General features: G+C 37.8%; 3 protein-coding genes across 10 annotated transcripts; 1 reads left to right on the top strand and 2 right to left on the bottom strand.

The window, feature by feature from the left end:
- Positions 1-1,918: 1,918 nt before the first annotated feature.
- Positions 1,919-4,259, bottom strand: LOC108080597 (uncharacterized). 8 transcript variants are annotated; one of them, XM_017175409.3, is made up of 10 exons: positions 3,843-4,259; positions 3,700-3,782; positions 3,015-3,644; positions 2,859-2,951; positions 2,764-2,796; positions 2,669-2,713; positions 2,553-2,615; positions 2,213-2,498; positions 2,082-2,152; positions 1,919-2,023 (listed from the first exon to the last, which is right to left on the bottom strand). In XM_017175409.3, exons 1-10 carry the CDS (start codon positions 4,121-4,123, stop codon positions 2,019-2,021), a joined length of 1,590 nt encoding a protein of 529 aa, XP_017030898.1. In that variant the 5' UTR covers positions 4,124-4,259; the 3' UTR covers positions 1,919-2,018. The 8 variants fall into 8 exon arrangements, with proteins under 8 accessions (XP_017030898.1, XP_017030900.1, XP_070141731.1 ...); XM_017175411.3 differs by having other exon boundaries at positions 2,553-2,624; positions 2,681-2,713; XM_070285630.1 differs by having other exon boundaries at positions 2,681-2,713.
- Positions 4,260-7,044: 2,785 nt separating this feature from the next.
- Positions 7,045-7,765, bottom strand: grim. Its single transcript, XM_017175422.3, has one exon. It carries the CDS (start codon positions 7,609-7,611, stop codon positions 7,186-7,188), a length of 426 nt encoding a protein of 141 aa, XP_017030911.1. The 5' UTR covers positions 7,612-7,765; the 3' UTR covers positions 7,045-7,185.
- A 20,247-nt stretch (positions 7,766-28,012) lies between these two features.
- On the top strand, positions 28,013-30,872 carry LOC108080599 (uncharacterized). Its single transcript, XM_017175414.3, has 6 exons — positions 28,013-28,153; positions 28,212-28,614; positions 28,667-29,574; positions 29,635-29,740; positions 30,476-30,567; positions 30,648-30,872. Exons 2-4 carry the CDS (start codon positions 28,245-28,247, stop codon positions 29,731-29,733), a joined length of 1,377 nt encoding a protein of 458 aa, XP_017030903.1. The 5' UTR covers positions 28,013-28,153; positions 28,212-28,244; the 3' UTR covers positions 29,734-29,740; positions 30,476-30,567; positions 30,648-30,872.
- Positions 30,873-60,948: the final 30,076 nt, after the last annotated feature.

The raw sequence follows: 60,948 nt of genomic DNA, 5'->3' as shown, positions 1-60,948 counted from the left end.
CAATCCAAACAAAAGGACTCGAAGTCGCGTGCCTTTTAATCCGTGTCCTTTGCTCTCCTTTCTCTTTTTTTTTTCTCCCTGGGTGAAAGTCCTGCCCCTGGCGAATTTGTTACGCTTTGATTTCTCCTCTTGCGATGTGATCCGATCCCTTTTTGCTCCTTTTTATTGTCTTCTTGCCTGGACAGGAGGAGAGGTACCTACTTGAAGTCGTGCCCTCGATTAAATTATAGACATTTATCCCTGGGCAAGAAGTGAGCCCTTCTCATGGCTGGCGGGGATAATGATAATGTTCTTTGTGAGATTTGAGACTCTTTTCGATTGAGTTGTTGCAGTGGAAAAGGGTTAGTTGGAGGTAGAGGAAAGTCATGGCAATTTTATTAGGCAAAAGGAAAGATAACTAACTTGTGGAAGATTACATTATTTTATAAATTAAATATTAAATACTAGCCATATTTTCTTCATTGTTTTGTGTACTCAGGCAATATCCATTACCATTACTCTAACTGATAAATCGTAAGTAAGCCCACCATCTGTTTTGAATCTCCCAGGGAGAAGTTTAGATTTCCCTGGGACTCCCCACAGTCTGGACTCTGTTGGTGTCTAATGGTTGGTCAACTACCAAAGTAGGTGGCACTGATTTTATAGGAGCTGCTCGGTGGTCTCCGTTTTGCCAGTTCCCCGATATATCTACCCCCACCCAGCACTCCTTGGGTCTTGGGTCTGTCTCTATTTTCAATTTCGTTAATGACCCAAAAGTGGCGTAAAGCAATTTATACCGAGTCGGAGTCTCGCACACAAGACAAATAATAGCGCAGCAGGACATTGACAACAACACCCGAATGGCAGAGCAAGAGTACACAGAGAAAAATAAAGAAACTATAATTAAATAAAAGAAAATATAAAAGACTTACGATAAATTAAATAAGCAACATGGATTTTTTGTTTGATATTTGAAAGCCTTTCATTTCCTGGTATATTTTGTAAATTTGAAAGCTTTTTTAACACCTACTAGTACCTCCTACTTTACTTCCTAATTTCCCTCAGTGTACCCAAAATGTGAGGCTGATTGCTAGGTAGAATCGAAAAACAGAAACGAAACTGTCGACCGGTAATTGACTGCCGCTGATGGTCACTGGCCAAAACGCTGATAATGAAGCGCAACCGCTGCTCAGAAACGAAATTCGTTTCGTTTTTGGGCCAATTAATCATATTCGGAGACTGAAGGAGTTACCTCAGACCGTTTTCTTTCTACCAAAAAATTTAAGGTGTTGCCCCGTAAAAAATAAATCATTGGGAAATTCTTTCATTCGCGTGTTGTTTGTGGATCCTAGACAACCGCCTGTGGTTTTGTGGGTGTTGACACACGAGTTATATATGTATATTTTTTTAGATTTTATTCAACTGCTATGAATCATGAGATTAATGAATGTCAATCCGAGAGGCTTTAGTTCATTTGCCTCTTTAACATCAAACAATTAACCGGCCAAAGCTTTCTTTGTCGGCACTTTGATATTTGATTTGGCCTGGGCTCTCTTCCTGGCCAAGTGGACATAGATACTGCCAAGAACCTGGCTTCCTTTGTGGTCATATTGCGTTTCACTTTCGCTCCACATTCAACCATTTTTCGCATTCTCGGGGGCGTTGTTTGCCTGGCCGCTTTCAGTCTTTCCACATTTTCCGCCTTAGTTTTTGCTGGGAAAACTAGGTCACTGATGTGGCCGCCTGTTTGATTACTGCGAGGGTTCCTTCACGGGTTAGTGTACTTTACGGCTAAAATCAATAGACTAGCTCAGTGTAATTAGCTTTGACTTAAAGTGCATGTCAGGCGAAGTTCAGGCGGAACAGGGGCTATTGTGAGTCATTACCAACAAGAAGGGGAAGAATTTAAGGATTTATTTTACTCAAAATAGAAAGCAGATTAAACAGTGCCAATAAAATATTTATACTTTATTTAACTTTCTTGCTAAAAGCAAATTTAAATTTAATTAAAGCCACTTTCCAGGGTCAGGTCACTCGACTTACACTGTGAATTAAATATAATATTTTTAAATATATATTTTCAAGTAACTTTAACCACTTACTTGGATTTCCATGACCAGAAAGATGGCCAGGAGAGGGGGAAGACATGTCGTAGGAGTAAGGACTTGTATAACTGAAATATATGAATTTATGTAAATATATTTCAAGGCATAAAGACCTCACAAGTAACCACCTCATTTGACTAAGCGGATATGAGTTCATGTTGGCTTGACCACCGGCTCCCATCTCGGCCAGGCCAGGGTATCCAGCTGGCCTGTAGTCGGGACAGGAGTCGGGGCCCAAGCCAATGTCTATACCATTGGGAAAGTGATTAAATTGATTTCCCGAGTTAGAAAACGCTTTGTAGTCAGAGGAATACACGGTCTGCGTGTGCAAAGTGTCGCTGATGAAGCCAGTGTTGCTACCAAAGATATCCGGAGGCTGCATAGACATGGAAGTCGGCATAAATGATTGACCGCCTTGAGGTAAATTTAATTAAATTATAAATTCTAAATTAAATATAAAAAACTTACCGAGATTGGAGCTATTAAAAAATTGCTGGGGATCTACGGGAGAGTTAAAAGCCTGTTGCATATCTGGAAAAGCTTCTTTAAATCAAAACACATTAATAGAAAATCAAAATTTATACCTAAAGTATTACCTTGATTGGTATTGTCATAATATTGTGGAGTTGCTGGCAAAGGAAAACTATAAAGGATTATTTTAATTAAAACTAAGACCTACCTTGATTCGGGTTGGCAAACATTTGTTGAGCACCTGTAAATAAGTTAAGAAAGTTATTATTATTTTTGAAGCTTTGCTAATTTGATTTTAATTACCTGGATTGGTAGTGGGATAATGCTGTGGATTTCCTTGAGAAGGCTGGCTAAAAAATGGCTGACTATTGGCCTGCGCAAAGGTTTGTTGTATTCCTAAATTATAGTGAAAGATTGCTTAAAAAATATTAAAAATATTAGTAAAAGATCGTAAAATACCTTGCTGTGCGGTGGCATAACATTGCTGAAGGCTCTTCTGATACTTTTGCATAAACTCCTCCATATTGAATGCGCTTGAATTGAGATTATTTGCTCCTCCAGCTAGAGATGGACTGGATGTTGGTGGAGAGCCAGAGCGCGTATCCTCGCTCTTTTGACCACCGCGTCCCCTTTGATCCAGTTGCATATTTCCCATGGATCTCATCGCCATGCCGGGATAGCTGCCGGGCTCAGGGTAATTGTAATAGGGATACCCCGAGCTCGGATCTACCTCCATGGGCGGCGAGATGGAAGAGCTCATAAAGTGCTCCTGGCTGGGATATCCCTGATTGCACGAGTAGCAGACTGGCTTCTGGCCAGGTCGTCTTAGGGGACAGCAGAAGGAGTTCACAGAGCAGGCGGGATTTTGCGAGGTCTGCGAAGGCGATCTCCTGGGCTCATTCACAATTGTCTCATCTGAGCCAGACTGAGAGTTTGGCAGGGACTTCCCATAGCTATAATAGTGCCCGTCCTCGGACATTTCAGACATATCCATTGGGGGTGGGTAATCCATCTGAGCTCCTGAAGAGCAATCCTGTCCATTTTCGGCAGGGACTTGCCAGCTACATGAGGGTCCCTCGCAAGCGGCACCTATGTTAGCCGGTTTAAAATACTTTAAAATATTCTATAGCCTGGGCCTACTCACATTCACTACAGCTGTAATCGCTATAATCCATTTTCTTTCCTTTCTTATCCTTTACTTCACCCAACTCCACGAGATAGTGTGAGCTTAGTACATAAGTCAGGATAATAATGTTTAAAATTTATAGAAAAATACTTGAAACTCACTAACGAACGCTCATGTGTTTCAGGAAGCTGGTATAATCGTTGTTTGCCTCCGATTCTGTATCTTTCTCTTCCGATTTCGATACAAGGCTGCGCTGGTTGTCCTCCTCGGACTCAGGACTTCCACTAGATTTGGACAAGCTAATTTCTTGAGAGCTCTTCGTCACGTTCGGCTTGTGAACATCCTCAAAGCATTCCATTGACTTCAGTATTTTGCTGGTGTGCTCATCCTTCTCGTACTTCAAGGCATCGGTACTTTTCTTGCTACTATCTGAGTTGTTCATAATGATTGCCAGATTGAAATCTCCCTGGGGCTTCTTGGTTTTATGACGCCAATCAAGTGTTTAGCTCATACTTAAAAATTTCGTCTCCTCTCTATAATAATTATTAAATGTCACCTATTTCGGCCTGCTTTGGCAAGGCAATGGGAAAACTTGAGAAGATGTAAGGGGGTCGGAATTTCTACTTGGAAAATAAATATTTTTATTAAAATAAAATATATTTCTTAGGTTTTATACCCTTTCAGGGTATTTATAACATCAGTCAGAAGCTTATAAAGATGTAAAGAAGTCATTTCCGACCCTATAAATCATATATATTCTTGATCAGCATCAAGAGGGGAGTCTTTCTAGCCATTTCGGGGAAAAAAAAATTTTATAATTTTTTTCAAAATTTTATAAGGGGTTACATCGTCAAAATTGTGAAAAATTGAAAAAAATTTTGATTTTTTGAAATTAAAAATGAAGTATGTAGATTTGTTAACCTGGAAAAAACTAGCTTGGAAAAGTTTTCCAAATTGAAATAATTAAATTTTTGGATTTGTTATGAGATTTTAAAACTTTTATTTTTCGGAAATATTATGATATAAAATTGTAGATAAATATTTAAATATTAATAACCCCTTAGAGGAATTATAATTTCAGTCAGAAGCAATTTATTATGGTATTTATAATTGTTTTTTTATTAATTTAAAGTTATTTTTCCTTTTCATTTGGCCTAAATCTCTATTCCTAATGCTCCAGACTTCGGAGTATAAAAGTTAGTTTCTTCTTTTTTATTTTTTAAATATATATTTTTCTTATAAACCAACCTGCCACATTTCCACTTTCCATCTACCTCTATCCGCTTAACATATGTGCCACTAAATTAACAAAATTAACTACAAATATGTTATCATAAACTGTTCCCCCTTACAGGTTTAATTGCAGGCGCTAAAACTGAATTCCAGTAGGACCTAAAACTTGATCCAGGACACGCGACCAACACTATATGAGAGCATTTGCATACCCTATAATTTTCCCCTCGCTTATCTTTGCCAAAAAATCAAGCCACACGAAAAACACACGCGAAAAAAAAGGATAACAAAAAAGAAGGAGAGCTAAGGACCCTAATTTCCAGGTCGCTTATTGTCATGTCACGACAATTAAACAATTTTTTGTTCGCTGGTTCCAGTGCGCTTTTCAGCGATTTAAATTAAGATAGGCGGCAAATTAGCGGCCCGAAATGTTTGCATAATTATTACTTGACTGGCGAACTGCTATCGGGCGCCGCTGATCGCTGGCAGCCACAGATGTTACACTTTTTTCTCCTCGCTTCTGGGGTTAAATGGGCTCTCGGGTGCGTTAAAAAGGGTACACCCCCTGCACTTCTGACCCCGGTGACTTGGACATTTGCGGGCACAGGCTGAGATCTGCGGTTAGGCATAACCTTTGCCTTTTAACCCTTTTTGTCGCGGAGTGTGCCCGGCATGACACAACGGGAAAATTCCCAGCCCTGTTTAACCAAAAACAGTTTTTCCCTTTCAAGGTGACATATTGGTTTTCACGATAAAGATCAGCTAATGTCTGCTTCCTTCTTTTTTTCCTGGCTGTGAATGGTTTGTTTTCCGCCATTGCGCTTTTCAAAGGGTTAAGTGAGGATGGAGGAGTCAAGGGGTTAATAACTCTAAGCATAGAGGTTGACTTGAAAGGATTGCAGCAGAAATTCTGCTTTTTCTCTGTAATATTTATTATTATTTTACAAAACAAACTGAGAAAGAAATGTGTATTAATATATTTTTATTAAGCTTAAACTGTGCTTAAAATAATTTAAAAAAATGATTTGATAAATCTTTAATAAAGCCAATAGCACGAATAATAATAAAAACAATAGAAGAAGTCGTTCTAGTCACTACAGAAATATTTAAATTAAACGAAATTTCAACATAATCGTTTTTCTACCTTTTAAAAATCACAAAATATTTTTTCGTTTTCAGTAAGCTGAAATAGAATACTTATAGCCTTTGTTTTTCCAAAATCTTTCCACTTAAAAATCTCTAAAAAATAATATGTAAAGTAAAAATGCATATAATATATTTCTATATTTTTTATAAAATTGTATTTATTTTTTTTCGCTTGCTTATAAAATGTTTCATTGCTTACAAATGCTAACTCTTTACATTTGATTAATTTAAATATATTTTTTTTGTTTAATTTGCAATGCCAAAAAGGTAAATAATACATTTTGAATTTTGCTAAAATCAATAATAATTGTAAAATACATTTCGATCTTTTTTGTTTTTCGTTAATTGTATCAAAATTGCTTAAATGTTTTGTTTTGGTTTTTTTTGTGGCTCTCTCAGTTTGTTTATTTTTTTTTTCGGTTCGGCGGTTCTTTGTATTTTGCTTTTTTTTTGTAGCTAGATTATTGACATTGTATTTTTTGTATTTTCTGTTACGCTTTCTTTTTTGTAAACATATAAAATTTGATGTCTGCTTAGAATCTATTTTGTACAATTGAGTTGTTGTCTTTTGTTCTTCTTGTGGTTTTGTTGGTTCTGTATGGTAGTTCGGAGTTGCTTAGTTAAAACTCTATATATATTTAAGTAGTTGAAATGCAAAAATTTGACAATTAGTTGTTAGCTTAATACGTTGCTGGTGGTTTTACCCATATGTATAGACACTGATTAGGTTTATGATAATTTTACACAACTTTATGTTCTGCCCTCGAAATAATTTTGAACCAACCGGGAAACCTTTGCTTGTTTGCTTGCCAAAAAAAAAAAAGAAAATCATTTTCCTTGAACTGAAAATGGCATCAAAATATTTAACCAACAGTCAATATCACTTTCAGCAAATCGATGACAAATTTTGAATTTTCCTCTGCCTCTCTCTCTCTCTATCTCAAAAATAGTTTAAAAATATTTTTCTTATTTTGTGGTGGAAATATCCTTTTTTCTTCATTACAAAAACTCTTCCCTCCTCGTGTGTCCATACCCAAAAAAGAAATCACAATGCGCTTTGATTGAGCCTGCCTTCCCTAGAGAGTATCCTCTCTTGCCACCCAGGTGAAAAATTGGGAACCAAATTTAGTTATCCTTGGAGGCACTGGCATCGGTGACATCATCATCGGAGTCCTGACTGCCGCCGCTGATTTCGAAGGATATCTGTATGACCGTCGGCCGTCGCTGGCTGGAATTGTAGCTGTAGATCCTTAGAGCGTAGCAGAAGATCTGGGCCAGGAGATCCCAGCATCCGAACTCCGACATGGTCATCGAGCCCTGCTGCCTGCCGAGGGGCACCGATATGTTGGCTCGGAATTGAGGACGATGTGGCGCCTGTCGTGGCTCCTGCTGCTGTTGCTCCTGTGCAGGTTGCTGTTGCGCCTGTTGTCCTGGTTGCTGTGTGGGTGTGGCAGATGATGTCCTTTGGCTGGTGGCTGCTTGTTGGGCATTCTGCTGATAGCTTCGGGCCAATAGTTGGGCCTGATCGGGTATGAAGTATGCAATGGCCATGGTGGTATTTTATTTCACACAAAATACTAATGATGATGACTTTGTTTGAGTTTAAACAAAATATATTTTGTTTATTTTTAATATATATGTTCATAAAATGTTTTTCCAGCTTGCACTTTTTGTAAGTCTTTTCTTTTCGTTTCAAGCACTTGTAAAATTTCTCTGACTCATTTGGCGGGAAAAACGTACGAGGAAAACTTGTCGCATTTGACGAACTTTTCTAGCTGTGCGCTTTTTCGCTTCCGCTTATTATTCAATGTTCTCTGTTCGAGGTTTCGGCGTGGACTGACTGCCGATATCCTTGCCGCAGTCACATTTATAAATTCACTCTCTCTCGCTGTGTGTCTGGTTTCCTGCAGGAAGCGATTCTGCTCTCTCTTGCCACCCTACCCATTGCCACCACCCCCAGAGGTGGTGTGTGTGTGCTTTGTTTATGCCAACAACCAACCAATTGAACCACCAACCACAGGGCCTCACACCACCGAGTGCCGAGTGCCACCACCCTTGCCACCAGTTGCCACCCCAAGGAGTGCGGCTGCCTTTGTTACCTTTACTGCGGGGACTCACAAAAGGGGGAGGGAAATGTGAGAGAGAAAAAGCAGACTAGAGAGTCGGAAAATGTGCGAGAAATTGGGGAAAACACACTTTACGTAGCTGCCTTACGTCAAAGGCTACGTAAGCTCTCAGAGAGTTGTTCTTTTGAGGGGTGTTTTCGAATTTATTTCGAATTTCAGGCATAAGTCTGGACTTGCTTGTAAATGCTATGACTCTTATAAGGGGAAATTGTGTGTTTCGAAATTCGAAAGTAATTTTGGGTATACTTTGTTGGGAGTTTTTTGGAGGAATGAATCAACAATTATTTGTTAGGAACTTGAGCTTGGTTTGCATGGAAACAACTTTACAAGGAATTATTTCGTAAAGTAAAACAATTAATTTATAATATTTGCACTCCTTATGAACTCTGTATTATTTTTTAACATTTTCTTATTGTCCTACTAAAACCTCTCTCTTAAAGTCTATAAAAAATCTGAAGAGCATTCACTACTCGAAATAAATGTATGTATGAATCTCCTTTTATTAAGACTCTCCTTCAACTTATACTTTTCCTTCAACCACTAACCTGCTTTCCTAAGAAATCTCCTTCAACTCAAAAACCCATACACACTTAATCCTTAAACTTGAAACCCTGCAATATGGTCCTTGAACATTTCCCCCCCTTTGGCAACCTTAAACTTGACCACCCCCAAGGACCCCCAAATGGCTTGACCTTCAAGCCAAATCAGTTCCTGCTTCTGCAAACATTTTCTGCTGACGACAATTTTAACCTTGGAAAGTGTGTTTGATTGTGCGTTACCAAGCTCCCCTTTTTTCTAAGGAAACTAGAGCTCATCCATTATGATAAGCTGTTCCTGGATAGTTGCAAGCCAAACGAAACAGTGGCGGGAAAAATTAGGGAACTAAAAAAGGGGATATCTAAAAAGGGTTTTTAACCTACATATGTTGGAAAACTGAATACTTTATATTAATGAACAGGAAATTTAAGTAACTATTTTACTATAAAAATAATTCATATTTACCATTATTATTAGTAAACTTAGAACTAGATTTAATTTAAGTTCATTAAAATATATATTGGGAGTTCTTTAATTTTAAACTCTTTATATTCAATTATCCAGCTTATGTACTTCTTAAATAAATTAATATATTTATAACTAGTTATACATTTTATTTAATAAAGATTTATTCAAACCCCTTTCTTTCTACTCCCTTGACTCCCATTCTCAATAAATGCCATTAAAGGAGAAACATTTTAACATTTTAGAAAAAGATTCCCGGGGTGCAGGAAGCAAAATGCCAATTGAGCTTATTTCCTCCCCCTCCGGATGTTACACTTTTGCTGTGGGGAGCAGCTCCTAACAAAGTTTCAAGGCCATCGCCAAGGCCAAGGGTCTGCCATTTGTCGTCTCCTACCGGCAACAGCTTTTTCCTCGCTCAATTCCAAGGTCATGCCGGCCGGCTTTTCCACCCACAACCAGTTTTTCGACTCTCCCGTTTTGTGCGTGCGACCTTGACTTGAACTGGAACTCGTTTAGGGAGCGCGAGCGGCTCCTCTAAAGAAATTGTGGGTGGCCGCTGGGCGTGCTCCTCTTGACACAGTCGACAGCACGTGCTCTCTTTTTGTGTCCCTTTTGTGAGTATATTTAAATGTCAAGCTCAAGGCCGCAGGATATCGATTTGCCCAACTGGGAGGGACTGTGCGAGTGATGCTTTAAAGTTAGCATAAAAGGGGAAGTTGTTTGATACGGAAAATGGCAGCTAATGAGGTGGAAGGTCCTTAATATTTTAATTTGAGAAAGTTCCTGAAAAGTTGAGACTTTAAGCGATAATAGAAAGCTCAATTACCACTAATTAAGTGAGATTAATATTCCAGCTTATTATTAAAGCATTTTTTTATCCAGAGAATGTTTAGATCTCCCCCTAGGGAATATCACAACAGATGTTAATAAATTAATACCACATTCACCTTGCCCATCGGCCGTGAATCCCTCTCACTCTCACCCTAATTTCCGCAACAGATTTTCATTTTGCAATATGCAATCACAGTAATCACTGCCAAGAAATATCATCTCTCGGAGGAAACTCTCCCCTAGGTTCTAGCACAATATGTTAGCATCACTTAAACCCCAACGAGTCCTTTTCCAGGACACCAGAACCCAAAGAACTGTATGTGTGTGTGTGACTACTTAAGCCTCATCATACGCGTTTTAATGCCCATCATCGGCCAATATCCAGCGGCCCGTCATTATGTCCTCCTGTAAGGACCTGTGGACTCTGCTCTCCTTGCCACTCCACACAGTCCACAGTCCCGGTCTGTGCAATTATTTCATGCATTGTTCAAGGATTGCTCGCAGAAATTTTCTTTTTGCACAATGTGAAAGGGCCAAAGTGTTGTCAGGGGATTTCCAGCCCATGGACAATGGGCTCCATGGAGAGAAGCGAACGGAAATGGCAACAATGCCCGAGCTGCGAGTTCAGTTCTGTAAACAATTGACCATGCACTTGGAAAAATTTGAGTTTAAACCTAAAAAAAATTAATTGTAGTTTTTATTTTATATTTTTTAAACAAGAAAAACTTTTTACTTTACCTTTTAATATCATTCTAAAAGGAATTATTTTAAGAAATAATTAATTATAATTCTTTAGCATTGCTCTTTTATTTTTATTAAAATTTATTCCCCCTTCTTTACTACCTATATTTTATGAAAATATATTTCCCACATTTTCCTTTCCTTCCCCTAATACATATATTTTTCTCCGAGTGTTTGCTACCGTTTTGTTGGCTCTGCAGGATTACGCACCGGTTTACAAGATGTGGCCGGGCCACTTAATGATTTCCACTTATGCATTGCAGACATCATCAACATCATCACCGCCATCATCGGCACCGACATCATCCTCGGAATCGGTAAAGGACCAGGCAGAATGCATTCAAGTGTCCGTTGGTGTCTCTCCGTCCTGTTGCTAATCTATATGTAAATTTTTGCAACCTAACCGAGGCAGTTTGCCGCCCAAATCGGAGCTGTAAATACCCTAGAAAATCTGTGGAAAACTCCACACCCACACTTACACATGACGTCATGCCAAGTGTTTGACAAATGGCTTAAAAGGGCTAAGACAAAAACCCAGAGTCCCAGGCTGGGGTGGGAAATGCTGACAACATACTAAAAACTTGACAAAGTGTGTTGGCAAGTGTCAGGCCCAGGACCCACGTCCTTTGCATATGGGTGTGGGTGTAAGTGTGCGTAAAAGATAAATAATCATGTGATATCATCGCCGAGGCGTCGGAGTGAACTTTTTAGCCCAGTCACCGAAGGACGATGCCAAAAATTAATTTCATACATTTTAAAATTTCAATTTATTCAGCTTTGCACGAACGCGCAGCGTCTTCAAGCAGACAATGGCTCAACCCCCCTTCTTCCGCGATGAAAAAGGAAAAGTCCGCCCCATCCTTTGGGCCATGTGTGTGTCCGCTTTTGTTTTTCTTCAGCTCGTCCTTTTTTCACACTTGTCACTTGCATTTTTGACATTTCAGTTAGCACAGGGAAGGAGGAAAGAATGATGATGACTGCGCGAAGAAAAGGACAATGGCAGGAGTGTGGGTGGGTGTGGGGTTTGGGGGATATTGCCCGGGGGCGGTATGTGTCTGGTCCTTAATTAATTATGTGTACTTGTATGCACAATTGCAATGACAGTTGGCTGTTATGTGCAGAACTGAAACGATATTAAAAACTTAAAGGAAGTGGCTGAAAAATGTGAAAAGATTTAATGTAATTAATTTGAGGTATAAGAATGGGAGGGTAATTTTAATTAATATAATAAATAAACTTTAAAATAATATATATATATATTTTTAAATAAAGAAATATACTTTTTTTTCTAAGGAATACAAAGAAATACCTTAAAATTGTATTTATTATTTTACTAACTTACTTGTTTACCCCAACCCTCCTCTCTCACACTCCTTTTCTATATCCTCAAGGTCCTCTCTAAAATCTTTCCAATTTGTTACCGTACACACAAACTTTTTATAGCTTTTTGATTAGTTTCCGACCCGAAAAAATCCACTGGGAATCGCCGTGTCCTTCCCGAGAGAAGTCAATTTAAATTAAAAGAACCACGCCAAGCTGCATATTGAAATGTCCTGAGACCCAGGACTTCCTCCGAAACCCCTTTCTCCCACCTGGTGAGATGGACGACACCCGACAAAAGTTAAATTGCAGGTATTTAAGCATTTTATACAAAATTCATCATCATCATCTGGCGGCACTGGCGGAGTTAATGAAGGAACCGAACCGCTGCTGGTCCCCCGTCTTAACCCCTGACTGGTTGAGCACTTTCGTGTGCATTATTTAGCACCGTGAAAAAGTTCATAACTGCTCTGCGCTCGTGAATTGTAATTTTTCTTTAGCGCTTTCATTACTTCATCACTCGTCGAGGAGGAAAAGTTTTTCTCATCGGTCTGCAAGCCATTTATTATGCCATGAAATTCGAGGCGAGGCGAGGCGAGGCGAGGCGAGGCGTCGTCTTCCCTCCCAGCAGCTACTTCACTTTTATTATTTTCAAGTTAATGTTCATTTATGCTGGTTACACCTCGACTTTTCGAGCTTTTGTTTAATTAGACGGTGTGGATTTTATTTAGACGGAAAGCAGAGCCTGGCGGAGTTGTTAAATCGGAGAGGAACCGCGGAAGGGGACTCTACCAGCTTTTAGCATTAGGAACTTATCCAGGTTGTTTGTGTTTAATTGCGGAAAATGGCAGAGGAAATTCGTTTAAGCAGCGAATGGGGTAGCTTGAGGTTTTCAGTTGAGTCTAAGGAGGGGGTAACTGAGAGAGCTTTAATCATGAATAACTATGCAATTTCAATTAGGCTTAGAGTGCTCTTTATATAGAGAGAATCCAGCTAAAACCTAGCTTAAACTAAGATCTTATATATTCCCTTCTCCAATAGCCTTTTCCACACCTTCCCCTATCCACTGAAATTTTCCGAAAATGCAAACAGACAAAGCAATAACAGTGGCGAAACAACGTGACAACCGAAAAAGTACAGTGACATAAACATAAAATTTTATGTTAATGGCCGATGATGAAAAGTCCAACAAAATGGCAACGGCTGTGGCAAATAAATAATTACCATAAACAGCAGGCTCGGCAGACTCCATCCTTCCGCTATTCGAATGCCACAGGATTCACAGGTTTATGCAGTTAATGTCATTTGGCATTTATCAAATGAATCTGCCTGATGCCTGGTGTAGGAGATTTTTGTTTGCCGGACTGCACAGGACGCGTTGTAATTACGTTTTCAGTGCTCCTGGATGCCACTCCGATGTTAATTCAAATTTACGTTAATGGAAAATCATTACGCACAAATGTGTAAAGTGCACTTTTCCCCCGGTTCTCTATCCCCAAGCCCCCTTTTGTCAGCGACTGTGAGTCCTTTGGTGGGTCCTTTTTAATGCGTTTTTCCTTGATTTCGGCCAAATGAGACTCAGACTTCGATTTTAATGAGCTGCAAGTGCAATCAGAGGAGAATGACAACGTGTCCTCAGACTGATAAGCTGGCAAAAGGCCGAAAAGTTCATTTGTGAGTACACAGAAGGAAAATGGGGGTAGATAAGAAATTAATTTTAATTCTGGAAAAGATTTTCTTGAGGCTCTTGAATTAAAATCTTAACTGAACGATTTTTCTAGAGGGTCTTAGATACAATTATAACCATAAAAAGTCCTGTATAATTTCTAACATTTATTTATTTATTGTTTTATTTATTATTTATTTAATTTTTCCTTAAATATATATTTGAAAGTCTCTCCAACTTTTACCAGTTTCTTAAATCAAACAGAAAACTCAATTAATTTCTCTTTGCCTTCCCCGAAGTGAATTTAAAGCTACTCCTTATAGGATCTCCAGGCTGCAAGTTAAAAAAGTTAATCCACTCGATGCGCAAAAGGATATCTTCTTAAGCCAGGAATCCTGGGGGGTTCATAAACTGAACTCTGCTCAGCTCAACTAACTCGACAGCAGCTCACGTATCCCATTTTCCGGGAAATGAAAAACGGAAAACCACCGAAATAGTTGACTTGTAAAATTTTACAACACCCCGGCGTTTCCGTCAAGTCTTAAAGGTTTTAGTGGCTAAGCCATCCCGGAGGATTTTGGCCAAATGCACCTTTCGCTGCTTGTGGCTTATGCCATTTAATATGCATTTTGTGTTATATTTAATATGCACACAGAGCGAGCGAGACAGCGGAGAAAGCCAACTCAAATTGCTGCTAGCTGCAGCTCTCGTCTTCTCGTCTTGGCCTTAATGTGCTTTTGGGAATACGAGGTACGAGCCCGGTTAGCAGACCGAAAGACATTGGGCAGATGTGTCGATGCCGTTTCCCTTTTTGGCATTTCACTTTGGGGCATTGTTACATGCGAATTTCCTGGGCTCATTAGGAGCAGGACTCGGTGCACCAGGTTGGCCCCATCAAATTGCTTGCAAATTGCCTGGAAATTGGTCCCTAGCCCTACAGTCTGCCCCGAGAAGCGAGAGGCGACTTTAACGAAGCAATCGAAACGGGATAGTCCCATTCCCGTGGCCCGTAATAACCCTTCTTTAAGATGGCAAAACGCCCTTAATCAGCACAGCGGGCAGTTGGCATCGGAATCAAGATGGAACACAACTACCCCAAGCATAAATCTATTGTCCTAGGTCATTCAACCTCGGTGCCGAGTAACCTCAACCTCGTTCCCATCCTCAACGGCAGCCTCAACCTTCAGCATCTCAGAATCCAGCAGTTGCAATCTCGAAAACGCATGCGAAATGCCATTCCGCTTTTCTTTATATTTTTTTAAAAGAGCTTTGGGTATATATATTTGAATCAGGGATATGTTACAACGAAGGAAAATTTTATAAAAAATATATAAAGTATTTTTAAAAGTCTATTAATTTGCTAGAAATAATTTACAATTACAAGAAGACTTTTTAGAATTTTTCGACATATAAATATATGTTTTAAATACATTTGTAATATATAGGTATTATATAATTGTTTTAAATATATAAACGTCTAAGTATTTTTATGAGCTACTGAGATATTTTTAGATATTTGTAAAATATATAAAAAATATTAATTTTCTGACTCACTAAATTTTAAAATATTCCAAAAACTTAGCTTAATCAAAGAGCATTCCAGTGTCTTGATAGAAAATAAATTTCCCTTCTGTTTTTATTTTATATCCGCGATGCGATGCAGCATAAAATGAGCAGAGGGACGAGGGAAGATGGGAAATGGAAACTTTTCCGCTGCAGCATAAAACCAAATAAACGCGGGATGAGAAACGCAACCGAGATGTGGATGTGCAAGCATAAAATATATTTTTATGTCACGTTTTTAATGACATTTGTTGCATTTTGCACTTGGCGGGGAAAATAGCAATGGGGCCTTCAAATCCCCACCCAACCTCGTCAAGCTTTTCCCCCCCATTGTGCGTAGGCGTCTGACCGTATGTGCGAAGAAAAAACACGTGGAAATCGTGAAAGTGCCAAGCCGAGGCGAAGGCAAGAAAGAAAAAGTTGCACTGCAACTGAAACAAATGGAAAGCGCCTCCGGAAAATCGAAGAGGAGAGTCGGGCGGAGCAACAGGCTGTCAGTTTGACAGGCACTCGTTGATTGCAAAAGCGCCACTGACAGCTGTCATTCGCACGGACTTTTGCACGCTTTTAGCCAAAACAAAGGCCAGCGCCACATAAAAGTGCAGAAAAAGTATTAAGCGAAAAAAAAGAGAGAGAAAACCATTGACAGCAAGGTGCAATGGCATGGCGGAATAAAGTTGCTAATAGGCTTCTCCGTCCATTAACTAGGCAGAGGGGCCTTTTTGTGCCAAGAGCTAAAAGGGGTTGTCACAAACATGGGGAAACTTCAAGAGCATTTAGCAAAGCTACCAGGAAAAGGGATATAAATACGAACAGAGCTTGACTAATCCAAGGTACTTGCTTATTTTTGTAGGCTTAAAGGGTGTTCTAAATTCAGTCAGGAACTTCCATTCATTTTAAACTCTTCTTTCCGAAGTTACTTTTCTTTATTTTTAAACTAGAAACATCTTCTCTAATTACTTTGCCTTTTCATCCCTCTTCTACAATTATCAGCTACCAATACTATTAAAATTTAAGGACTCTCCCCAGTCTCGTGACAACTTGTCAATACTGTATAGACTTTCGAGCCTAATTAGCAGCAATTGAAAAATCAAATTGCCAGCGGTGGCCAGAAAGTGACTCAATTCCGTCTTGGACAACGCCTACGAGAATGAGTTTACGCTTCAGTGGGTTTCTTAGAGCCTGGACAGGACCCGCAGGACTCTTGCTAGTGTCCATCCTTCAGTGGCCACTTGAGCAGTGCTTTCTGCTCTATTGGCTGCCATTTGAGACACGCTTCGATGGATTCAAACGGCGACCGCAGACTTTGGGGACTGGCCGGGACTGTGATTACCAGGAAGGACATTTATCGGGGTACGTACCCCGGGACTCCACAATGATGTAATTAGGTTTGAAAATTTGCTGATTGCTGATTTGTTGTATTTGCGGTGCCACAGACGGACCAAACTGCAATTATATGCGCCAATTGTCAGTTTGGTTACTCCTCGTTAACTTATTTGATTATGGGCTAATTTGGTAGACTCCAGAGACATCGAGGAAGTGAAACTGGAATAGGTAAAGTAGCTTGATTTAGTCCTTGCCTGTTTAAGATTTAAATTAAGTTTAAATACTCGCTAGATTGACTAGACTAAATTTATTAATATAATATAATCTCCTCAATAACAACTACAGCATGTTCTTCTCTGATTTAGGAGGGTCAAATAAATATCTTTGGAAAAACTAAACCTAAATAAGCAAAAGTAATTTAACTTTTCCCATTTTCGTTGTAAATTCAACTTGGCCACACAACTCGCTTATCGACTGGGGACAAGGATCAGCCAGCAGGAACACAGGAGTCGGGAGCCAGGAGCCAGAACGAAGGCGATTTGATGAAGTGCACACCAAGTGTGCACATGTGGCATATTGACGGACTGCAGGACGGATGGAAGTGTCCAGGGATCCAGCGAAAACTATGCAAATAAGGAAGGATATGTCTGGAGCCGTCTCAGTCTGCTTGGCTCAGGTTTGCCTTCATTTATCTTGGCTTATTAAATTGAATATATGGCTGAATATACTCGAAACATTCAAACACACACACCCATTCGAGTATCCTTTGGCTTAGCTGCATTGTTGTGGCGTCCCTTTCGGGTCCTTTTAAATGCAAATTAGCTTTTTGACTTTTTGATGCGACCCAGACTCGATTTAGATTTATGCGGCTTGATAAATTGTGGCTACACTTAATGTGCGCATACGGTGTGACATGTCCTTTTCATGTCACTCGCCAAAAAGTTTACCAACTCCCCACCAAACCCTACCCCACGATCCTTTCTCGTTTCCATTCGAGTTGACATGTCGAGTCGAGTGGTTTCGTTGGCTTTTCAGTTTTCAGTTTTCTGCTTTTTGGTAGTCCCCGGCGGAGGTTTTGCCTTTAACTTGCTGACATTTTTGCACGCTTGACAAAAACAGCGAACGGAGTTGGCAATTTTTTGGACTGCCACGACCAGGGCCAAAGTCGGAGTCACGGGTTCTCTCCTTTCTGGCCACGATGCTGTTTGTGGTCCAGCTTTGTAATTAGTTTTGCCCAGCACGGTGAGTTGGGTTCATAACGTTTGATGAGGGTGGCATCGTTACGGTGTGGTTGGGGAGTTTTTCTTATAAATCGGTTTCAATAGGGAAATGTAATGAGAGTTTTCGATGATTGCTAGGGTTTAATGAAGAGGCTTAAGGGTACTTTTTTGGTGAAGTATTGGTTTAATTAAAGGTGATTTTTGGTACTTTTAGATAGTGTTAAATTAAATCAAAGAAAATGTTGATCTATTACTAAATATATGCAGATAAAACTATACAATTTTCATAATTTAATCTAAGGAAAAATCCTTAAAGAAAATAAGTAATATGAGGAATGAAGTTTAAGCTAATTTTAGGTAAAGAAATCTTCTTTCTAACTATATTTGGTCCCTTTACTTCCTCTCCTTTCCTTTCCTTTCTACTCAATTAAAATATTTTAAATCAATTTCACAAGTTTAGCAGTCACAGAACTATTTTTTGAACACGTTCCCACCAGTTTCCCCCTTTTCCAAAAAACCAGAAAGAAATCAATTACGATGTCTTTCTCATTTAAATTATAACACTTTCCCATGAAATTCCACCAACGCTCCTCCTCGATCAAGTTCACTCGTAATCGCAGTTGAAAAGCGAAAGGGCATTTCGACATTTTAAACCTTCCCCCAGACGGAAACTGAAGCTGAGATTTCACCAAATATTTTCGTTCAGCGAGGAGATTGATGAATGGGAGTTGGTGGTGGTGCTGCTGGTGGTTCTCCTGGTGGCGGGGGAGTGTTTTTTTTAAATTCTTTTTTCATTTTTTGTCAGGCGTAACCAAAGGCAGAGACCCATTGAGTAATACGTCACTTGAGTTGTCAAAAGAGCGACGCCCGGCGAGTAGAAAAACGTGTCCGTGTCCCGGAGTTTCCTCTTCGCACAAGTTCCTGTCGATCAGGCGGGCGAGTAGCAAGTTGTTACATTTCAACATGTTTCGTCACGCCTGGGCATTATTTTGATACTTGTAGATTGAAATTATTTTTAAAAAAATATTTTAAGTAGCGACTTGACATAGTTGGAAAATGTGTAATGGGGGAAACTATTAGAGAGGGATGTAAACGATTTTCAATGGCTGTCAGAACTGGTAGATGTCAAAAATGGTTTTGCAAAAGTTGTATAAAAGATATTTCATGGGAATATTATGATCCTTAAAATATTTGTATGCCTTAAAGTACCAGGAAATGCTGGAAAAGCTGCTTTAGATATATTTCCTGTTATACACTCCTTCAATTAATAAGAAAATTGGGTAGTAAAAGCATGAAATTGACCCAAACATTGCCATAATCTCATTAAGGATAATAAACGATACATCAGATATTTCTCAATAAAAGGCCAAGTCAAAGTCCAATACCTTCTAATAAAAACCGGAAAGTAACTTGTCAAATTGATTTAAAAATTCATAAATCAACAAAAACTTGCTCAAGAGAGGAAAATTAAATTACGAGACGAGACGAAGTGGGGGAACAGCAGTCAGGGGAACCACAGAAACCAAAAACCGAAAAATGTACAAAATGTTAAGCATAGCATAAAATTGTATCGGACAGTCTGGAGTGGGTAGACGAGACTTGGAAGTCGGAGTCGGAGTCAGAAGTCTGCCCACTTAGGAAACGAGTGTAGTCCAAATATAGCCGCCTGTTTACTTTCATAATAATTGACTCGAAGTCATCTCTCCCCTCGCTTTCTGGGTTGGCATGTGCGTGTTGTCTGCTGATGCAATTATAAATTGTTGGATAACAAATTACATGGTTGCGTTTTTCGGGATCGGACAAGTTTAACGCCCTCACGCACATATGTTCTGCAATCCGAGGGATGCCAGCGGCTTCGAGGGGAGAAGATACAGATACAGATAGATATAGTTGGGGGAGTGCATCTGAGTCGGACATTGATACAGGTACTGGGTGCTGTTCCTTTGTGTTGACAACTCAATGCCCTAATGCCCCGACATATGTTCAGGTGGGACGAATGCGCAACTGTACCCGAAATCATCCCAAAAATGCGGGTAGGACCAAGGGACTGTCCTGACAATTGTCATTTGGCATTAGTTCTAATAATAAACACACATTTTCTATGCTTTTTAATTGCCCTCGATTTCCTTTTGCATGTTTGTTGGGCATCAATTTCGGAGGATTATTATTGTTTTGTTATCCTGCAGCTGGGGAACACAAAGAGAAAATATTATTATGTTATTATTATTACAATTCAAGTTGATGTTTGGGTAAACACTTTTAAAAAACTTGAAAGATTACTGAGCACATTTATTATTTAAATAATTATTAATACATTATTTGAATAACTTTCTTCCAGTGCACACTGTTCGAGGGTTTATTGAACTCACCTCCTCAAATCCCAAGCTCACACTTTCATTACGCAAATGTTACAGGACAGCCGTGGAGGAGGTGGTCTAACCCATCTCCACGGATCCTTTGTTTGGCTGCCCAAATGCGAAAAGGGTTCATAACCGGCACTTAGCTTCATTGGCCCTCTGTGTTGGCTCTTTTGGCTTTATCGCAGCCGTCCCAGACCCTGGCACTTTGGCCACTCGAAATTCAATTCAATTCGCCGGGTACTTACTGTACGCAGGTTGTGCAAACATTAAAATTAATGAATAACAATAAAACCAGCTCCCGGTAGTCTGAAGTGTTGACGGTTGACGTGATCTCTGCGGAAAATGCCAGGAAATGGGTTTGACATTACAGGGGATTCTTGTATTAATATAAAATAATTCTATTATTTTAATAATTTTGAATAATTAAGAATGATACTATCGGTAAATGCCATAAAATATTTATTTATAATTTATCTAAGTTTACAAAAGAACTTAAATTAAATTCTACAGATGGAGTTAAAACTCTATAAATATTTTCAATAATTATTTTAGATTTCCATTTATCTCTAGAATTTTTTAAGCAAAATCATAGCTTTATAATCCCCAACAAACCCACGTGAATACCTTCACAAATCATAATTCAATTCATTATTTTGCATAAATACCGCCCCAAAAACTATTCCAGAGACAGCAATTAAAATGCCAGAACAAACGTAGAGTTATTTCTCCAATTTTAATGATCCCATATAATGCTTTGAAATGTGTTCTATGCCGCTCATTAGTTTCGAGGCAATCTCCGAATTTAATTTCCATTTGAAATTCCCGCTCTGCGAGCCATTAAAATTGAGCCATGATGCCAATTTGGTATGATTAAATACGTTATTCCCCTGGGAGAAACAGAGAGGTTGGGGAAATGCATACGTATATGCAAATTAATTACGAAATTTATGATTTCATTTTGCCAAAAGCGACGAGCCCGTCATCATCGCGGCTAGTTCTTTGGCGTCGAGCCTGTGAGCTCCATAAAACTTGGCCGCCTGTCAACTGCAATCATTTAGAGAGTGGGCCACGTAGGGCACATGTGAAAAGCCGTAAAATGCTTTGGAAAGCCGAGCAATTGGAAATTGAAGTCAACATTTATGGCTCTATTCCAGAGCGGAGGAGACTAGACCCAGTGGCAGTGTCATCGACGCGACATCTTCCCGTCTGCCACTGTCACGCACATAATTCTCCGCAGTGCAAAAACATTAATTGCGCAATTGTTTAAGGGCGGAGATAGGGAAAAGTTACAAGGATACAGGTAGAAAAATTTATAGAACAAATTCTGAATGAAGAAAACTTAATTTTGAGTTAAGAAAACAGTAAGTTTTGCCTTTTTAAGATTTCTTTAAGTAGATTCTAAACGATTTAATGAATTTTTTATACTACTTATTTTTTGGGGATATTTTCCTATAACCCTATATTAAATATAGTAGCCAAAGACTACCTCTAGAGAATGTTTTTAATGTTTAATATCTATTTTAAACTATTTTTATGAAATTATAACTTTCTCAAGTCACTCCTCTCAATTATTCTTTAAATTATTTCAAGTGCTATAAAAAATCGAAAACCTTTTCTAAATAAAAGTATTTATCTTAAATTAACAAAACCAATTACACTTTAAACTTCTCCCTATTTTTCCCAGTGCCCAGCAAGACATGTTGAAAAGTTTTAGTGTCCCAACAAATGACGTACGATTTGTTCTGCACGAATAAGTCAAATTATTTGTAGACAGCACTTTGTTTTATGGCCTGACAACAAGCCACCTCAACTACTCCCCCCACCACCTACATACACATATCCTCTGCATCCTCCCACTGCCACCCTTCTCCCCCTCTAAGTCGCAGTTCCTTGGCCAGCTGACGCATCGCACTTTGCCTTGAGCCTGGAGTTTTTTACACACAAACTACATAGATGCCACCTCTCGTTCCTCCTTCCCATTTGCTCCTCAATCATTGCTTTTCCACCTGATGCCAGTATGCGGGCTAATTTATGGCCTTGTCATATGTTTGTTTGGCTTTTTTACTGTTTGTTGGTTTTCCTACCCTGGAAGTCATCATTATCATCATCCTCAGCTCTCCAAACGCACGCCATATAATTTTCCATTTACTGCTAAGTGTTTCTTCTGGGCCTGCCTGCCCCTGTTTATATTTCATAATTTTCTAAATGACATATTTCTATTGACGCTTGAGTAGTTTTGTTTGCTTTGTTAATGTAGATTGCTTGGCTGGGATGTGGAAACAATGGTTAAGGAAGGAGGTGACTGCAAGACATTGCGTAACAAATTAAAAGGAAATTATTTGCGGATTTTAAGGGTGTTTAAAATTCTTTATAAAAAACAAAACACTTTTCTAAAATTTTGTATAAATTTCTATATTTTATATTCTTCAAGGAAGTGTAAACTTTTAAGACTGGAAAACTGTCGCCTAAATATAATTCTTATTTTAAATGTAACTAATTTAATGAAACTAATTTTTTCACACCTAAAACTTTCAATAATCCATTTCTAATTTAATTTGTAACACATTTACTTCACTTTATTTTTAATATATTTTAAAATTGAGTTCTAAACTTCTTCCCAATAATGCGAACGTTTTTGCTGATTTATTTGTTTTTAAACTTTGACTTCTCAGTAAGTTATTCAGCTTACTTGAAGTTTATAAAATTGTTATTCAAATAAAGATTAGTTTAAAAACGTTTTATAAACCATCTCAAATATTTTCTTTATATTTTATTATAATAAATAAATTATAAAACGTGTAAAATTAAACCTAAAGATAAGATACCGTAACCAATTTACTACCAAAACCAGACCAATGTAAACCAAAGGTTTGCATAAATTTTTAACAAATGATAATAAATTCAAGACATATTCAAAATTATAAATAATTTATAGAAATGCAGGCATAATAACTCGTAAAACTTTTACAAGCATACAAAATGTGACGCGCAGGGCCATTAAAATCATTTTTAACAACTTTTGCTGGCATGTAAATTACGGCAGACACCGTTTCATTCCTTCCACAGGATAAAGCGCGCTTCACGCTTCGTTTGATTTATAGGCGCAGGGTTAACTTTCTGAATGGAAGCCGGATCGGAGACTGGGATCAGGACTGCATATGTGTATTACACTTGTTATCGGGCGTATCAGATCGCATCCCATCAGAGGACACGGCGCCGCACTTTATGTGTTTATTTTAATTTTCAATGTTTCGTCGGACATTTTATGGCTCTCAATTTTTGCGCTGCTTTTACGAGGGCATTAAAATTAAGACAACGGGCCACCAACCAACCAGGCAAAGAACCAGAGACAGGAACACCAACTCAATTAGACAAAGGGCCCAAAAAAAAAGAGGCGTCTGTAAAATTCACTTGGCTTCACACACGCAGCACACTCCCACTCAGAAATTTCTGGGAGCGTGTTAATTTCTTTTTAATTCCTCCTGCACTCCAGTGAAAGTTACCCCCCCTAGTCACTCATAAATTAACGTTTAGTTACGCTACATAAAAATCTGTCTGGCAGCAGATCCAAGTTTCTGGGGGTTACAAGAAGTTGGAGTTGTAATCTAGTTCTTGCTATTCGATTTCAACTTGAATGGAATTATATTTTAACGCAGAAACCCCTTTTATATTTGGGTTTCTAAATAGTTTCCACTTATCGCTGGATAACTAAACCCTCTATAAATACCCAACGCTCTCATTTATTTTCTATTTTCCATCATTAGTCCCCTTGGCAGCACTGTCTGTCATTGGCATCATTAGTTTTATTTAATTATGCCCTTCGTATTGATTGCTTTGTTAGAACGTATTAACTCCCTCCGACATATCGAAGGAAACTTCCTCCACTCGCGGGGAAAGTTCAATTAAATATAGCCCCCTTCACCCCTTCAGAAAATATAAATCCAGCTGTGATTTCGGCATCGGTTTGCGTTAACCGCAAAACCAAAAAAAAAAGAGGAGAGAAAACGAAATATATTTGATAATGAATAATGATGTGGATTTGACACTCGAATCGAAATCGTCACGGTTTGGAGAGAGAAAAAGTGAGGGGTCAAAGGGCAGGAGTTGCTTCTTGGGCAGAGATCGGATTCCGAATACAACAATTTGATTTTAATTTAATTAGATTTCTTCTAGGCTTTTGAAATGGGAATCGTATGATAATTTAATGGAGCATGAAAATCGGCATTTCTTTAAACCAAAAGAATACTTGATACGATTTCACAGCGTTGCAAAGTGGCCGCTAATGACGGAGCATCCTAATGGAAGCATGAGCAAGGCATCCTTTGATACATCTCCCAGTGTGTGGTCAAATGGCTGGCTAATAGCCGTGACAAAGGTCATTAGAGGGTTCATAGATCGTTCTGTACCTCTTCAGGAGCTTCAAGCAGGTTTCTATATATTTTTCAAATATTTTCTTTAACCAACAGGAAACAAGATCTGATTATCCCCCCAAAAAACACATTGAATTATTTAATGACATTCTCAGTGCTATCTCAACTCCAGCATAATTTATAAACTTGTCTGCTTCGTGTCGACATTCATCAACTCATCCTGCCTTTGAACAACTTCATTAAAATTAGCTCATAAAATTTGCAGCAACTCGTGCTCTCAGTCGCTCGAAATCTTGTTTAGTTTTCATTTATGGCTCAATGGCAGGAGCCAAAAATCTTCACTAGAGGATGTGTGGCCACAGGATCCGCATCCTGGCTGACAGACGCACTTCAGCATAATTTGCTGTGACAGGCTTCAGCATTTCCTGGAGCTGCCTGCGCTTCCTTAATTCCACTTTACCGAATGACATTTAATATGCAAAGTTTTGCCAGCCACAACACCGAAACTGCAACTGGAGGCGCGGCATGGAGGCGCGGATATCTTTTGATGACTTTTGTTGATTTTATGCCAACACATTTTGCAGAGTCAACTCACACGAAGACGACTGGGATGGATCTTTGCATGTGCACTGGGAAAATGTAGATAATTTTTATATCAAGAAAATGTGTCTTAAAACAATAAGAACATGAAAAGGTCTTAGGTTAGCACTTTTATATTAATTTTAAATAATTTTTTATTAACTTTAAGAGTCTCAAAATAATCAAAGAAGTCCTTAGCCAGTCTTTTCAGTGTATCAAGACCACTCCAAGCTGCTGCATTTTGCCGCAGCCAAAACAATGGACCCGAAACACAAGTGGCGGGCATTTTGGGGCCAAGGCAAAGTGTGTCTGCGGAATACCCTTTATTACAAAATAGCTGGGCATAGCTTTGCATACTTTACGGCCCCCAAGCATCGTAAAGTTTAATGGCGCCGTTCTTCGAGCCAGCAAGGTTTTCCAAGTTGGTTGGCTCTTTTGAAATATGAATAGACCCCAGGAGCCCGCTCTTTAGCCCTCTAATGCTGGCCTTGTTAAGGAGATTAGTTCCAGGCCCATTTCCCCCGCACTGTCATCAATAAAATTGGTTTATTCAAGTGGCTGCTGGCCACTTTTCAATCGCTATAATTGACAATCGAGAGGATCTCGCCATGTCTTCCCAGTAAGCCAGGCACGTACACAAATTAAGCTCGTAAAATTTAATATTTTCAGCGAAAGTTTCAGTGGTTCTTTTTTCTGTTTAGTAATTTATGGCGTGGCTTAGGTGCCTGCATAATTGGTAAGGATAAATTCTTGTAAAGGATACATAAAATTTTACTACAGTTGTTGGGAAAGTTTGGGTTTGTATTTATTTCAAAACATGTTGCTGGAGCTTAACTGGATTTTTGTTAGCTGAGTTTTATGAAAAAGTAATTTTAAATTCAAGAATATCAACCTTAATATTTAAGTTTGTCATATTTAAAATATTTTTAAAAATACTATAATATATTTAAGCCCCACTTAACCTTCTTCTACCATATTCTCCTCGATTGAACCCTATTAGGTTATAATTTTACTTTCGGTTTCTTTGAATTCCCAAAACAAAACTCTTCCCAAAACTCCCCCCTTCGATTTTTCCCACAACAAAACGAATCGTTTTGTGTTGAGTTCACCCTTTCGCTGGGTGGGTAAGTGCCAATCAAATCGAAAAATATTTGGAATTTTGACAAAGGGAAAAAGTTTCCCAAGGCGAATTGCGTGCGTGGTGATGGAGGTAAGGCTACCAGCATAAAAATGCTGACGACTTATGCCCGGGGGACTGGGAAGAGAGAGAGGTCTTGTCTCAAGGTGGGCAAGTCGGGAACAATCCATCAAACAAAAACGCTGCGCTTTTGATAAGAACGCATCAATAAAGCAATAAAATGTCTACAAATCAAACGATAAGAACGCCAGTTTCGCCAAAGATTCGCCACCCGGGAAAGGGTTCGGTGGAAAAGTCACGTACAGCACGCACAAGACTATTAATATTAATGGTTGGTCTTAACACATTGGGCGTAGCGTTCTCTGGGATCTATTGCCTGGCTGTCAGTTTGTCACGAAAGCTGTCTTTTCGGTCTACTTGAGACACTGGGGGAAAATATGGCAAATAAATATAATAATTAAATATTTCAGGGTAAAGAATGGGATACAAATAAATATGACTAAATACAAGAAATTAAGAACCTCTCTCTTTCTTTACTAGATTTTTCTGTTCTACAGTTTCCCTCTTCGCCAATTTTCCTCAGTGTCCTCAGGAGGGGTTTTCCTCAAATTGACATGTGACACCGAGCGAGACCAGAACTGAACCGAGACACAGACGCAGGGACCCCTGTCAAAGAGTTTGCCCCTGGCATGACGAAAAATAACAATTCGGGTTGGATCGTTTTGGCTGTGATTCGGTTTTTGGGAATCATTAACATTTTGATAACTGTCGGGCCACACTGTGATCCATTAGTTAGCGATAACGCGGCAAGCTGTGAGGCCTTTAATTGATCTCGTGATCAATTCGCTCTTGTGGTTTTATGTTAATGAAGCGTAATCTCCGTGCTGTCTCCGATTTCGTTTCGGTTCCAGTTGGGATTCTATTTAGACCTTTTTGTTTTTCATTTTTCATGCTTGCTTTTCAATTTGCTCTCCATTATGTTTGGCTGGTCTCGTTGTTTGTGGTTTTTTGTCTGTGGATGGTAATTTTATAATAATAAACGGATAATTGTTTATTGATTTCTTTTCACTGGTGAGTGATTTTACCAGAAGTAAGCCAAGGAGGACATAAATATTAAATGTTTTATAAAACATTAGCATCAATAAAACTAGTAATAGTATTTATAATATTTAAAAAAAAATATAGCTTAAAAAATAATTCAAATTATAAACTATTAGCCACCACCTCTATTTCTGAAATTGCCATTTGTTCCGTTTATTAATTCGCTATGACTTATTCTTACTGGAATATATGGAAATTTTAATATTAGAAGATTAGAAACGGTTTAAATCAAAAAGAGAACAATAAAAAAAACGTACTTAACTTTAATGTCAAATCGGAATATATAGACTATTGGCAATCTCTGACTTTCTTAATATCTTTTGTGCTCTAAAAAACGTAAAATATTCGCATTTCTTTAAACCGACCTTTATATACATTTTTTTTTAAATTTTTTTTATATTTTGCTTTATAAAATACATTTTTAAAAATTGTTTAAAAACCAAGACTAACTTTCAAAATCATACATTTCAATTAAGAATCTTTCTTGTATTAGTTTTACTTACTTTTACAATTTTAATTCATTTAAAATATTAATCATTTAGGACTACAAGTAACCCTCATAACTCTTGAGTCGCCCTAGTGCCCAGCGTCAAGACGCTGCTGATCCAGCAAATGTCACTGTAGTGGGCTGCACCCTAACTCCATTGGCCAGAGATCGTCTGATGAATGTGCATTTCACGAGATCAGCATTTTCTTTATTGCGCTGCCGGCAGTGTAATTCCGTCATAATTTATACTCATTCAGTAGCTTGTGAGTAGTTTATGTGGTTCCTTTAAATAATCAACAACGCTATTTGCTTCGACTCAAGTGATTTCCAGTGACTACAAAAAACAAATCTAAAATGGAGCCGAATAAATTTAAAAAAATTGACTTCTCCTCTGAACTCCCACAATATTTGCCTGATTTTTTTCGCCAAAATGGGGAATTTGTGGAGGAAATTGTTATGACTCCTATGTTTGCGCTTGGTTTTCGTCTTGTTGGCCAGCATTGCAGTAACCTACAATCCATAACTATAAGTGACGCAGATCTGATAACGGAAAATTTGACGCCGTTCAAGACCATGATTGTGGCATTAAAAAACCTAAAAGAAGTGCAAATTGACATTAAACACAATGACGCCTCTGCGATCTTAAAAGTTTTGAAAGAACTTCAAAATCTTAAAACTCTGGGGCTTAATATAGAAGACTGTACGGAGCTGCCTGTGGATCTAGGTGAGTTTTTTAATAAACGAACTTAATTAGTTTTTAATATAAATTTTTTTAGCTCACTTAAAAGAATGTGTTTACTTGGAAACATTGACAATAAAAGGCACAATGGTTGTCTTAAAAATTAATGATATTTCATCGGACCTAAAAATTCTACGCAGTTTGCTTATTTCTGGTGGCAAAATAATTTCCAATGGCCAAGAAATCGCATATGAACTGCCAGCATTGGAAAAGCTTGAACTCTTCCATATTCGTATTGAAACCAGTTTTCCAGATTGCCAAAAGCTACGAATTCTGCACACTCGATTTGCTAGATTCAATAGTGATTTCTGCGAATGGCTTTCTGTGAAAATAAAAACCCTGGAAAGCGTGGGTTCCAATAATTCTATCTTGGGGCAGGATGTTCTGTCAGAAATATTTTCAAGTCTACCTTCTGGCTGGGTTTTACCCAATTTGAAGAATCTAATGTTATACGAGGACTTTGAGACAGTAACATTTCCTCTGCCATATTGTCCAATGCTAACCTCCTTGAACTTGGCACAAGTTGATGAGTTTCCCAAGGAGTGTATGGATTGGATAACAAAGCACTCGAGTACTCTAGAGAGTGTGGAACTGCCAGGCTTGTTTTTTGGTAAAAACAGCTCAGATTTGCCATTCTTTCCCAAGCTACGGGCATTCCGCTTGAACTCTTCTTACGAACTATCACCAGATAGTTTCTTTAACTGGATTTCAAAGCACTCGGAGACCTTGGTGGTTTTGAATATTTATGGAAACCTGGATCGGAATCGCCTTCTTAAACTTCTCTCGGACTGCAGGAACATTCGATCTTTTAGAATTGCTCGTACTTCCCCGGCATTTACTGAGAACTTTCTCAGGTCTCTGTTTAACATTTTAAAGGAAAACGGTGTCACTCCGGATAATCCTTTCAAATTCAAATGTAATTCTATTAATTTGAGCACGCAACAGGTATAACTTAAACTTTTTTTTAAATAAGTATATATTTAACTTCAATTTTTCAACTTACAGATTGATAATTTACATAATTTACCCAATTTCGAACTGTGCACAGTTCAGATTGAAGATAATATTGGAAGCATTTGGGAACCTTATAATGAAATCTCTTAATGAAAGAGTAAGTACAAGATTATCCAGAATTTATAAATATTCTTAGAGTTTCCCATTAAAGTATCAAATGACGCACCACATACAAAATTTCCCCCCTGAAAGTCCCCAGTCAATCCCCTAGGACAACAAACAACTTTTCGCCGTCTAATTTGACCAAAAGTCCATTGCGACACATTTCCGCTTTGACCAAATCTGTTGCCGGTGATTGACTTTGATTTTCCAAGGAGGAGGACCAGACAAGTCCTTGGACAAGTGAAAATGAATTTTCCTTTGACGATTTCATCAAACTTTCCCCAACGACGCAAAACAAAAAAAAGAAAAATACGAGGCCGACTGAGGAAGGAAAATGTCTTATAAAAACTAACGATTGCCAATTGGTTTTTACTGTTATTGGCGCGCCCCATTTGCCTGCCTGGACAGCACTTCCGTTCTGGCCAGAAGTTATGGGCGTGGCCCACTCTCCTTCACAATGTGAAATATGTTAGGCCGATCATTGTGGAGTTTTCCACATTCATTGTCTTTCTGGAATTAATTTCCTTTTAGAGGCGACGTGGATTTTCAGGAAAATCATAAAATTTTATTTGTACAACTTCCTGGGGATTCATTCGGCTTTTGTATTTTGATTTTTTTGCATAGATTGTATTAGGGGAATAATTTGGGTATATAAGTTTTAATGTTACAATGTTGTGGGTTTTGGATATATTTTAACAATTTTATAATTTATATTCGTATTTATTTTTAGGCTTTAGGGAGACTTGAAGACATTGTATCGGAGACACCTTAAAGAATCTTTATATTTCTTTTTATATCATCTTTTTTTACGCAATTAAAATTGTAAGTATTTAAAAATATATTAAATATAATATATATAGTCATATTTATTCTATAATTTATTTTCTAATTCTTCTTTTAAGGTTAAAGGAAAATCTGAGAGAAGGAATCGGAGAGTGCATACGGAATCATCTTTCCTTATTTTTTTATCAATACCTGTTAACCTTTAAGTTTATCTTTAAATTGTTTGATTTATGTTATGGAAATCTGTTTGAATTATCTATTAATTAAACTTTAATTTACCCACAAGAAAAATGTTCAAAATACTTAATTTCCTTTCATATAAATTAATTTTTTAAAGAATTTTTTCAGATGATGACAAATATATAAAGGTCAAAAGGAGGTTTTTTTTAAATTTATATTTTATATTTTATATATTATACTTAATAATCACATATATTAATACATTATTTTTATTATTTCATCTTTTATTATATTAGTATTTTTATCTCATAATTTTTATAGGAAACTTCTCAATCGAGCCTCTATTTCATGTTAATTTTTCTCTTGATGTCTCTTAGAGTGTGCGTTAACTTTCCGCGCTTCCTGTTGCCGTAATTTCTTCGTTCTCCTCGCTGCATTAATTTTTAGTGTCCAGTTTGTCCATGGATTGGGGCTGGGCAAATATTTTGGCCAGCTGCGTGTGCTGCCAAATTTGTTTGCCGAGGTAAATGCAACCAAAACGCCGTGCGTTGCCGGTGCGTTAAGGCAAATTTGTAGAGCGCAAATTGTTTGGCCACTGCAAAGATTTAACTCTATGCCATTGGGGGAGGAAGGGTCCCAGGGTCCTTTCCTCAGAAGGGGGGTGACAACCAACACACATGTACTCCCACACATTGTTTCAACTGCCACCGAATGACAATTTCTAATTTATTGCAATTATGTGGCGTACGTCACACTCAACTGACCAGGCCACAAATACAACTGACCAGCGGCTGACACGTGACCAATGTCCTTTCGGGTATCCCTGATTGGAAAACACTAAAACAGATACCAAGAGCGGTTGCCGAGGGCCCGATTTGCTCCTTGACCATTCCACGGAGATTTATTTTACGCCGATAACACGCTTAAGTAAATGCTGTTCCTGGCAGTTCGCTTTCCATTTGAATTTCTCGTGATGTTTGCACTTGGAAAAATGCCTAAATTTTAATTATAAATAAGGGAAATTATTATAAAGGTTGTAATTAATTGATTTTTCTTTCATAAAAGATTTGAAACTGATTTTTAAAAGTAACTTAGGGTAATTATTATCCTTATCATTTATTTTCCTTTTTATAATCAAAGGCAAATTCAAATTTAACATTTAAAATAAATTTTAAATTAAACACAAAATCCTCAGCAAAGTTAATATATTTCTAAAAAATGTATATAATATATTTCTAACACTTTTAAAAGTATTTAAAAGCATTTACTACTTAAATTTCTCAGTGGCTTCGCCTTTGTACAATTTAAATGGCGATTAAATCTGCTGGCATTGATGGATGTGTCCAAGAGCTCGGCCTGCGTACCGTGTCCTGTGGTCAGTCTGTTCAGGATGCGGCACCATGTTAACACTTTTGTACAATTGCCAATTTTTCGCAGGCAATGCCTGATGAGCCGACCCCTCTGTGTGTGTGGGAGTGAAGTGGTGGCTTTTGCGGTGTTGTTGTGAGTGGGAGGGATGGAGGGAGGTTGGGAGGAGTGGCCCTGGCATGCGGCTACACTTCAATATTCATTTGGACGCATAATTGATATTGACGAACAATGTTGCCACTACAACAATGTGGCAGGAAGGCCAGGGAGTGGGGGGAGGGTATTGGAAAGTTAAACACTGCCAGAAAATGTATTTTGATTGTGTTTGGGGTGGGTTTTAGTGATTCGTTTGATATTGGAATTGGTTGTAATTAAAATGAATTAGGGATGTTTTAAACAATAACTATTTTAGATTAGATTTAGGCCTGTACATTTGTCAACTTTAACTTTAAAAAGAAATATAAACAATACAACTTTAAATGTAACAATAATTACCAATAAATCAACAAGACATTAAGAAACCGTATTAAAATTTTGCAAATATTTTCCCTTATAATATTTTTACCTTCCTTAAATTATTTTCCCCCAGTGCAGATTACTTTGTTACGACTCTGCCTGCGCCTACTTGTTTCAGTTAATTTTATAAAAATTACCATGTCGGACCCCTTGTGTTCTACGTGGCATGCAACATGTTTGCCATTTTCATTTACCTCCTCGACAAACTCACGGATATGTACATATATCCTGTATCTGATATCTCAGGCCTTCATTTTGGGGGGGCTGCAGAACCGGAGTTCCTTCTGCTCGTTTTGCATCTGTCAGTGTCATGTCACGTTCGAGGAAAATGCATCCGATGCCCATTGTTGTGGCGTCGACATGGAAGCTGCTGCTGCTGCTGCTGCAGGAGTGTAAATTTAATTTAGTTAATTGAAACAATTTGTTGCATGCGACAAGCGGCAACATCACATCAGCAGGAGGTAGCACAAAAAACATATATACATTCAACTCCAAGAGCTGATTTCCCTGCTTTTCCATTGATTTCGTTTGAGGATTTTTCTTTTACAATTCTCTTTTTTTGGTGGCGAGTAAAATAAAAGCAAGGGGAAGGTAAATTCCATATGAAATACAATATATACTCGCCCCGGAACATGTCAATTTGGGTGGCAGTCGTGTCGGTTTGCGTCTGGCAGCCCTCGCAGCGGGAATCTCTTTTCAATTTGATTGAAATTGCACTCAATACACTTTGTATATTGATATATTAATTTGCTCTTCTTGTTTTTTTTTCCTGTGTTTTTAAAAAAATACTTTGGTTAATTTGCGTACAAATTGAGACAAAGGCTGCGTAGCCAGTCAATGGATTTAATTAACAGGAGTTTGGGACCCTGTTTCCAGGGTAAACTCTTTAAAATATATTTAATATTTAAGGGAAATGAATTTCTATTTAATCTATAGAGGGTATTTTAAAAATCTCTTAAAATACCTCAGCTTAATATATAATTTTATATAATTTTGTAAATTTGCCAAGAGCAATGATCAATTTGGGAATGCAATTGGTCAAAAAACTCAGCTAAGCGTTAAAATGCAAATCAAAATAAATGTCATTTGCTCAAGCCTCTCCGCTCTTCCTCCCTGGACAAACAGTTGATGAATTTACGTAAAATATATCTCGTATTTACCTTGCACTTGATGCCTAAGCAAACTATGAGATACACATTCAGGACTCGCTGGAACGGCTTTCGTGCGTGGCTAAATAAACATGGAAATTGTGGAAAATAGACTCGAGTTGCACATTTTGTTGTTGTGGCCCAGAAGAGGAGGAGGTCCTGTCACTCCGAATGACAGCCCAAGTCAAGTGTTGTGTTGTTGTGTTCTCGGCCATTGTTCGGCCAGAGAATGTCGTTATGGAAAATGCATAAAAGCAGAGACAATGTTTGCTTGAGCCTTTCAGCCGTTGTCCTAGGTGCTAAAATTTCATGGCACGCCCCTCCCTCCCCGGTGTCCCTGTGCCGTTTAATTTAAATGCAAACTTTCCTGGGAGCGGTGACTGCAAAATTGTCTTTGCAAGGACCAGGAGCCCAAACCCATGAAATTGGGCCTCACACCATCCAGTGGCCATCGACTTGGTTGCAATTTCGAGACGCATTACGCATGCATGGGTGCCTAAATAATGTTGATTTAACATTATCACGCGCAGTGCACCGCACAAACGAGTACGGGTGTACAGAGAGAAATCGAGGATGGAATGTATTTTAAAAAATATTAATTTTTACTAGCTTTTATTTAAACTTTTCTTAGATATTTGCAAAGATTTTGTATTGCAATCAATCAATTATTATTTATATTTTCATCTTTATTGATAAAGTTTAGTTTCTCTTAAGGGGGGATATACATGTAAACCAAAATTTTTGTTGGGAAAAATTTTTTTTTTGTTTAAAAAATAGTTTATTACTTAAAGAATATACTGTGTAAGTTTCATCATCGAATTCCAACTTTAAGTGCCTCAAATCAAGTATGAACGCAAGGTATACAAGTGTAAACGTGGGCGCATCAAAAACTTTAAACGTCTTTTTCTCAGCTTTAAATTCTTGCATTTCTACCTATGCTATGGACACGATTCACAAAAAACTTCGTAACATATCGGAGTGATTAAAATTTTATTATGATCAGCATGAAATTATCTTCTATTTGAACCTAAATGGTTGTTATAAAACTGGGTATTACTATTTTTTAAGAGCGTGGGAAGTGAAAACTGATCACCTGAAAATGGCATTTTTTCCTTCAAATCAAAATTTAATTTTTTTGTCTTGATTTCTTTTTGGTTCTTTAGGTTCAAATTGAATATACAGGTGTAATGAATACAAAAAAATTTAGTTTACGGATTTTGGACAGGAATTACGAGCTCTATCGTGTCCATAGCACGGCAACTCAAAGCTCGAGGCGCTACGGCATATGTTCCATAAATCCGCCATTTTGTAAAATATTGTTTATAACTAATTTTTTTTATCATCTCTGATTTTACTTTTAACTATATCCAAAGTTTCACGACGATTGCTTGACTATTTCTTATAAAAAAAAATTCACGAAAAATGGCCAAATTTTGACCGCTTACATGTATATCCCCCCTTAAGAAAACCATCAACTTCTTTCATTTTTTATTAAATTATATATTTAAATGTAATTTTTATAAATTAGTTTTTGGTTTTCTTTCAGTGTATGTACGTGCGTTCCATAATGGCGTCACTTAGGCGTAGGGTCTACATTGTTGTAAGCTCCCATCAAAAGCAGGAGAAATCCCTCTTTGGGTTGAGGGTCCAGGGGAGTGGGAAAACAATCGATGGTTCTGATGATGAGAGGCTCTGATGGGGCAGCTAATTGGAAGTAAGGTTGGAAAATCCAATGGGTTAAGAAGCTTGCAAATAAGAAGTAATATTGGAGAGGCTTGCTCTGGTCTTATTATAATTATAGCAAACTTAAACTCAACTTTAATGTTAATATATATTTCAAGCTTTGAAAATGTATCAATCAATCTTTTCTTCATAATTTCCTTCTATTCTTCCCACGGATTTCCCTTGGCTAAAACCTAATCAGGGGCCACGCCCCATCTTTTCACCAACATCCACACACCTCAGCAATTTTGGAGTGCTTCAGCATTAACAATAGATCAACAAATCCGGAGTTATTCGCCAGAGTGACAACAACAAATCGGAAGACACGCCGACAAACGCGTGGACACGTGACCAGCAAAGAGAGAATAAGGGGAACAACCATTCAGGCACTAAGAAAAAATACTACAATACCAAAGATATAATTTCAAAATATTACATTAATAATAAATCATGAAATTCAACTTTTAAGGGCTATTACTTTTTGTAAAAATAACCTAAAAGTAAATAATATTTATTCCTTAATTTACTCATATTTTTTTCCAGTATTCCTAGCCAAAGAAATGTCACTTCCGCTGGCTTAACACATTTAATCCCAGTGGCCAGTAGCCGTACTTTCACCATCATCATCCTCCCCCGCTTTTCATGCCTTCTCCGGGCTACTTTCTAATTTATGTTCTGTCAATTCTTTTGTCATTTTTGGCGACACACAGAGAGCGCAGGATAAAGGAGGCGGCGGCGGTGGCAGTGGTGGCCTGTGGTCCTCGAAGGCGCCGGCTGGTCGGCCGCACTTAATGAGTCTTAAGAAAAATTATTCGCAATTAATAATTATGCTCATATTGTTTCTCGGCCTATCGGTCCTTGGTTACTCCACTCAATTAGAGGGTGGCCAGTGCCGGATTTTCCCCAGGAGGGGGTGGCAACTTGTTATTGCAGTTTATTTGATGTTTGTCATTTAATCATTCTGAAGGAGACTTATTTGTTGTCATTGAGAAGGAGGCAGAGGAAAAAGTATGGGAGAGTCATTAGAATGATGGGAAATATATATGTTAAGCCTCTTGAAGTCTTTTGAAGATTTTTTTAACTAAAAGAAATTTAAAACTAAATATTCTAAGCATATAGTAATATTTATAGTGGTTTTTAAATATGTATAAAAATCATAAAATCAAGTAAACTTTATTACCTAATTATTTCTCACAAAGTTCAGTTACAAAAAAGCCGCTGCAAACATTTTAACAAATTGCATCCGCTCGTAAAAACCATTTTTACAACCGAATGTCATGGAAATAATTTCTATTTTTCAAAATTAAAACGTATAAAGCCCAGTTTTATAGTTAGTTCCGAGTCACCTGGTGCACCTTATGGCTTTTAAATCGACTAATTAAGTTCCTTTAAGCCTCCCTTTCTCTCTCCTTTTTCTCGCGATAAAAAATCGTAAAAATCGCGCCAAGGAACCCACTATTAAAAACCCGTAAACATTTTTTTTTTACAACTCACATTCAGTTTTGTTCCCAAAACATAATGAAGAAGTACCCAAAAATTGAAATGTGGAAAATGCAAATTGAGTTGAAAGTTTTACGCCTATTTGCCCGCCTAAACACTTAATTATGGGCCCAAAGGGAGGCACCCTCCTGCCTTTTTCCGACACCTGACTGACCATAAAATGTACATAGCTGGAAGGCGTTAAAAGGCTGTGGAAATTAGCATACTAACTGGCCAAGACGAGGGTGCCGAGGAAATTAAAAAAACTGAAAATGTATGTTATCAAAGATCGTGGAATAAATTTTCCTCTTCTCGGACTCCTCGGGAGGCGTTGAGCTGCAAAACTATGTTCGACCACACCAGAAATATAAATAAAACGGAGACATTAATGTCTTTGACTTTGACTAATTGCCCAAACTCGGGGTTGCATTTCCCCTTTTTGGGAGAAAAAAAAAACAGCACCAAAACAAAAGAGGAAGCGCGCTGACCACGATGATAAGATCTAGAAGCCAGGGGAGAACAGGTAACAAAAGCCGTTCCTTTGATAAATTGTGTGCTAATGGAATGTCATGTCAGCGTTCGTTTTGGCCGACTTTTAACCGAGGAAAATATACAACCAACCAACCAGGCAGTGAGGTCGATAACAAAGCCGCAAATTGGCGGCGTCAGGTGTCCGAAAAAAAGGTGAGTTATCGCTGCCCACATGGGCAGTAAAAAAGGATTCATTTGTGTCACGATGATGTATTTGTTCGGGCCCAAACTAATGCACACTTCCGCCCTTGGCAATCCTTGCTTTCTAACTGATTCTTATCGGCCGTTGGCCAGGAAATATTAGCAGGAAATATAGCAAAGTTCAGTATACTATTCGGTGACCATTATTAATTGCCCAACATTAGCGCCCATTGTTTGAGGAACTTTTATGTTGTTTTAGAGCCGAAAAGGATGTGTTAATGGGGCCTAATTTTGATCGGTTGCCAACTGATAAGTTGATGGGGTTCCAACGGGAATACATCCTTCATAAAAGTTCTGTGAACTAGAAGTATATCTAATATTGTGGGAAAAATATTTAATACATAAAATTTACTATCTAAACTACTTTTATAATTTTCTTAAAATTTTTATCATAGTTTTTAAAACTCTAAAATATTATAAACACTATATAATCAATATAACAATACCCCATTATCCTCTACCCATCCTTACCTAAACTTAACCACTCCCTTTAGACCTCTTACTCCTGCTCATAATCATAATCGCACTATTTATTGCCATGATACAACATTATTTTCCACTCGCCCGACAAGCAATACCCGTAAGATACCCAAATTGATGATTAGCATCCCTCATTTCAACATCTGTTACATTTAAATACACCTATAGAGAGAGGTCTCTAGGTTTGACCTAACACCCCGAAAAAAACATTGATAAATATTAACCAAAAATGAAAAGGAAAAAAAATACCTAGTCAACGGGGGGTTAAACACAGAAACTACCCCCTCAGACGATGTTTTTAGATGGAATTAACTTAAAAAAGGAAAAAAAAAACTGGCAAGTCATAGAGCAAAATGCTGCACGTGCAATTTGTGCCCGCAGTAAGCGCATTAGACCCTCTCAGAGGTCTTGGGGGTGGCTTATTGTTTGCATATGTGTAACAATTAAGCATTTGCCTTGGCCAGACATTTTTTACGAGCCTCCTTCCTTATATTATATGTATGTATGGGTATCATTAACACTGCCGCCAAGCAAACCGAACCCAACAAGTGCAAAATCTGCGAGTGTTATCGGCTTAATTATTATTACGAGTCCCAGGACGCTGACGACGACGGGTGTTCTCGATGGTCTCTCTGTCTGCACTTGACTCGGTCGCCGTTTCCTTTTTTTTTTCCTGGTCTCCCATAAACTTGGATTTGAATATGTTTGAGTTTTAAATACTCTCGTGGCTGATATTTTTCGGGTGCGCATTTTAATCCGCTTAGCCGCACATGTTAATAAATTTATTAGCTCTCTTTTGGTCTCTTGACTCGGGCTGTGGACTATCGTTTAACCTGTCAGCTGGTTGGAAAATATATAGAGAGATCAATTTATATTGGGCTTTAAATATGCATACTTTTTTATAAGGTGAATGTAGGGGTTTCTAGTGAGAAAAAATGTAAAGAAATGCAATAACTATGAAGGGTAAATGTCTAGAAGGACTGAGTTGCAAGGCTAAGTTAATATGAATTTATAAAAGACTTTTAAAAAATATATATTACTTTGTATATTCTGATGAAAATAATTAGAGGCAAAATATACTATTTAGAATATAAATATATAAAAATTATTTTAAAGTAGATTAGATTATAATTTTACAAATTTCAATAATAAAGTTAATTATATTTCCCTTTTTGTTTGAATTTCAACTTTAACACCTTCAACTTCAAAGTGTAATTCATTTCAACTTAATTTTCTTGTACTTACCTATTTATTCTGTTAAATCCCCTGTTGTAGTTTAACAATAAATGCGGTATGACAGTGCCCAAACAGTGCCCAGAGAGCAATTGAAAAAGTTTTCCAAACCGTCGCCTAATTGCACCCAAAGGACTTGGCCAAACTCTGCACACGAGAAATGCAGTAATAAAACACGCTAATTACATAGTTGGCAGGGAAGTCCTTTTTTTTTGTTTCAAATAAAAACTAATCTAAAACTGACCCCGCCACTTGACTTCCCGCACAACCGCAGCTGTAAATTAAACGCTGACAGTTGGGTGAAAGTTGCTCACCTCATACAGGTGTTGTCCTGGGTATCCTGGCAGCTGCTTTCATTAGGTATTATTGACAGGCCCAACTAACGGCACTATTAGTCGAGGCGTTGACGTTCGTTACCCGGCTCAAAAGTCCCCCGGGGGGCACAGCAACTAATCAAAGAGGTCATTAGATTTGACGCCGTTATGGTTCGGTTTTGGGTTCCTTAAGTGCCCCTTGACTTTGGGTGGCAGGTGTCCTGTGAGGTGCGTTTTTCAATAGACTCATTTGGGTTATGGCTAATTAAATTGCTTACCCTTATCGAAGGGGGAATGTTTGTTAACCTTTAATATTAATTATAGATTGGTAAATGAATTACTATTGGGTTGAAAAGGAAAGGAAATATAAAGAAATAAAAACCATGACAAAGGTTTGCTTTTAATTATTATTATAAATAATATTTTGTACTAATTTTTAAAGAGTTTACTTGTCTTTTTAGTTTTGGAATTTAATATATAAACAATTTTTTATGCCAGCCAAAGACAACCGTTGCGAATTGACCAGAAATATTTGAAGGAGGTTTGGGGAAAAGCTTGCCGGAGACAGGCGGGCGGTCAAAACTCAGTTGCAGGACCCAGCAGCCGGCCGCTGGGCGTTGCCAAAGCTGAGCTACAAATATGCAAATACACAATTTTTAATTAGCAGCGATGCGCAAATTTACCCGAAAAAAAGCGAACCGGAAACAGACACACCAACTGGGCGAGTGGAAAAGCGATGTCAGCAACAAAAGAATACCGCGAGTGGCGTGAAGAATGGGGAAAATAAGAAAATATATATACATGTGGATATAACTCATATATTAACAACAAATTCATTAAAATGCGCAACCGAAAAAAATATACAGCAGCAGTTGGGAAACATGAAACAACAGAGGCTGCTGCGAAAATGATTATTAAAAATCTAAAATAAATAAGAGATGAGAACTTTTTGCCGCTGGCGAATGACACAGAACAACGGCGGGACACGGTTGGTTTGGAGCAGCTGTTTGCATATTGTAAGCGACTCCCAACCGAAAAGGGATCAAGATTTATTGCGTATACGTCGCGTTGTGCAGCTCAAAAGGTAGCCAGGCAGCAGCAGCAGCAGAGAAAAAATGCAAAAAGGAACGAAATTCATACAACATTTCTGTGCATAATCATTTGAACTGCGCGCCGCCGTCTGCTGGAGCAAATTTGCTGCCGGCATGTTGCCCATCAAAGGAAAAAAATATACAACTAGAGAAGGTTTAGAAATATTGAAATCGAAGAATTATATACTCTTGGGAATTAAATTTCTAAAGAGTTTTAAAGTTAAAAAATATTTAAAAATTTATAATGAAGAAACAAAGAAGATAAAATAGTGGAAAAATAAAGTAAAAGTTCTTATAACTCCAAGAAAAGACACAATGCCTTTTTATAGTCGAAAATCAAGTATCATTTTAAAATTAACATAGTTTTCATTTTTAAAATATTTTAAATATATTTTAAACTGTACTAAATAAATTCCTAAAATGCTCAAAATATTTTATATACATTTTAAATTCTACTAAATAAATTCCTAAAATCATGTTACCCTTTAGAAAGTGTACTAAAAATATACAGAATATCTACAACACAAACCAACAAGCCAGACAAAGAGAAGTTTCAGTTTGGCTCAGGCCATGCCACCTCCTGCTCCTGCTGCCTGGCCTTTTGCTGTTTATTCGCGCATAATTCACTCATTAATCATAACGTTTTGCGCCAAAGCGTCAGACTTCTGACGTATGCCTCCAGACCCATAGCCTCTCCTATTCCTATGCCGAATCCGTATCCGAGTTCCCAGACCCAGACCCATTCGGTGCAATGTCGCTTTGTTGTTTGTTATTTGTTATTTGCTAGCTGGCGTTTCTGGGCTCCCCCTAAAAAAGGTGAATGGAACCTGGTAATTGGTAGTGGGCGATAATCGGTGGGTGGGCTTAGAGTAGTCGGCGGGTAATTAGTCAAGAAAAACAAAAAAAAGTACAGCCAGAGAACATGCAAATATGTGGAAATTGTGTTTGTTTCTTGCTTGAGGAAATAAGAGTTATCGTGCTTTGATAGGCGACGTGAATTAGGTTTAATGGAGTTTTGTTGATGATATGCTTGGGGTTCTTAATTGTGAAGTGATTTATATTTGATTTTTAAATGAGTAATGGATGTAAATAGATTTTTTTTATATAAATACTACAGCTTATTACTTGACTGGTATAATTTTTTATAAAAATAAATTACTTTACCCTAGTAAAATATTTTTCCATTTTACTCTGACAACAAAATAAATATTTAAAAAATATCAATGAAATATTCCGACTGTTTTTGCTTTAATTTAATTTTACCAATCTGAAAAGCTCTATTTTACGACCTGAAAAAAATAGGCTACTCAATTGAGCAGAGAAATACGCATATTTTGTCAATAATCCCTTCAATCGGCAAATGCGCAGCTAAAAAAAAAGGGCAAAGCAAAAAGCGGATACGATTTTGCATATCATTGCCGCAGCGAGTTGATAAATTTCAAAGGACACGCCCTGTTTTTCTGTATTTTTTTTTGCCAGCTACCCCTTGGATCAAACCAGACCAGACCAAACCAGGCATGATTTTAATAATTTTAATGGTTTTGGCAATTTACAATTTTTGATAAATTCCTTTTTTTTTCAGCTTAAGCGTCTAAAGAGTTAATTTGATTGCAAAATGTTTGCATTTTCGCCAAGAAGAGAGAGAGCCGAGGGTCGTTGACGGCTGTGGGTAATCAATCATTTTATCAATGCGTTTGCGAAAATGACAACAATTCCTCATCCTGCCGCGCCTGGCGGCTGCTGGCTTCCTGTTGCGTAATCAGCAAATTGTTTGCCCAAGATCGTGACTTTGCCAAAAACGAATTTGCATATTTTTCTTATTTTTCTCTCGAACAGTTGGCGCTAATGAAAAGTCACAGGGGGGAAAAATATTCAAATAGTGAGGCAGGACAGAGAGAAAAATTGGCAACTCAACTGAGTTCTTTGTATCTCATTTGTTGGCAACATTTGTTCACAAACAAGGAAACTTTCCTGATGAATTTGTTCTTCGGAAAAAATCCGAGACGAACTATTTTTGGGGGTAAAGGAAGCTCCGAGTTTGTTGAGAAATATTTGAAAAATGTGCACAAAAATTTATGCAGCGGTAACATTTGTTTTCTATCGATTTCAATTACTTTAGTTCTACGAAATTGAGTTATTTTCATTAAATTAATTAGGGAGTTCGGAAGAAAATTGTTAGAAAAATTGTTATAAACATTAAAAGTGCATATAAAAAACTCCCTCAGATAAATCTCTTTATCTACAAAGTAACCAAAGTACCCTTAAGTATAATGATGTCAAAACTGAATGCTAAATTGATTTTAATATTCATCCATAAACAAACAAAAACTATTGTTGGCAACTTACAAAGTATGACAAATGAATTTTAATTACCACACTAAAAAGATTTTCGTTGGAGAGACGAGAAATATGAATGCCAATGAATATGCCAAAGGAAACTTTTAATAGTCGGGGCTTTTCGGAGAACATTAAAGAATGAATTCGAGTTGACCATTCGCCGCAATTGTTCGCAATCTCCAGTTTCAAGGGGTTTCGGTTTATCTTTTGACAGTTTTTTTCCCCCACATTGGATGGGTCATAATTTTTTGGGATCGCTTTTGGCTGATTTGGTTTTTCATTGCCCCGTTTCGGGGCTTTTATGGTGCATACTTGTGTCTCTAATAAAAATTCGTAGCTGTCTCATCTCTCATTCTCTCTCTCGGGGACATTGTAGCTGCTGCTGCCTAATAAATTTGCTTTGATTGATTTTAATGGTTAAGCGCTTCATTGGGCTTTCGAGGATGATGTCCCCACCACCTCTGACATTCATTTCGATTGTTAGCGAAATTAATTTCGAGCGTTAGGCGAATAGGTCTTAAAAATTGTACGCGGGATTATATTCTCGGTTGATATAAAAGCATTTCTTACGATTGTGTGAGTTAAATGGCAGAAGACCGGAGAAGAGGTACTGAAATGGTAAACTTTTTGAAATGAATTGAAAAGATGTCGTTGCGATTTTGGCGTTTTTAATAGCAGGATGGATTTAAATGGAACAAGTGAACAGTGGGATGAATGGAATTCTTAATTTATGAATTTGAAATTACGCAAGAAAATTAGAAAAAAAATAAAGTAAAATACTCTATAATATTTAAGTAATGTTTACTGAAAATATATATATTTTTATTTTTAAAATTTATCTCGTTTTTATTCCACTGTTTTCAATATTAGAAGGGGACCTTCTTGCAGAACAAGTTTCATCACAGTTGTCATGTTCAATTTCCTTCGTGGAATTTCGACTTGTCATTGGAGTTGCCTTCGGACTTATCCACCACCCCGAAAAATAACTAAGAACTAAGAGCTTTTTTTACAACTTACGGAGAATAAAATTCATAAATACCCATTCATAAAATTCAATTTTGTTGCATGTCGCTCAGTCAGTCATAAAAGTACTGCTGCTGCTGCTGCTGCTTCTACTGGGCGGCTTCTTTTGTTACTTTCCGAATGGAAATACAAAATCTGGGCATTACTTTGCTGGTCACGAAGCGAACTTGGGCAGGTTTTTCAACTGCCTGGGAAAGGGGGAGAAATCCGGGAAGGAGGCCTAAAGAGGAAAATCAGGGAGTGGGCTTATGATTTAACTGCAGTGTCGTTGTAAAAGTTATTGCCTGGGACAGGAATTGATCTTTATTCAGATTCAATGTCCACAATGGGACAAAATATATTGTTGCAATTATTTTTAATGGTCCAAGATACTACTTGTATAATGCGGGTGTAACTTGTCCAACAATCGATAACTCTTGATTTTATTTATAAGGCTTTTTTCCCAACTCTTTCCCACTTATTTATGGGTGTTCTTTCTTATCAATGAAATTTATTTTTAAAATAAAAATAAATGAGTAATAAGTTATTGAGGAAAAAGGATTTATTTAAAACTTACTGAATGACAATATATGCATTTTTATCAAGAAAACTCTTGGGGAATTCAAAAATATTTAACAATAAATTTGGAAAAATTGTATAAAACTATCCTTACTTTAAATATTATATTTTAGATTAGTATTTAAGGCTTTATATACCAATCTAATTTCAACTTCAATCTTTTACCACCTCAACCTCACCCATATCTTCCCTTTTTCCAAGGTGTTTGAATGCATTTCGTATCGTTTTTACAGCCAGTCACTTCTTGGCTCTTGGACATAAAAGTGCCTGTGTAAAAACCATAAGATAAGGCATTTTCCTTGGCCACATGAGTCCTGGACAGGCGACGATTATTCCAGTCCTTGGCCATACCTCGGCACTTCTCGTAAAAGTGCAGACAATTAAACGCAAGTTAATGGGCGCCCAAAGTTAGAAGCTGTCCCAGGATCTGGATCTGTCAGGATTTCATCAGTCCAAAAGTCAGTTTAACGAGGCCATTACGTGTAAATGCTGCTGATGAGGTGACGTTGAATGCCCCGAATGGAACAATTAAAACGCGTCTGTCCCGTGCCGTGCTTCAATCTAATCAGCACGAGCCATCAATGCCAAAGCGACTTAAATTATGCTACAGAAATCGAATTTATGACACTAGCCCCCCAGACGGTAGACTTCCATCTCCCTTCTGCCCGCCAAAATGAATGAACTTCCTGGCAGAAAGTCCAAAAACCGAAACCGAAAACAATAAAAGTTACATTTAGCTTCGAGCAAATAAAATTAAACAAAATCCTGGCCAGGATCATGGACACACAAGCGTTTGGACACTGAGAAAAATAAGGTAAGATAATGGAAAATATATTTCAAAATATTTTAAGGGAATTATGAAGATAAATATTATTAAAAATAAATTGTATGTATTTTAAAATATATTTTGGGGTATTGAAATTACTTATTATTTTAAAAGTTGCTTGCTAAAAAATATATGTATAAATATACATTTAAAGAATTAAAATACTATAATTTCATTTACTGAAGGAGTCATTTACATACTTTGGCTTGGGGAAGCTACCTTCCTCTTTTGTTAAACCTAAATAATTCACTCCAAAAAGCGATATATTTCTTTCTTACAGTGCACACACCTCGTCAACGTGTTTGTGGACCAACTTAGTGGGGTTTTGGGGAAGGTTTCGGTTGCGGGGATAGCTCTAAAGGTTGGACTGCTGAAACCGTATCGCAACCGCTGTAGGTTTTAATGTCTATTTTGTGTGCCATTTAAGGGCAGCACACACGCGACCATCGCATCCAGATCTCTCTCTGGGGGTATCCAGGGGATATATCTGTGGAAGCTGGTAAAGTGAGACTCAGACTAAATGACGTCGTCTTTTAATTTTTATCTCAAACATTGCAAACGGTTTTTATTGTTGCTTTTAACTGCGCTGGCGTCTGTTTTTCGCCCCGTGCGTCTGCAACTTTTGCAATTTCCCGAACGCCCAGGCAAGGCATCTGGTTAGATACCTCATTTGGAGGAGCCGGAGGAATGTAACTGGCACTTTTATATAGCTAAAGGTTTTTCTTTAATTTGAATTTGCCCATTTATTTATTGTTTTTATTTTGAGAGAACAACAAGGGGAACGCTGAGGCAGGAAGGAAGATTTCTCTAAATTATGATGAAATTTAAGTCCTTCTTGGGCATAAAAATATTCTTTTAAATAAATACTTTATTAGATGAATTCAAATAATATTAATAATCAATTAAATTACAAGAAACCTTTGGGCATTCACCCCTGCAAAATAGGATAACCTTAAAGACAATTACGCTTCTGGTAAATTTCATGACAAATTCCCATATATCCACCAATGGACACACTGCCACTTTATCCCATTATGCAGTCGGTCGACCCTTCGTCCTTAATCACAGGGACTTCACAGGATAGCAGTGAAAATCCCCCGCGAAGGAAGCCGTAAAGGACAACCAACTGGGCGACAAAGACGCTGACTGCAGACCACAAACAGTGAATGAAAATGCCAAAGACGGCTAATAAATCAATGGCCAACTGTCAGCATTGTGTGAGTGTAATAATAATCCAAGCCAAACTGGTCAATAATAAACCGAAACAAGGCCAGGGCGAAGCGGCAACAAATGTCGCAGGACAGGAACCCCAAGGCGGAGCGAAGTGAACCGAGCTGAGCTCTGGTCAAGCGAAAGGACATTTGAATTGGTGATGACGCTCACACAAGATTTATTTCCACAGTCGTCCTGTCTGCAATGAAATAAAACGTATTAAGTCATAAAAATATCCATGGCAAAGGCGGATTACCAAAGTGTGAATGAAAGCAAAGCCATCTGAGCCAAATGGCAGAGTCCCAGGACCAAATGAACCGCGGGACATCAAATCTAATTATGCCATATAAAGGAGCATATAAGATACTGCAAAAGGACGATTTTACACTAGAGATACTTTTGGGAATGAACTAGGATTTTAAAAGATGTTTCTAGCAGAAGTAAACTAAGTCTTTACTAGTTTCTTTTGAGTCAAATCTAATCAAAAATGTATATATTCGAGCTTTCAAATTGTATTTAATAATTTTTGTACAATTTTATTAATTTACTAACTCTACTTAGTAATTATTTCAGTGTACAATGCACAGCGGGCAGCTGAGCAAACGATATTTTGCGAGAAGATATTTATGCAGCTTTTGTTTTAATAAAATTTTTATCATTTCACCAAAGACAGAAACGTGGACCAAAGGATGTGCGCATAAATCTTCGGGGGAAGCATAGCAATTATATGCAATTTATGCAGCAGTCGGAGGAGCACAGGGACTCTGATATTTCAAGAAGACTTTGCCTCGGAATTTGCTCAATTGAATGTCTTAAAAGGAGGCATCCTGCGTTGCCTTTTTATCAAGTCCGAGACGGCAAGCAGGAATTTATCAGCTCAGCCAACATAAAGTTTTCTTTTCCTTTCCTTTCCTTTCCCCCAAAAGAAATCCTGTGGCATACCACAAATTTATATACGAACATATACAAAAGATAAGTTTTCTTTTATTGCAATTGGTTGCAGCTTGGGAAAAGCACAGAGCGAGAGAAAGAAAAGTTTTATTGTCCCGAGTAGGAAATTTCCTCTTCGCTTAAGGAGGAAAATTAGAAAAGTGCAGAGCAGCAGAGACGCCGCCTGCTTGGTCATTCAATTGTGGATGTCCGGTATCTAATTTAAGATCCGTCTGCATCCTCTTGGGCGGGCCAAAAGTTTTCTAACCAAATTAAAATAAGAAACCCGCCTGTTTTGTATGCAGCTGCTGCTCGATGGCGAAGATGGAGACAAATCAATCGGAGTGTTTGGTTTGAGGTGGAAATTAAATGCACAACCAGTTAGTGAATGGGTTTAGATGATTAAATTTGGGGAGAGAGATTGGGGTTTATCTCTTTTAGAAATTGAAAAATGAAATCTTTAACTTGCTTTAGTTTTTTATTTAAAGTCTAAAGCAAGAATTGTGAATTTCTGTACAAATAATAATTAAATTAACTTTAAGCTTATTATTATTTACATTTAAATGGTTACTCAACCTTTAATTCTCACACACAAACAACTAAAACATTAGCTTCCAATTATTTAATTATCCAGGACACATGGTCTTTTCTGTCCGCTATCCATTACATTTTTCTCAACCCACACACCATCAGCTACTATTTCAATTCAAACACTTTGCCAGCGCTAATTAAATATCAGAAAAACGCTTCCACAGAAAGAGCAAAAAGCCAGAGAAAATCACAAAAACTAAATCAATATTCGCTGTACTAAGCCAAGTGTCAGCAGGAGTCCTTGAGGTCCTTACACGCGCACTTTTCGCCTTGACTTTGACATCCAGCCAATCCCCACCCAACGAGGGAGCATTATCGGTCTGTCCTTGGTGGCTGCACGCAAAATGCCAAGGACGAGGCAGGATTACACGTCAATTGAGACTGAAGCGATGAGCAAGACCAAGGACAGACCAAACTGGGTGTGTATGACCAGCTTTGATTTGGATTTAAAAAAAAAATGTTAAGGGTAGAGGGGAGTATCTTTCTCTTTTTCCAACTACTTAAAATTTTTTTGTATGCAAATTTCAAGCACAATTATTGCTGACGCTGGCAAGACCCGGGCCATAATTGCAGCCATAAATTTGAGCCTCGGTCTGAGCCCAGGCAACTTGAACTGGTCTGTGGTCGTGTCATTAGAACTGAAGTTGCCGCCTATTCGAGAGATTTCCTTATTATTTGTGCTCTAGAAAAAGGTAACTATACTTTAATATTTAATATAAATTTTATTAAACTGGTTTCTTTAAGTTTTTAAATATTATTGTAGTTGAAATTCTACAAAGAATTAATTAAAATAAAATTATAGAAACCATGTACGTATAGGAACTCTATAAAATGTTCCTCTAAGACTTTATTACTTTATAAAATTTAATTGTAAACATTTTAAAATATATTTAAATTATTTTCTCTCCTAAAAATGCAGAGTATTTTCATCTTCGTTCTTTTGTTACTTGCAAAACATCCTCCCTGCCAAAGCATAACCAACCTTCCCCCACTCTCTGGCTTTAATGTTTTTAATTTTTCCGTATCATTGCATTATTTTTTATTCAGATACTTCTCTGGCATCATCGCCGCCGCACTTGACACGAAGCCAAGGTGCAGGAAACAGGGATCCTTGGGAGCTGTGGAAGGGGAGCGGAGCCCTTCAATTTCCATTACATTTGCAGCTGTGTTAGCCATCGATGTCCTTTTGTGTGCGCGGCTGTCATCTGCTACTGGATCCTTTGCTCGGCTCAACTTTTCAGTCTCCAACTCCTGCTCCTGCTCGTGGCTCTCCTTTTACCCAGGAAGATTTGAAATTTATGCAAAGTACTCGATGTCGTCGTCGTCGCCGCCGCACTCAGCGCAAATAATGAGCAAGCCCGCATTTCCTGCCACGTTTTTTGCTCCTTCTCGATTATTTGTATCTGTATCTGCAACTGTATCTGTATCTGTAGCTGTGGCTGTGCCTGTCTATCTGGGGTTGTAGCCACTGTTGTTGCCCCCTTGATGTATGTATCTCCTTGCACTTTGGTAAATGGCAAACAGTCTGGTTTTGGGGTGAGGTCAGAGATGGAAATGGCAGGGAAATGAGAAAAGGTGAAGCCATTCTTGTTGCCTTTTAGTTTCGCCTGCTACTGATAACTTTTATAAATTATTTTCGATTTATCAAGAGGATATGAAAAATATTTTTTATTAAAATTTAAAAACTTAGGATTTTGTATAGAAAGATGCTTTAGTATTGGGTCATCTTCTTAGGATATATTTCATAAATTTTAAACCTTTAATTATTCCTCTACAATCCTTTAAATCTCCCCCAAAATTGGCCTTGTTTGGCATCTTAAAGATGCCATTTAACCCCCGGGGCCAAGCCAACAAAGTTCAAAAGAGGAGACAAAGGCATTTAGTCTTAACCGACGTCCAATCTGGTGCAAGTGTTATGTCTTAAGGACGGCAAATCGCGCACAATTTGTAACAATATAAATGACTTATGTCCGCGATGGCTAACGAACAGCATCTGCTGTGGCAATAGCAACAAAGTCGTAGTCGTAGTCGTGTCTAAGTCCCCGCCCAATTTAACCCTCATACTTTCCGATCATTTCAACCATAAGCATAATAAATTTTTACGCTTGAGTGCCAGAAACTCACACCCCAAACCAAAAACCAAAGTAAACTATAAATTTATAATGCGCGAAAGTAATTTTATGACTTTGTGGTTTTAGCTTTTGGTTTTTGGCATGCGAAACACATCTCTATCTCTCCAGGGAGAGTGTTAAAACACAAGTTTCAGAGAAAGGACAGTGCGGGGCATAAGTAACTATATAAAATAGATGATATTTATTAATAAAATAATTAAAAATATTTTGTAAAGGAATTTAATTCTAAAATTATACCTTACTCCTATTATAGTTAAAGAATAAATTAAATTTATCGAAAAGTATTAGGAAACCATGTTGTTGGCTCTAGAAAATAGGTTTTAATATAAGTATTTTTATTTCAAATATTTTTTAAAATAATTTTTAAGTTAATCTTATACTCATAAAACGCACTGTACTACTAAATCAATGTTCAAGTTCCTTTGGAGCCATGTTATCGCAGCCGAGGCAAAAATAATAAGCGCCAAACGACGCCCGACGTCGCCATATTTATATGATTAACTGCTTACCCCCACCCACCCACACACACTGCCAGACACAATTATAGATACACATGATTACAAACAATAAATTGCCGCTTTGACACTTGTAATGGCCTGTTCCCACTGCTGTTGCAACATTTTAACCACAATGTTATTATAGCCTCTCCGCTGCTGGCCAGGAAATTCCCTTTAAACTTCAAATCTGGGAAGCCGGACAATTGCCTCGGCTTTGCCATACAAAATTGTTTTATTGTCGGCACAATTCCAGCTCGAAAATAGAATACACTGTTTTTTTATTGCAAATTTATTCAAATCATTTGTAATCTCCTCGCGCCGCTCTCCGTAGGCTGTGGGCCATAAAAGTGTGTGTTCCTGTGCTGTTGCCACAGTTATTATGATTGCGATTGTTGCCGGACTGCTGCCAACACTTGGTAAGTGGTCCACTGTGGGTGTTATATATGGTGATGGTGAGTCTGGAGGATGGGGAACGATTATTGTGTGGGCGGCACAGGAACTTCAATTGTCCTTTGGCTACGATAATGGTTTTATGTAGAAAACTGGACAGTGTGAGGGGTGAGAAGTGTTTGGGCTTTGGTTAGTGGCAATACTTTGCACATTTTTCAAGAATTTATATATAAATTAAGAAAGGAAGGAAGGTTTCTACGAGCTTCTGACTAAAATAATAATACCCTGCAAGATTATAATTATCAATTTATTAATTTAAATCTAAGATTAAAACCTTAAATCATTCCCTAACTAAAGTCCTCAAAAAAAGTGCCCGACCTTAGCTGCAGCAAAAGCAGGAACAATAAATGTGTAAAGATTTTTATATTTATTGCCAAGGACTCTTCTTTTTTTCCATTGAACGCAGTGCATTAACCCCTTTGTGCCCCCGTACCCCAAGCAAGCTGCAACGGAATGACTCATCACGACGTCCGAGTGAAGAGAGATGGAAGATGGAAGTGCTAGAACTCTGGTAACGGCAAAATGTACAACTTGGCATTTTATTATTATGATTATTTGTAGTATTTGCTGTTGTTCCGGCTGCTGTTTCTTCTTGAAAAGCAAACTGAAAACTCCATAAAAAAATGCGAGAGAAAGAGCTATAGGGTAGCTCCTAGGAGGGTGAGGTAAGTGCACCGACAAAAGTATCCCCTAATCAGTGTTGTCCGAGTTTCTTAAAAAGTAAGGGTTTATAAATAAAAGAAAATATTTAAAAATATATTATATACAGAGATATTGAAAATCGATTTATAGGGTATATATTTTTAAAGATTTTAATATTGTAAAGTATTTATACATATTATTAAAAAATTTATTAAATAAAGATAAATTTTCCTCTTGTGCCTCATCTTAAGCGTTGTCTCTTAAAGGTTGAACTTAGAACCTTTTAGAAATTTTAATATTTTTATTAAGTAAATAAATAAATAAATAAATAATTATAATAAAAATGTACTTATCAGCCTACAAATATTTAAAAATATATTTGACAGATTTTTTAGAAGCTTAAAGACAATATCTACTTCAAATTCATCCTCTTTTCATTTATAGCTATTTGTGCATTCCTGTTTCTAATGCTCAAATCGTATGCAAGGACCTTCAGCTGGACTTTTATTTTATTTCACTCCCCCCGGCTTCACCTCCCCTAACCCTTACCATTTCTTTCGTTGTTGTTGTATTAACGCTCTCTGTTTACCAACTGCCGCGAGCAGAAAATGCACTTTGTGATTAGTTGGAGGGTGCCCTTTCGCTTGGGGTCCGTGTCCCGTAACGGGAAAGATTTCCATTGTTTGCATTTAGCATCATCTTGCCCGGAGTAGAGGGGGTATGCAGCCATGGCTTTAGCTTTAGCTTATAAGCAAATCGAGCCACGGAGCACTTCATCATGTTTTGAAAAGTTCAATAGTCATCATCAAGGACATCAACGTGCCGATCCTCATTGTCCGCAAAACTCAACTCGAACCCCTCTAAATGCAGTGAACTCCTTTTCCTTAATGTTTAATAAATGTGTAATGCATAGGGAAAGTTTTTTCCTTTGGTATCGGAGATGTTGATGTTGAGGTTGCTGTTGCTCCTTCACCCTGAAATTATATTTTTATTTTTTCAAGACGTGAGTCATATGAACAGTGATGTGGAAAGTAGTTGTATATAAAAATTTTAATTATAAGAAATGTGGTAAGATATTCGTTGAAAAATATGCCCATTTTACTTGTAATAAATATTTTAAAAAATTAATAAGAAATGCATTTTGAAGTAGCAACCAACTGTGAAAAATATACATTCATTTGATTTGCTATTCTATTATTTTTTGTAACTCCACTTTACTTATAATCCTTAAACCACTGTAACTAGGACTCCTCTCTTTCTTTGTTTACTGTTCTTATATCCCTGCTGGCAACAACTTGAAGGAATATTTGCATGGCCCGCTTCCCATCGATGTCGATAAGTGTATTGGCATTTTAAGGAACCCGTGTTTTGGTTCAAGTACACAAGAACACAACAAAAAGCCGAATACGAAAATGTATATGTACAAGTATCGAGCAGGGAACACCTGCAAACTTTTTTGAATGAGCTGCGGAACTCACAAAAAAACACTCGAGGGCTTTACACATTTCTAGGGTGGACTCCTCTACCCTCAACATGGCTCAAGTGTGTTTAACGAAAATTTTCAAGTGCGTCGCAGTAACAGCGAGGATGCCGAAAGGACTCCCCATACATAGTACACTCTTCAGTGTCCCACAACTTTCCCATGACACACATGCAATTTGAAATTGTTTCCCTTTGTCACAGAGCATTTTGTGTCACTTTTAATTGAAATCGCTACCCCTCGGCCTCAATCTCACCTGTTGGCAATGCATCAAACGTAAATCCTGGCTTCCTATTGTTGCTTTGTTATTGTAAATCATTAAAACTGCATCGGGGCATCTCCACTCCAGTCTGTGGGAACTTTTCAGCGCTTTCCCTGATCTTTTTTGGGTTATGTAAACTTGGTTGGAGGATGGAGATGGAAACTCTGCCCCCCCATCTAGGTAAGTACTGTGAGAAAACTGAAACTAAATTGCGTCGCAATCGCTTCTGGAGTGACTCATTTGTATACGGTGGTTGGATGGTTGGTTGGCATGGCTTATTGATGACTTAACCCCGTTTCAATCGCCCGGAAAACACCTGGCCAACCTGCTTAAAATTTAGGTGTGAAACTAGGGGAAAGAGCCGCATCGAGATGATCGATCGATCGTCAGCAAATGTTTATCTTTTGGATAATGTAAATATTTGTTGATTCATTCACAGGGCAGTATGCATACTCGATCTAATTGAAAAATAATGCCCTGTGACAGATCAATGCGAGTTTTTCTAGTTGCCTCTGTGTTTAGTTAACATTTTTAATCCCAAAATGGGATGCAGTTTTTCTGAAGAGATTATAGGGTTTGTGGAGGGTAATTTTGAAAATTAGCTTAGGTGGAAATTAGTTTTCTTTGTTTTGTTAATATAACATTATTCATAAAAGATACTGAGGGAAAGAATAGTTTAAGAATTGCATAAAATATACAAACCAGAATCTATCCTATATATAACAAGAAAGGAATCTAACTTCGAGACGCCGAAGTGTGTATACCCTTGCAGATTGCAATTGGATCACTAAACGTAGTATGCAGTTTGGTTAAGCTTAGAAAATCTAATTCAGAACCGCTTTCCGAATTCTGGATGCCGATGGCGAGATAGAGAGCGTTGGCAAGGAGGATTAGGACGAGGAGGAGTTATGAGGAGGATGCGTTTTTTTTTTTGGGTGGGATAATTTAAATAAGCTCAATAAAAGAGCATTCTAGCGGTGTCAAATGAAAGAAACATAAAATATTGCAAAATAGCTAGATGAGCATCACTGGCAGTTAATGAGATGACATTTTGTCCCAATAATGCAATATAGCTAGATGAGCATCACTAGTATTAACCGAGATTTTATAGCCTCCCAATATAGCAATAGCTAGATGAGCATCACTGGCAGCTAGTGAGATGCCATTTTGTCCCAATTATGCAATATAGCTAGATGAGCATCACTGGCAGTTAATGAGATGCCATTTTGTCCCAGTAATGCAATATAGCTAGATGAGCATCACTGGTATTAACCGACATTTTATAGCCTCCCAATATAGCAATAGCTAGATGAGCATCACTGGCAGTTAGTGAGATGCCATTTTGTCCCATTAATGCAAAATAGCTAGATGCGCATCACTGGCAGTTAGTGAGATGCCATTTTGTCCCAATAATGAAATATAGCTAGATGAGTATCACTGGCAGTTAGTGAGATGCCATTTTGTTCCAATAATGCAAAATAGCTAGATGCGCATCACTGTCAGTTAGTGAGATGCCATTTTGTCCCAATAATGCAATATAGCTAGATGAGCATCACTAGTATTCACCGAGATTTTATAGCCTCCCAATATAGCAATAGGTAGATGAGCATCACTGGCAGTTAGTGAGATGCCATTTTGTCCCAATAATGCAAAATAGCTAGATGAGCATCACTGGCAGTTAATGAGATGCCATTTTGTCCCAATAATGCAATATAGCTAGATGAGCATCACTAGTATTAACCGAGATTTTATAGCCTCCCAATATAGCAATAGCTAGATGAGCATCACTGGCAGCTAGTGAGATGCCATTTTGTCCCAATAATGCAATATAGCTAGATGAGCATCACTGGCAGTTAGTGAGATGCCATTTTGTTCCAATAATGCAAAATAGCTAGATGCGCATCACTAATGCACATGAGCATCACTGCCATTATGTCCGATTTCATTGCCCCCTAATATTGAAATATAGCCAGATGAGCATCACTGATGAAGATGAGCATCACTGATGCAAGTGACCAAAATTTTTCATTCAATTTGGCCGCTTTCCAAACAGGGGTAACAGGCGAACAGAAACCAGCAGCAAGCAACTGAAAACTGGTATAAACTGTTATAAAAACTTTTGGGCAAAAATAATAATTGGTATAAACTGTTATATTTCATTTTATGCATTTATACCTATTTGTTGCAGACAATAACAGCTTGATGGCAACAACAACCTTTTTACAACAACATCCCTACAGCAGCCCATCCAAATTTCCGAACATTTCCATGCAAATTGCCCGTTTCCCAAATTGGGGTAACAGGCGAACAGAAATCAGCAGCAAGCAACTGAAAACTGGTGTTTATACCAAGTCCAAGTTTCGAACCATTTAAGAGCCGGCGCACGTAAGCGGAGACTCAAACCTTTTGAATCCAAATTTAGGTGTTATCTTACAACTGCACCTGGGCACACTGAAACTGATCGTCGTTAAATTTAAATTCAAATTTGGCAGTTAAATTCAAATTCAAATTTGGCAGTTAAAATATTTTAAAAAATTTTAAAAATTAAAAAAAAAATTTTTTAATCTAAAAAAAAAGTTAAAATATTAGAAAAAAAAATTTTAAAAATTCAGGAAAACTTTTAGAAATTTAGAAAAAAAATTCAGAAAATGATGTTAAAAATTAAAAAAAAAATTACATTTGGCTTTTAACAGATTTTTCCCCAAACAATCCCAAGGCCCCCAAATAAATGCCGCTTAAACCACACAATTTCACATTGATTTCCCTTTTTTTATTGATTCAAATTTGTTTGTACCATCAATAACATTTACACATTTATAGTAGTAGTAGTAGTAGTTATAAATATTCCAATACTTTACGCCTGCTGGGCTTCAGCTAGCCCGAAGCCAAGATCCGACCACTGCCATTCGCTTGAGCTCCGCCATCGCAGCTGCTTGCTCCTCCAGCTTCACCACTGCCGATCCGATGATCATAAATCAACAATTACAATGATGACTAGGATGAACTTGTGCTTCGCGGATCGCTGTGTCGTTGGTCCTTTCCCTTGGTTTTTGGTCGGGGTGGGTGGTACTGATGAGCGATGGCGATGGCAATGACGATGGAAAGTCGGTAATTGAAATGAGAAAAACAGAAAATTAAAAACTAAAAAAGCCATAACTCTGTCAAAAATGCTTTAATTTGCATTCGGAAAGCGGTGTTATGTTAGTTTTTATAAGGTTAACAAATCTGCAAACTTAGTTAAAAATTCAAAATTTTATCAAATTTTGAGAATTTTAATGATGTAACCCCTTATAAAATTTTGAAAAAATTGATAAAAATTTTTTTTTGCCGGATATGGTCAGAAAGATGCGCCTGTTAATGCTGATCAAGAATATATATGGTTTATAGGGTCGGAAATGACTCCTTCTATGCGTAATGAGCTGGAATAATATAAAATGGCTATATCTCAAAAATGATACAAAAATATTGAAAAACAGCCAAGTTATAATTTTTTTTCTAAAAATTTATCGAACATTTGTATGGCAGCTATATGATATAGTCGTCCGATCCGGCCCGTTCCGACATATATAGCAGTGAGAGTATATAGAAGACTATATGCAAAGTTTCATTCAGATAGCTTTAAAACTGAGGGACTAGTTTGCGTAGAAACAGACAGACGGACAGACGGACAGACGGACAGACGGACAGACAGACAGACGGACAGACAGACAGACGGACAGACGGACATGGCTAGATCGACTCGGCTGTTGATGCTGATCAAGAATATATATACTTTATAGGGTCGAAAACGTCTCCTTCACTGCGTTGCAAACTTCTGACTGAAATTATAATACCCTGCAAGGGTATAAATATGAAATATAAACTATCTGAAACCTTACGCAAATCATAAATTTTACAGTGAATTCATTAATTCAAACAACACGGGCGCGAACTCGGGTGCGAGGCACACGCGACAATTATTAATTATTTAAAGCAAGAGAATTTTATCAGTCAGATAGGCACACAACGAGGAAAATTATATGAAAATTTCATGCGATTAATTAGAAAAATATGCAAATTTCGGCAAGACACGACCCGGACACGGGGGACACGTGTAATTGTTGATAGCCGCCGTTGGTTGACAATATGTCAAACGACAACAGCGAACTGTGACACCCCGGGAGGGGTGATAGCAGGCCGGTACAGTCCTCACGTGTTGCACGGACCGGACAGGACCTTCGGACGCGATAAGCCAAACACGAGAATCCACTTGGGAAAGTGGCGTAAAATAGTTTCGCCAGCGATAAGTTCATTTGATGGTAATTTCGTGCCGGTGGTTGGTGGTCTTCGGTGGGTGTGAGTAGTCCCGAACCTAAAAACCCGAAAACCCACACCCGGAAAGGGGATTCACACGCCTTTTCCCACAGAAAGGAAACTGACAAAAAGCCAAACCAAAACAACAACAAACAGAGACAGTCAGAGATGGATTCAATAGGACGTTGTCTTCCGGGGGGAAATTTCGGGTGTGTGCGTGTTGAAACAATTAAATAAATTTTATGCACTCAAAAATTGACAGTGGTGTGAGTTTAGGAGAAAAGTGGGAACTTGAAATATAATAGGAAAAATATTTAAAAACATTTAAATACATTTTAAGCCAAGTAAAATGATTACCTAATATGAAATTCTTTTTTATATTTCCTTTATAGGATTATTGTAAGTAGTTGTTTAAGTCGTATTTTCCATAATATAAATCGTATTTAAAATGTTAACCTTTTATTTATTTGATTCTATTTTAAAGTACTTAAATTTTTAAATATTTTTCTATGAATTTTAAACCACTGTGCCTTTAGGCGCTCTCTCCTCGTCATGTAAATTGGACGCACCCTTGCCCTAATGGCCTCGAGTGTAGTACCTGGCCGGGACTTCCGCGGCGACTGAAAGATACAGATACAACTGCAGATACAACGGCGACCCGCATATGTCACCGTCAATCGGCGTGACCAGGCGCAGGATGAATAGATGGAAGGACCCTCGCGAGGACGCAATTTCCAGGGAGGACGCCGCATGCAGCGTTAATTACTCACTTCATTCGCATTTACTTCTTTCGCTTTTTTTTTTTTCGCTCGGCGTTCTCACGCCCCGCCGCCGTATTTGTATCTGCATTTTGGGTACGTTCTGTGTGTGTGTTGTTGCCGCCCCGTGCGGTATCTGTATCTGTATCTGCATCTCGCCATCTGAATCCGTGTCTGCATCTCGATCCGTGATTGCTCTCATGTTTTGCCGCTTCAATGGTTAGGCTGCTGGTTGATTTCGGGGCTACCGTGTGTGTGCACTTGGAAAAAATATCTGAAAAAAATATAATAAATAAGATTACAATTTTAAGACACTTGTGTATATTTTCCGAATATGTATCTTAAGGTTTTGATTGAAAGGCAAAAAGAAGATGTACTTAAAAAATCTTAATATTTTGATCTCAAATTGCTTTTAATTATTTTATTTTTCTTCTTTGACATATAGTTATTTGATTTTCTCCAAGTGTATTCACTTCAAGAGTCCTCATCAGTAGAAATTTGTCACACTCCTTTGCAAGTTGCGAGTTTAATTGCGCGTGGCGACTCAATCTCGGTTGTCAGTGGTACTCGGCACCCCCTCTGCTATGTCTCTGTCCTGGTCGGATCTTGATGAAATGTCACACTGTGCTAATGCAAGTTAAACTGCATTTACTGCCTGCTAATTTCTGTGTGAAAATCCCCGATCGCTGCGAAACATTTTCGTTGTAATCCCATAGAAAATGGTATATATCGAGGTCATGAGAATATTTCAAGTGGTTGGACTTAGGGGTCGCTTTGGTTTTTCCTCTCTCTCAAGGTTAAGCAGCGTGGTGAAAGTAATACCAAATGGGAAATTTGTCAATTTCTGATTTGATTTGGATAATATATTTGATGGGTTTTGCACGAGCACGATATAGGCATTGTTCTTTTGTAGATCCAAAAAAAGGGTTTATTTTGTGGGAAATAGTAAGTGATTGAAGGGGTCTCTTCAGTGTAGTGAAAATATAATGTATATCAGCTTTATTTACTTATGTAACTATATTGTTATATTTTTATTTCTCCCCCAAAAGTATTTCCTAGCATATTAACCTCACACATTTACGCCTGAAGTCGCTTTCCGGGGCCACGTGTTTCATTTAACGTCCCCGTCGTAACCTTAATACATCATTCATGGACTCGCTAACGACAGCCAAGAACTTCAAAAATTGCTTATAATTGCCATAAATAACATTCGGGAACACTTGTTCCTCGCCCACATGAGGTTATATATCCACCCAGTGATCCACCCACCCGTATGAAGTGAAATTGAAATGAACACGCAACGGGCCAAGGATAAATGTATCCCTCTATATTTTGATATACAAATGTTACGATTGTCTGGCAATTACCGAATTATTGTTATGTATAACTGCTCGGGCCCACAAGTATCTCCGCTGGCCATTATAAATGTATCTTTTATGAGCCACATGCGTGTACAGTTGCACCCTCGCAGCTCGCAGGTTATATGGCTTTCAGGTGTGTCCGAAAACCCACCTCTCCCGGACTCCGGAGAGTTCATAATTCACGGATGAGGCAACTGTACTCTGCCGGCCATATATCTAATCAACACTCGTGGCGGGAGGAATAATGCCTTTTGATTTCAGGACTTGCATCATTGTCATTAGCCAGCCACCCCCTCTGTTTTCACTTTTTTTTTGTTCGGGGTCAACGGGGCTGTTTGTTGTCGCCTTTAATTGTCCCCGTTCCTGGCAGTTTTTGGGTAGTTTTTTTGTTATTGCTCTTTATGTAGATTTTGTTCCCGTTTTTTCACTGTGAATTACCGTCGATTGTTTTCATCAACAATTGTAATGAAGTAAATTATGAGCAGTCGGTTGATCCCTCCCACCGAGGTTGTTAATTAGCGCTAATTTGATATAGAAGTTGGCAAGGGAGTTTTTTTTATAGCTATTTGATTGTCAGGGTGTGATAGATAAAGTTTTATTAATGAAATACAAACTAAGTTTAAAGAAAGTTATGGAATTTGAGTTTAAAACTCTAGAACTTCCCATTCAAAGACAACTTTACAGTCATAAAATTTCATTAAAGTATAAAATACCTTTTTAATGGCTTTATTCTATTCCACACTCACCACACCATCCCGATAAAGGTATCGATAAACCCATTAATATTCCCAACACATTCCCATTC

This window comes from Drosophila kikkawai, chromosome 3L (assembly GCF_030179895.1).
Source record: "Drosophila kikkawai strain 14028-0561.14 chromosome 3L, DkikHiC1v2, whole genome shotgun sequence".
Lineage (NCBI taxonomy): Eukaryota > Metazoa > Arthropoda > Insecta > Diptera > Drosophilidae > Drosophila > Drosophila kikkawai.
The sequence above is the reverse complement of the archived record's forward strand: the minus strand, read 5'-3'. Positions and strand labels throughout refer to the sequence as shown.

Coding starts and splice junctions, on each gene's coding strand:
- LOC108080597 (XM_017175409.3), bottom strand. CDS start 4,123: ATGAACAACTCAGATAGTAGCAAGAAAAGTACCGATGCCTTGAAGTAC. Junction 3,783..3,842: donor AAACACATGAGCGTTCGTTA/GTGAGTTTCAAG, acceptor TTATGTACTAAG/CTCACACTATCTCGTGGAGT. Junction 2,616..2,668: donor CAATCAAGGTAATACTTTAG/GTATAAATTTTG, acceptor AAGCTTTTCCAG/ATATGCAACAGGCTTTTAAC.
- grim (XM_017175422.3), bottom strand. CDS start 7,611: ATGGCCATTGCATACTTCATACCCGATCAGGCCCAACTATTGGCCCGA.
- LOC108080599 (XM_017175414.3), top strand. CDS start 28,245: ATGGAGCCGAATAAATTTAAAAAAATTGACTTCTCCTCTGAACTCCCA. Junction 28,615..28,666: donor GGAGCTGCCTGTGGATCTAG/GTGAGTTTTTTA, acceptor AAATTTTTTTAG/CTCACTTAAAAGAATGTGTT. Junction 29,575..29,634: donor TTAATTTGAGCACGCAACAG/GTATAACTTAAA, acceptor TTCAACTTACAG/ATTGATAATTTACATAATTT.